Source organism: Chiloscyllium punctatum, chromosome 2 (assembly GCF_047496795.1).
Source record: "Chiloscyllium punctatum isolate Juve2018m chromosome 2, sChiPun1.3, whole genome shotgun sequence".
Taxonomy (NCBI): domain Eukaryota; kingdom Metazoa; phylum Chordata; class Chondrichthyes; order Orectolobiformes; family Hemiscylliidae; genus Chiloscyllium; species Chiloscyllium punctatum.
In genome coordinates this window covers 10,643,910-10,715,998 of record NC_092740.1, presented here as the reverse complement: position 1 = coordinate 10,715,998, position 72,089 = coordinate 10,643,910, and positions in this window count along the sequence as shown.

Sequence of the window (72,089 nt, the reverse complement as noted above, 5' to 3'; positions counted from 1 at the left end):
GTGCTGGACCGCAGCTTTTTACAATATATATGAATGATATAGAAGATGGTATTAGTAATAACATGAGCAAATTTGCTGATGATACTAAGCTGGGTGGCAGGGTGAAATGTGAGGAGGATGTTAGGAGATTACAGGGTGACCTGGACAGGTTAGGCGAGTGGACAGATGCATGGCAGATGCAGTTTAATGTGGATAAATGTATGGTTATCCATTTTACTACCTAAATTGAGTCAATTTATATAAACGGGCAGTACAAAGAGATCTGGGTGTTCTTGTACACCAGTCAATGAAGACAAGCATGTAGGTACAGCAGGTAGTGAAGAAGGCTAACTGCATGCTGTTCATAACAAGAGGGATTGAGTATAGAAGCAAAGAGGTTCTTCTGCAGCTGTACAGGGCCCTGGTGAGACCAGTGCAGTTCTGGTCTCCAAATTTGAGGAAAGACCTTCTGGCTATTGAGGGAGTGCAGCGTAGGTTCATAAGGTCAATTCCTGGAATTGCGGGATTACCTTACACTGAAAGACTGGAGTGACTGGGCTTGTATACCCTTGAGTTTAGATGACTGAGAGGGGATCTGATTGAGACAGATAAGATAATTAAAGGATCGGACACTCTGGAGGCAGGAAACATGTTTCCGCTGATGGGTGAGTGCCGAACCAGAGGACACAGCTTAAAAATAAGGGGGAGACCATTTAGGACAGAGATGAGGAGAAACGTCTTCACCCAGAGAGTGGTGGGTGTGTGGAATGCTCTGCCCCAGAGGGCAGTGGAGGCTTAGTCTCTGGATTCATTTAAGAAAGAGTTGGAGAGAGCTCTCAAGGATAGTGGAATCAAGGGTTATGGGGATAAGGCAGGAACAGGATACTGATTAAGGATGATCAGCCATGATCATATTGAATGGTGGTGCAGGCTCGAAGGGCAGAATGACCTACTCCTGCACCTATTGTCTATTGTCTATTTGTGGAGACTCAGACTCCTGTTAGTTGCTTAATTGTCCTCAACCATTCATAACTGCATGTGACAGGTCTGCTGAGTTTATATCTGATGCACTGACAGTGGAATCACTTACCCCAGAGCATCAATTGCTGCTCATGCTGTTTGACACGGAAGTAACCCTGTTTTATAGCTGACATCTCATTTTCAGGTTTGATGGTGCTGTTCCTGGCGTCCCCTCCTGCATTGTTCATTGAACCAGGATTGATGTCCTGACTTGATGTTAATGGCTGAGTAGGGGAATATTACAGTCCATGGGTTTACAGATTGTGTTACAGCCCAATTCTGCTGTACTGATGGCCCACAGTGCATCAGGGATCCCAGAATTGATTTGCTTGATCTGTTCAAAGTCTGTCCTATTTAACACAGGGCTAGTGCCATACACGATGGGATTGTACCTCAATGTGATGATGGGACTTTGTCTCCATGGGACTGTGTGGTAGTTACTCCTCCCAATCCTATAATAGGCAGATAGACGGCTGAGGACAAGGTCAAGCTTTTCTCTCTTGTTGGTTCCCTCACCACCCGCCACAGACCCAGTCCAAGAGCTATGTCATTTCAGATTCCACCAGCTCAGGCAGTAGGAAAACTGCTGAGTCTGTCTTGGTGTTGGACAGTGACGTCTCCCACCCAGAGTACATTCTGTGCCAGTGTTGACCTCAGTGCTTCCTCCAAGTGGTGATAAACATGATCAGAAGTGGGGGGATTGTGGCAGTGGGTAGTCATCCAGAGATTCCCTTGTTCATGTTTGACCTGATGCCATCGGACTTCATGATAATATTTCGCATGAAGAAAAGTCTGTTTAGCAACTGCTGTCTGATTGGTTGAACTGTGCAGTTACAAAGCTATACGTTCCTGGAATGTCTGAAAGTGTAAAGTATCTAGAGCCTACAGAGAGAAAGCAGCCAGCTCTGCCTCTCCCCCATCACTGTAGAGAAAAGCAGAGAAAACACAAGTAATCTGGAAAGAAAAGTCCTGAGTTCACCTGATTGGCCATTGGATTTGAAGTATGCCCATCACTGTCCAGAACACAGCATCTCATTGCTGCGAAACAACACAAGGACTGTGAGAGAGAGCGATCCTTCCATCTTGTGGTCGGGACTTTTATTTTCAGCGTTCTGTTTAGCCTGTTACCCTGTCTACATTCTTTTTTCACTCATGGTAGAAATATAAATCATTTATCTTTTCTCTGTCTTAATTGTGGTTGTCCCTGTGTGTGTGTGTGTGTGTGTGTGTGTGTGTGTGGTTTTGAAAGGGCGCAGTTCAGGAGCATGAATTAAAAATCCTTTTCTTTCACTGCTCTTATTAGTGGAATTATTAATTAATGGAACTATTTTAACTGTTACTGAAGAATCCTGGTGTGGCTCACTTCTGTCCTGAGTAACAATCTGTCTGGTCCTTTGGGTGTTAGGGTGATCCTACTGGGATTCTTGTCCATTTGTGTAGCTCCTGATAATGTGTCGAGCAGTAAGACATGTTCAGACATAACATGACTCATTGAGTTTTATGAAGGAGTGATGAAGATGATTGATGAATGGAGAGTGGTGGACATGGCATCAATGGGCTTCAGCAAGGTCTTTGACAAGGTTCTGCATGATAGACTGGTTAACAAGGTGAGATCACATGGAATACAGGGGGGACTAGCCATTTAGATACATAACTGGCTTGAAGAAAGGACACAGAGTGTGGTGGCGCAGGATTGCTTTTTAGACTGGAGGCCTGTTCCCAGCGGTGTGCTGCAAGGATCGGGGCTGGATCCACTGCTTATTGTCATTTATATAAATGGCTTGGATGGGAATATCAGAGAAATGGTCAGTAAGTTTCCAGATGACACCAAAATTGGAGGTGGAGTTGACAGCAAAGAAGGTTATCTCAGTGTCGAATGGGACTTTGATCAGGTGGGCCACTGAAGAGTGAGGAGTGGCAGATGGAGTTTAACTTAGATAAATTTGAGGTGTTGCATTTTGTTAAGGCAAATCAGGGCAGGACTTATACACTTACTGTTAAGGTACTGGGGAGCGTTGCCAAACAAAGAGACCTTGGAGTGCAGGTTCACAGTTCTTTGAAAGTGGAGTCAAAGGGTAGACTGGTTAATGACGGAAGCATTTGGTAAACTCACCTTTATTGTTGAATGCACCGAGTATAGGAATGAGGAGGTCTTGTCATGGCTGTACAGGATGCTGGTTAGACACTTTTGGAATACTGCATTCATTTCTGGCCTCCCTGCTGGAGGAAAGATGCTGAGAAACTCAAAAGAGTTCAGAAAAGATATTCAGGATATCTGATGGGCATGGACAAGTTGGACTGAAGGGTCTGGTTCTATGCTGCACATACCTATAACTTTCCTTTCACATTTTGTACTGGTTTTGTCCAACTCAGTGTCTCCCTTTGCCATTGATGTGGGAGTTTCAGAGTCGAATCTGTTGTTGTGGGACTGGAGTCACATGCAGGTCAGACTGGGTAAGGACGGTATTTCCCTTCTCTAAAGAACATCAGTGAACCAGATGAATTTTTTCCAACAATTGATCATGGTTTCATGGTTCCCATTAGACTGGTGTTTAATTCCTGATGTAATAACTGAATTGAATTTCCAGCAGCTGCCATGGTGGGAACTGAAACTCTGTCCCCAGTGTATTGGATTGCTCATGAATTTACATTACTATTTGTTCACTACCTCTCATTATAGCTGCGAACCCTGTTCTCACTAAATAACATACTCAGAATAGAGTCTCCAAGTTTCAGTCCCACACACTGATATCTGTCCCAGTGCTGTGTTCATATCCTCTCTCTCCCTGTCTTTCTCCTCACAGCGGTTTCTGCTAAGGGTGAGAACATAGAACATAGAACATTACAGCACAGTACAGGCCCTTCTGCCCTCGATATTGCGCCGACCAGTCATACCAATCTGAAGCCCACCTAACCTACACTATTCCATGTAAGTCCATATGTTTGTCCAATGACGACTTAAATGCACTTCAAGCTGGCGAATCTACTACCGTTGCAGGCAAAGCATTCCATACCCTTACTCCTCTCTGAGTAAATGAAATACCTCTGACATCTGTCCTATATCTATCACCCCTCAATTTAAAGCTATGCCCCCTCATGCTCGCCATCACCATACTTGGAAAAAGGTTCTCCCTGTCCACCCTGTCTAACCCTCTGATTACCTTATGTCTCTCTATTAAGTCAGCTCTCAACCTTCTTCTCTCTAATGAAAACAGCCTCAAGTCCCTCAGTCTTTTCTCATAAGACCTTCCCTCCATACCAGGCAACATCCTAGTAAATCTCCTCTGCACCCTTTCCAAAGTCTCCACATCCGTCTTATAATGTGGTGACCAGAATTGTACACAATATTCCAAGTGCGGCCACACCAGAGTTTTGTACAGCTGTAGCATAACCTCATAGTTCCGGAACTCGACCCCTCGATTAATAAAAGCTAAAACACTGCATGCCTTCTTAACAACCCTGTCAACCTGTGTGGCAAATTTCAAGGATCTGTGTACATGGACACTGAGATCTCTCTGCTCGTCTACACTACCAAGAATCTTACCATTAGCCCAGTACTTTGCATTCCGGTTACTCCGACCAAAGAGAATCACCTCACACTTGTCCGTATTAAACTCCATTTGCCATCTCTCAGCCCATCCCTGCAGCTTATCTATGTCTTTCTGTAATCTACAACATCCTTTTTCACTATCCACAACTCCACCTTAGTGTCATCTGCGAATTTACGAACGCACCCTTCTACGCCTTCATCCAGGTCATTTGTCAAAATGATGAACAGCAGTGGACCCAACACCGAACCTTGCAGTACACCACTAATAACTGGACTCCAGGATGAACATTTCCCATCAACCACCACCCTCTGTCTTTTTCAGCAAGCCAATTACTGATCCAAACTGCTTTATCTCCCACAATCCCATTCCTCTGCATTTTGTGCAATAGCCTACTGTGGGGAACCTTATTGAATGCTTTGCTGAAATCCATGTACACCACATCAACCAGTTTACTCTCATCTACTTGTTTGGTCACCTTCTCAAAGAACTCAATAAGGTTTGTGCGGCACGACCTACCCTTCACAAAACCGTGCTGACTATCCCTAATCTAATTATTCTTTTCTAGATGATTATAAATCCTAACTCTTATGACCTTTTCCAACACTTTACCAACAACTGAAGTAAGGCACACTGGTCTATAATTACCAGGGTTGTCTCTACTCCCCTCCTTGAACAGGGGAACCATATTTGCTACCCTCCAGTATTCTGGCACTATTCCTGTAGACAATGACGATTGAAAGATCAATGTCAAAGGCTCGGCAATCTCCTCCCTGGCTTCCCAGAGGATCCCAGGATAAATCCCATCCGGTGCAGGGGACTTATCTATTTTCACACCTCTTCCTTGTGAATCTCAATCCCACCTAGTCTAGTAGCCTGGATCTCAGTATTCTCCTCGACAACATTGTCGTTTTCTGGAGTGAATATTGTTGAAAAATATTCATTTAGTGCTTCCCCTGTCTGCTCTGACTCCACACACAACTTCCCACTACTGTCCTTGATTGGCCCTTGATTGGCCAATGACAGTCGTAGATGGAGTGAGGGCTGAGGAAGGAGGTTCCGCTGTCTTACCCTGCAGCTTCACCAACCCTGACACTCACCTCACAGTCACCGGATCCATCATACAGATTAAATCTGGCACAGGTTCTATCTTTACCTGTACATATCCTGGTCCAGACCATTCCCAGGATGAGCTGTGTGAGAATGTGAGACAGCGGGACTGTGGCAAACGATTCAGATTCGTGGGGAGTCTCACCAACAAAGATGTCTCAGTAACGTTGGAGGGACTGAGCCAGGAGGATGCTGGTTCCTATCAGTGTTGTGTGGAGCTCAATATTGATAGTTTTCAAACAAAGCCTCCAACAACGCAGGAAGTTGAAGGGAAGGAACAATGTTTGGATGGTGTCACTGTCCCGATAGCTCACTGGGAACAGGGTCCACCTGGACCGGGAGCACTCGGGTTGGCTCCTTTTCTTGGGCTCTTTCAGTTGGTCTCAGGCAGGAGTCAGTGAGAAGGAGAGAGAGAGAGAAATGAGGCTGGGATTTATGGACCATTCCACCACTGTGTCTGAAACTTCCCACAGTCTCCCATCAACTCCCTAATTTGTTGTGTTCAAATTGGCTTCAGTGTTCTGAGGTCGGGACCAGAGAGAAAACATCACCAAGGATGCAAGCTCCAAGATCCACCTGGTTCCATGTTCCCTCTGGGCAATATGGAGTCAATGACAGGGATCTCAAGGATGGATCTGGATAAAGGAAGTCGGTGGTCAGAGTGCATCGGTTTTTGAAGATGTCAGGACATGTTGAGAATGTGGTTGGAAAAGCAAATGGGATTTACAGGTTTCAGAAATGGAGGTGTTGAGAACTGAGGCAGGTAGCCCATAAGACATAGGAATGGAAGAAGGCCATTCAGCCCATTGAGTCTGTTCCACATTCAATGAGATCATGACTGAGATGATAACCGTCAATTCCCCATCTTGCTTTATCTTCACAATCCTCGATTCCGTGAATGATTAAAAATGTATCTATCTCAGCCTTGGCTATACTTAATGACCCAACATTAACTGCCGTCTGTGGTAAAGTAGCCCAGAGATTCACTACCCTCTTAGAGAAAACATTCCTCTCATCTGAAATGTGTAAGCCCTCATTCTGAGCTGATGCCCTCTGTTCCTGACAAGGGGGACAACCACGCTGCATCCACCTTATCAAGCACCCGAAGCATCTTTAATGTCTCAGTTTGGTCACTCTTCATTCTTCTGTGATCCATCAAGCACAGGCTCAATCTTGTCAAACGCTGCCCATAAGACAGCCCCTCCCGACCTGGCATCAACTAATTGAATCTTCTCTGGAATGCCTCCAATGCCAGTTTCACTTTCCTTTGATAAGGGACCAAAACTATCCACAATATTCCAACTGTGAGCTAACTAATGTCTGGTAAAACCTCCCCACTTTAAAATTCTATTCCATTTGAAATAAAGGTCAGCATTCCATTGACCTTCCCTACTTTCTGCTGAATGTTTTTGTGAAACTTCCATATTCTTCTGTTCTGTAACTTCCTTCAGGCTTTCTCTGTTTCACTAATATTCAGCCTCTCTATTCTTTGTGCCAAATGTATAACCTTACATTTTCCACATTATATTCCAACTGCCAAGTGTTTCCCACTTATTTAACTGTCGATATTTCTTTGCAGCTTCTTTATTTCATCATCATCACTTGTCTTCTCACCTACATTTTTGTCATCAGCAAACTTGGCTACACTGACCTCATTCACTGACCTCATCCAAATCATTAATGTATATTATAGTAAATGTGGCCCCATCTCAGATCCTGTGATACACCACGAATTACAGTTTGCAGGCTGGATATCACTCCTGTCTTAGCCCAACTCTCTGTTTTCTATCAGTTAGTCAATTCTCTATCCATGTTCGTATAGTACCACCAGCACCATAGAATCTAATCGCATTAAGGAGTTTAATGTGTTACACCTTCTGAAATATCTTCTAAAAACATATGAAACATCCACCAATTCCTTTTTATCTGTTCAACTTGTAACCACCTCAAAGAATTCAAGATAATTTCCTCTTTATGAAGTCATGTTGACTCTGCTTGATCATATTATACATTTCTAAATGTTCTGCCAAGACAGCTTAATTTTGATCTCACATTTTCCCAATAAAAGACTTTCACTAATTGGTCTACAGAATCATCGAGATGTCCAGCATGAAAACAGACCCTTCGGTCCAACCCATCCATGCTGACCAGATTTCCTAAATTAATCTTGTCCCTTTTGCCAGTGCTTGGGCCATGTCTCTCTAAACCCTTCCTATTCATATACCTATCCAGATGCCTTTTAATTTTTGTAATTGTACCTGACTCCACCACTTCCTCTGGCATCTCATTCCATACATGCACCACCTTCAGTGTGAAAAAGTTGCCCCTTATGTTCCTTTTAAATGTTTCCCCTCTCACCCCAAACTTATACCCTCTAGTTCTACACTTTCCCACACCAGGAAAAAGGCCTTGTCTATTTTCCTGATGAGATTGCCAAGACTATGCCGTGGAAATACTTAATTTGCTTCAAACACAACACTTGGAGCAACATATCTGTGCTTTACTCACTGATGGAAAGTTATTGGCCTGAAATGTTAACTCTGTTTCTTACTCCACACAGGGTGCCAGACCTGCTGAGTTTCTCCAGCACTTTCTTTTTATTTCCAATTTTCTGCATCCACATTTTTTCACTTTCATTTTTGCTGATGTCTTTATCTCAAATTACGCCCCCAATTCTCCCTCTCCTTCTCCCAATTTGCAGGGCATTCCATCATGTATTGTACTCAGCTATCCACACAGTGACCTGCAGAAGTCTAACCAGATGCTTGTTCCTGTAGTTGATGGAAACCTTGGAGCAATGTGCCAGTAAACTATATCCAGCCTGCTGCCTGCTGCAGTCCCTTCTTTTTTCCTGTCATCTTGAAAGGAAACATCCGCCATCCCCAGTGAGACCACATTGCTTCAGAACTCCAAGTGATGGACACATTGGGTAACTTTGTTTTCTGTCTCCTTTCCTTGAAAAACAAGAGTGTTACGTTGGGAGATTTCCAATTCTCTGGGAACTTTCCAAAGATTCTTGGAAGGTGAACACCTGTGTGTTTATTGTCTCTTCAATAACTTCCTTTAATACCCGAGATGCATCCTGTCAGGTCCAGGGGACGAATTGGTCTTTAATTCCATCAGTTTCCTTCGTGGGTTTTCTCTCGTGATAGTTATTAGCCGTATAGATATGTACAGCATGGAAACCGACCCTCCAGCCCAACTCGTCCCCAGCAACCAGGTATTCTAATTAATCCAGTCTCATTTGACAGCACTTGGCCCATTTCCTTCTCAACCCTCCTATTCATACAGGCATCACCCTCTTCATGTAAAAGGTCCCTTTTCAAATCTTTCCCCTCTCCCATTAAACCTATGCCTTCTAGTTTTGGACTCCCATACCTTGGGGAAAAGACCTTGACAAATCACCCTCTCCATGCCCCTTCTAAAAGCTCAGCCCTCAGCCTCTGATGCACCAGGGAAAATAGCCCAAACCTATTCAGCTTCTCCTTATATTCAAATACTCCAACCCTGGCAACATCCTCCCATATATTTCCTGGACCCTTTCTGATTACACAAAACCTTTCCGATAGCAGGGAAACCAGAGGTGAATGCAATATTCCAAAAGTGGCCTTACCAGTGACCTGTTGAGGAACAACATGACCCCCCAACTGTTATACTCAATGCACTGACCAAGAAAGGAAGCGTACCAAACACTCTCTTCAGTACCCTGTCTACCTGTGATTTGACTTTCAAAGAACAATGAATCTTCACTCCAAAACCTCTTTGTTCGGCAACACTCCCCAGGACCCGACCATTAAGTGTGTAAACCCTGCACTGATTTGTCCTACTAATATGTAACATCTCACATTTATCTAAATTAAACTCCATCTGCCATTCCTCAGCCCATCATCTCATCTGATCAAAGTCCTGTTGTCCTCTGAGATAACCTTCTTCGCTGTTCACGACATCATCGATTTTGCTGTCATCTGCAAACTTACTAAACATATCTCCTGTCTTCAAATCAAAATTCGTTCCTCAAATGATTGAGTCTCCTACCACTAGCACTTTTCTCTTCTCCCCCTTCCCTTCTGAGCCACAGATCCAGGCTCAGTGCCAGAGGCCTGGCCACTATGGCTTTCCCCTGGTAGGAATGTTATGATGGTTCAACTGCTCATCCAGATACTTTTTAAATGTTGCCAGGTTTTCCGCCTCTATTACCCTCCCAAGGGAGTGCATTCCAAACTCCCATCACCGTTTCTGCAAAGCCCCTCTCCTCACACTCGCTTTCACATGAAAATTATGCCCCATCATTCCTGACTTTGCAGTTCAGGGGCCGAACAACTGTGGACATTGTCAACTCTCCAACTGTGCCCCAACGAGAGTATTGTGTCCAGATCTGTCACCACCAATTAAGAGGAATGTGAATGTCCTTGAGAGAGTGCAGAGTGACCCGAATTATTCCAGGGATGGGCTTGGGGTGTTTCAGGGAGGGGATCAGAGACTGGTTTTCATTGTAAGTTTTGAGAAGCAAGGGTCATTCTCCTCGGAGCTAATGAGATTGAGGGGAGATTTGATTGAGACAGTGACAAGTGAAGAGAAAGTAAACAAGTAAAAGGTCTATCCATTAGCTGTTGGGACAAGGATGCAGGCCTTAGATTTTCGGGCAGAGGTACAGAGAGAATGTGAGAGTGAAATGTTTACACAGTGAGTGACTGACAGTCACCAGCAGCAATGAAGGGGCATGTTGAAACAGTCATTGATCTCAGAATTAAACCTGAAACGCCCTTGAAGGAAGTGAACCGGCAGAACTTGGGGGTCTCGAACAGATGGGTGGGTCTCACCTGGATTGTTCCATGTGGAGCTAACCAGGACCCAATGGGTAAAATGACCTCCTTCTTGGAGTCAATCCAATGATTGGCATTGACTGAGGACAAGATAGGGCAAGGATCTTCCAATCCCTCACTGAGTGAGCACATGGTGGAACTTCAGGTCTCATTGGCCGAGAAGATGTGAAGAGTCACCTCCCTACCTCCCATTGGCTGAGAATTTCAGAGTGTTGTTACCTAACCATCCTGATTGGTTCAGAGTCAGATGGGGGCTGCTCGTTGCTGAAGATTGAGAAGTGACTTTATTGAAACTTGTAAGGTACTGAGGGGTCTTGAGGGAGTAGATGCTGAGAGGATGTGGGTGAACCTGAAACTTATTTCAAATTAGGATGGAGATGGCGGAGATTACCTCTTTCATGGGATTTTTAATGTTTAAAGGTGGTACAGGGTGGGTCTAACTCCTAACCACTGCCCCACCACATCCCCCCATCCCCCCCTTCCACAGAGTGAAGGAGCACAGACTGAAGTATAGGGCTGTGGAATGAAAAACAAAAGGTTTTAGTGAAGGTGGGAGGGATGTTGGGCCCAGAATGAATGAAGTCATGTAGGTTCAGTCCATTTACTAATCTGTAACTATCCCACGAATGAGAAACTCAAAATGAGGGGGTGGAGCGTAAGTGATTTTCAACACGGTGCATCCTTCAGGAAACTATAATTGCCTGGTCCAGACCCATGAGAAATATGCGTGAGGTATTTAATTACTCATTTCATTGTGAAGTTGAAAGAAATGTAAAAAATTGAATCTGGAACTTCTGGGCACTGACCTCATCCATTCTGATGTTTGTCCTTTCCTCAGCTGCTCAGGGAAATGTCTCAATGGTGATTGGGACAGAGGGAGATTTAGTTACTTTACCCTGTATCTTCAGGAGCTGGGGCTCCCACACCCTGACCACTGTTACCTGGATGAGGAAGGAGCCCTATCAACACGTCATTACATTTAGAGCCCAATCACAGGGAACTTGGACAACTGTACACGGTGGAAATCGGTACAAGCTCAGAGGAGGGAAACGCCTTGATTGGGATAAACCAGCTGAGAGTGAGGGACAATCACACTTACCTGTGTCTGGTGGAATACAGGTCAGAACCTGATTCTCGGTATCTGATCCTGAAGGAAACCCGGCTACTGGTACATGTTCGAAATCATTCTGCAATAAAGGCAACAGCTGATGGTATTATTGCTGGACCGTTAATCCAGAGACCCAGGTAATGTTCTGGGGACCAGGGTTCAAATCCCACCTTGGCAGATGGTACAATGTGAAATCAAATAAATTGTCAAAGTAAGAATCTAACGATGGCTGTGTGACCACTGTTGATTGTTGTAAATCCCCATCTGGATCATTGATGTCCTTTAGGGAAGGAAACTGCCATTCTAACCTGGCCTGGCCTACATGTGACTCCATACCCCACCGTAATGTGGCTGATTCTTAACTCTGAGACATGGGCAATAAAGGCTGACTGAGCCAGTCACACCCTCATAACTTAATGACCATGATGAAGGCTTTAGTCTGTAAAGGGTCGAGAGTGTGGGTGGAACAGATTGTGTGAACTTTTTACAATTTGATTTTCTAGTGAAAGGTCATTGAACTAAATTATGAAACTGTTTCTCTCCACAGGTATTAGCTGGCCTGCTGACTATTTGATTTTTATTTCAAATTCCCAGCATCTGCAATATTTTGCATTTGTGTTTGAAATGTGATTTTATAAATGTTTCGTGTAATTTGATGTGTTGATTCTTTTAGGTTCATTCTGATGTCAGTATTGAAAGACATTGACACACTCAGAACATTCAGTTCAATCTTCAAATGCACCAAAGTTATACTGACACTGAGATCATCTCCTCGAGCAGGAAGGTGCAACAGCCTAATGTGTCCCTCTTGGTTACAATGAAAGTGTTCACACCTTCATCAGGAATAGTTCCATCAATGCTAGTATGTTCCCCCAGTGACCATCTGACTGTGTGATTAAGCACAACAATGTGGAACCAATCCTCGTCCTGCATTCACACATGGGTTATAAAGGAAGGTGGTGGTTTTCTGCTACTGTCATTGGGTGACCAATCCAGACACCCAGATCATGGGTTCAAATCCCACCACAGTACATCTCTGGCCTGGTAATGACATGAGCTGCTTTCACCTCCTTCCTGGTTCCCATTATCACATTGTCTTTCTCCCTGGAGGGCCATTCAGTGTCCCTTTGTCTATGTGACTGTCTTTCTCACCTTCTGGGCTCAGTCACCACTCAGCCTCTCGCTCATTTCCCCCCCACTCCCACCCTGGTCCCACAATCCCCTGTCAACAGTTTCCATACCACCTTTCCTGAGCAGCTGTCAGTTCTGATGAAGGATCATTGGACTCAAAGCTTTCATTCTGAGTTCTATCCACAGATGGCTGCCAGACCTGCAGAGTTTCTCCAGCAATAATTGTTATTGATTCCTTCATGACAACATCTGGTGTGCCGAAATCCCGAGGACAGTCACTATTACCAATTCTTCTCTCCCTCAGTCCGGGGGAGCTGGAGCTAAATCTGTCCTTCCCATTATCCAGCTGAGACCAGGCAAGTCAGCACCGGATCCAACAATTGCCCTGTGGAATGATGTGAAATATCCATCTAACCTTCTATTCTGTGTCACAGAATTAAGCAGCTGCCTCCTTCAAGAATTGTCCTGATCTGGAAAGCATTGCCTGACAGGGCGATGGAAACAGATTCAACAGGGGCATCTTTCAGAAACAAGGGATAAGTATTCGGAAAGGAGCAAGTTACAGGGTTATAGGGATGGACAGGGGGAGGGGGATGAACTGGATTGCTCTGTCAAAGAATGCCCAATGTGTACATTTAATCTCACACTCTATCACCCTGCTACAGGTTTCACTGCAGCAACATTGAGATATTCCTAACCAATGTTGTTCTTGCTGTTTTCCAGTGAAGACTCAGCCTGCTCAGTATGTCTCAGTATATTCACTGGTCATTCCACTGCTCATCCTCCTCCTCCTCCTCATCGTCATTGTCATCATCTTCATCACCTTCAGGAAGAAAGGAGGTGGGTTCTGTCGAGAACGAGGTTCATAAAACAATATGGTTCTGTTTTTGAAACAGCAATAAACAATGACCCTGGATTAATTTTCCCTCACCGACTCTCTCCTCTTCAGTACATTCTCTGAAAACACTGGCTTTGTCTTTGGTGGGTGGTGGAGGGTGGGTGAAGGTGGCCTGTTCAATAGCATCACCCACTGTCTGATGTCTGACTCATGGGTGATTGAAGATTGAGGCTGTTTCACAATCAAGGCCATTCCACTCCATTCTATTAAACTCTGATGGATTAATCCCCATTCTTCTCCCCATTACTGTCAACTCTCAATGCACCAAAATGTCTTCTCATTCCCTTCCATTTGACAGAATCCCAACAGACCACACCTTTTCCATTCATTCCCACTCAGGACAGAATCTCGATGGAACATAAAGGAAGCTGCAATTTGAAACAATTCCTTTTTGTGTTTTTATTGTTAAAATTGATTTGCTGCAAAAAGACAACCTGGTGCCTCAGATAGTCTGAGTAACAGACATCTCGGGTTGGAATGGTAACAATGGCTCCTGTTCGGGCCTGTGCAGTGGGGGCTGTGTTCAGGCACTGATCTGTTTTGGGGCTGACCTCGTGACCTCCCTGTGCACTGGTTGATCAAATTAAAAACAGAGTCTCTTTTTGAATACAGGAGTTACATTTGCTATTGTTGAAGGCAGTGGGACCAGCCCAGAACCTTGGGAATTGTGGGAAATGTAAAGCAATTGTTCAATTTTCCCAGCAGCTCCTCTTTAAAGACCCTGGGATGAAGTCCATCAGGGACTCAGGGAACTGTCAGTCCACAACATCAATGATTTACTCAGGACCACTTCTCTGGTGTTTGGAATTTTCTGGGTTCCTCCTTCCCTTTCATTTCGGATTTATAATGATCTGGAATGTTATTTTTATCCCTTATCCTGAAGACTAATGCAAAATACCCAGTTAATGCAATTGCCATTTCCATGACTAATTCTACAAACTCCTGTTGTTTTTAAACCATCTAAATGTAACGTTGCCATATTCCCAGAGAACCACAGTGGTGTTCTCTGATCAGAGAGAGAGAGAGAGAGAGAGAGAGAGAGAGAGACAGATGACTGGTGGTGTGTTTAACCTGATAGTCATCTTATCTCAAATAAGAGTTGAAGTTGAAAAAGTGGGACCTTTATGGTAAGGTCAGCTAATGTGGTAATTGAATCCACGCTCTACATCACAATCCAACTGTCTCACCAACATACCTGCAAAATGTCTTGAGAAACTCTAACTATCCACTCTTACATTACTGCCTAACTTTCTCTGAACAGTAAGGTTTCCCTCCTTATGAATTTTGTTGCCTTTGATTGATGATTTTTATATCCTGTCCAATCTTCTCACCTGTTCCTTTATTTTGTGTAAATATTTGTGTTTTCTTTCAGTTTGACACTGTCATTAATTTTTTTACAGTTAACTATTTCTCCTCGTGGGATATCTGTAACTGTATCTCTTGACCATTCCCTTCACATAATTTATAAGTGAACTTTAGCTCATTGACTGCTTATGATCAAAATTAAATCCCCCAGTGTGTTCGAAACAGGGACCCTGGGGTTAGTCTTACCCAAGTAGTCTTTCTGGGTATAAAACAAGATGTATTTTTGAGTACTGTACTGGGGATGAGTGCTGGGGTTGACACAGAGCTTTTATTATTTTTAATTTATAAAGAAGTATTTTGGCATTAATATGATAAAGTTTGACTCTATTTTTAAACTTTTTTGAACTTATGTCTTAAGTAGACACATGTTTTATCTTCATTTCTTTTGGGAATGAGCTTCTGCTATAGTATGACGCAAACTCTGCAGCATCGTGCGCTTATCTTTCATCAAACACAAAAACAACTCAAAATATGCTCGAGCAAACCTGTTTCAGTCTGGGACCTGACTTGTCCAGGAATAACATCAACTGGGATCAGAACAATATTAATACCTTTTTCTCTTGATTCTGCTCTTTGACTGAACACATCTTCCTGCATCTGATCTCTTGTTCCCACTGATTATTGTAAAACACTCCAATCTGACTTGGTCAACTATCATTTACATCTTACCACTTCCCCTCATCCTATCTTCTGCATTTAAGCCAATATTTTCCGAGCTACCGTCAGTTCTGAGGAAGGGTTACCGGACCTGAAACATTAACTCTGATTTCTCTTCAGAGATGCTGCCAGACCTGCTGAGCTTTTCCAGCAACTTCTGTTTTTGTTGTTGGTCCATTATTGATATTGGACTGGGCTAAGGAGGACACTCCTGAGTAAAGCTTTAGCAATCAGATAAGATTTGAGAGATCACCGTATCTAACTGTGCAAAATGTATATATTGTTGGTCAGGGATGGTTTTGCTTGAGACAATGTGGCAAATTTGTTCATAATTGAACAAAATATTTACAAATCTTTTTTATCTCTTTAGGGGGTTCACAGCAAATGGATCCGACCACAGCTTTGAAAAGGTAAGGTCATCAGTGACTGATATAAACATGGTTGTAGAAATGCTCTGGGCCATAGAGTCATAGAGATGTACAGTATGGAAGCAGACCCTTTGGTCCAACCTGTCCATGCGGACCAGATATCCCAACGCAATCTAGTCTCACCTGACAGCACCCGGCCCATAGCCCTCCAAACCCTTCCTATTCATGTCTCTGAAATGTTGCAATTGTACCAGCCTCCACCACATCTTCTGGCAGTTCATTCCATACATGTACCACCCTCTGTGTGAAAACGTTGTCTCTTTTACACCTTTCCCCTCTCACCCTAAACCTATGCCCTCTAGTACTGGACTCCCCGACCCAAGGGAAAAGACTTTGTCTATTTATCCTATCCATGCCCCTCATAATTTTGTAAACCTTTATAAGGTCACCCCTCAGCCTCCGACGCTCCATGGAAAACAGCCCCAACCTATTCAGCCTCTCCCTATAGCTCAAATCCTCCAACCCTGGCAACATCCTTTTAAATTTTTTCTGAGCACTTTCAAGTTTCACAACATGTCTCCAATAGAAAGGAGACAAGAATTGCATGCAACATTCCAACAGTGCCCAATCAATGTCCTGTACAGCCGCAACATGACCTCCCAACTCCTGTACTCAATACTCTGACCAATAAAGGAAAGCATACCAAATGCCTTCTTCACTGTCCTATCTACCTGCGACTCCACTTTCAAGGAGCAATGAACCTGCACTCCAAGGTCTTTTGTTCAGCAACACTCCCGAGGACCTTACCATTAAGTTCTGGATAAGTGGTGCTGGAAGAGCACAAAAGTTCAGGCAGCATCCAAGTAGCTTCGAAATCGACGTTTCGGGTAAAAGCCCTTCATGAAGGGCTTTTGCCCGAAACGTCGATTTTGAAGCTACTTGGATGCTGCCTGAACTGCTGTGCTCTTCCAGCACCACTAATCCAGAATCTGGTTTCAAGCATCTGCAGTCATTGTTTTTACCTTACCATGAAGTGCCTAAGTCCTGCTAAGATTTGCTTTCCCAAAATTCAGCACCTCGCATTTATCTGAATTAAATTCCATCTGCCACTTCTCAGCCCATTGGCCCAGATCCTGTTGTAATCTGAGGTAACCCTCTTCGCTGTCCACTACACCTCCAATTTTGATGTTATTTGCAAACTTGCTAACTGTACCTCTTATGCTCGCATCCAAATCATTTATGTAAATGACAAAAACTAGAGGACCCAGCACCGATCTCTGTGGCACTCCACTGGTCACAGGCCTCCATTCTGAAAAACAACCCTCCTCCAGCACCCTCTGTCTTCTACCTTTGAGCCAGTTTTGTATCCAAATGGCTAGTTCTCCCTGTATTCCATGAGATCTAACCTTGCTAATCAGTCTCCCATGGGGAACCTTGTCGATTGCCTTACTGAAGTCCATATGGATCACATCTGATCACATCTGCCCTCATCGATCTTCTTTGTTACTTCTTCAAAAAATTCAATCAGGTTTGTGAGACATGATTTCCCACGCATAAAGCCATGTCAACTATCCCTAATCAGTCCTTGCCTTTCCAAATACATGTACATCCTGTCCCTCAGGATTCCCTCCAACAACTTGCCCACCACTGAGGTCAATCTCACTGGTCTATAGTTTCCTGGCTTGTCCTTACTGCCCTTCTTAAACAGTGGCACCATGTTTGACAACCTCCAGTCTTCTGGCACCTCACCTGTGACTATCGATGATACAAATATCTCAGCAAGAGGCCCAGCAATCACTTCTCTAGCTTCCCACAGAGTTCTCGGGTACACCTGATCAGGTCCTGTGGAATTATCCACCTTTAACTGTTTCAAGACATCCAGCACTTCCTCCTCTGTAATCTGGACATTTTGCAAGATGTCACCATTTATTTCCCTACAGTCTACATCTTCCATATCCTTTTCCACAGTAAATACTGATGCAAAATATTCATTTAGTATCTGCCCCATTTTCTGTGACTCCACACAAAGGCCGCCTTGCTGATCTTTGAGGGGCCCTATTCTCTCCCTAGTTACCTTTTTGTCCTTAATATATTTGTAAAAGCCCTTTGGATTCTCCTTAATACTATTTGCCAAAGCTATCTCATGTCCCCTTTTTGCCCTCCTGATTTCCATCTTCCCTAGTATACTCCTACTTCCTTTCTACTCTTCAAAGGATTCATTTGATCTATCCTGTCTATACCTGACATATGCTTCCTTCTTTTTCTTAACCAAACCCTCAATTTCTTGAGTCATCCAGCATTCCCTATACCTACCAGCCTTTCCTTTCACCCTGACAGGAATATACGTTCCCTGGATTCTTGTTATCTCATTTCTGAAGGCTTCCCATTTTCCAGCCGTCCTTTACCTGCAAACATTTGCCTCCAACCAGCTCTCGAAAGTTCTTGCCTAATACCGTCAAAATTGGCCTTCCTCCAATTTAGAACTTCAACTTTTAGATCTGGTCTATCCTTTTCCATCACTATTTTAAAATGAATAGAATGATGGTCGCTGGCCCCAAAGTGCTCCCCCACTGACACCTCAGACACCTGCCCTGCCTTATTTCCCAAGAGTAGGTCAAGTTTAGCACCTTCTCTAGCAGGTACATCCACATACTGAATCAGAAAATTATCTTGTACACACTTAAGAAATTCCTCTCCATCTAAACCTTTAACATTATGGCAGTCCCAGTCAATGTTTGAAAAGTTAAAATCCCCTACAATAACTACCTTATTATTCTTACAGATAGCTGAGATCTCCTTCCAAGTTTGTTTCTCAATTTCCCTCTGACTATTGGGGGGGTCTATAATACAGTCCCAATAAGGTGATCATCCCTTTCTTATTTCTCAGTTCCACCCAAATAACTCCCCTGGATGTATTTCCGGGAATATCCTCCCTCAGCACAGCTGTAATGCTATCCCTTATCAAAAAGGCCACTCCCCTCCTCTGCCTCCCTTTCTATCCTTCCTGCATTTGTATCCTGGAACATTAAGCTGCCAGTCCTGCTCATCCCTGAGCCATGTTTCTGTAATTGCTATGATATCCCAGTCCCATGTTCTGAGTTCATCTGCCTTCCCTCTTAGGCCACTTGCAACGAAATAAATGCAGTTTAATTTATTAGTCCTACCTTGTCCCTGCCTGCCCTGACTGTTTGACTCAGTTCTCAACTGTACCAGTCTCAGATTGATCTCTTTCCTCACTATCTCCCTGGGTTCCACCTCCCCCCACCACCTTACTAGTTTAAATCCTCCCAAGCATTTCCAGCAAATTTCCCTGCCAGTATATTAGTCCCCTTCCACTTTAGGTGCAATCCATCCATCTTGTACAGGTCACTTCTACCCCAAAAGAGATTCCAATGATCCAAAAATGTGAATCCTTCTCCCATACACCACCTCCTCAGCCATGCATTCATCTGCTCTATCCTCCCATTCCTGCCCTCTCTAGCTCGTAGCACTGGGAGTAATCAAGATATTACTACCTTTGAGGACCTCCTTTTTAAATTTCTGCCTAACCCTCTGTCATCTCCCTTCAGAATCTCAACCTTTTCCCTTCCTATATCGTTGGTTCCAATGTGGACAATAACCTCTTGCTGGCCCCTCTCCCCCGTGAGAACATTCTGCACCCTCTCAGAGACATCCTTGATCCTGGCACCAGGGAAACAACAAACCATTCTGCTTTTTCTCTGTTCCTCGGACTACAGAATCCCCAAACACAATTGATCTCTTGGAAGATGATGTACCCCCTGTTGCATTCGAGCCAGTCTCAACACCAGAAACTTGGCTGTTCGTGCTACGTTCCCCTGAGAATCCATCACACCCTACATTTTCCAGAACAGCATATCTGTTTGAAATGGATATATCCACAAAAGACTCCTGCACTAGCTGCCTACTTCTCTTACCCTTCCTGCAGTTAACTCATCTATGTGACTGTGTCTGAGACTTTCCCCCTTTCCGATAACTGCCATCCATCACATAGGGTTGCTGTTGCAAATTCCTCATTGCTTCTATCAGTCTCTCCAACTAATCCACTTGATCTGATAAGATTCGCATCCAACAGCATTTATGGCAGATATCATCTGCAGTAACCCTAAAACTCTCTTTAAACTCCCACATCTGACAAGAAGTACATATCACTACAAAGGCCATTTTTGCTCCTTCACAATCTACAGACCCAGAAAATAACACCTTCTTATTCCTCTACAAAACACTTCCCCAGGTTAAATTAATAGCTTCGGCTTATATTTTAAGTTTAATCAAAAGACGTATCTCCAAAATCATATAATCAAGAAAGAACCCACTGTACTCACTAATACAGCCTTTCTCTTGAACAGACATAAAGCAACGATTAACTTATCTGATTCTGTGCTGTGAACTTCGCCCAAACTGGTTCCTCCAAGATTGTGAAATTCACTGTTTGTTAATTTTCCCAAATGCATCCGATGTCCAGTGACACATGAATTCAAAAGCTGCAAAGGCAGTAACTGTGCAGGTTCTCTCTCTCTCTCTCTCTCTCTCTCTCCTGCACCGTCCTCACCATGTGCTTCCTTTGTCTGTTCTTCTCCCTTTTAAAACTGATGTTGTTTTGACTTTTTTTCCCAAAGTTCCAAAACAATGCGACAGCATATAAACCAGTAATTGCTGCTTCTGGGATTTGAGGAAATCACCTCCAGCACCTAAAATACCTCAAAAAAGGAGCAGCTCTTACAGCCAGAAATTTTTCCCGTCCTCCATCTTGGATTACCCAGAATCCAGAATATCTCTTGCTCACAGACAGAATGCAGGTCCCTGCTGATGAGCTGCTAATGTGGTTTGTCCTTTTAAGACTCTAAGACCATAAGACATAGGAGTGGAAGTAAGGCCATTCGGCCCATCGAGTCCACTCTGCCATTCAATCATGGCTGATGGGCATTTCAACTCCGCTTACCCGCATTCTCCCCGTAGCCCTTAATTCCCCAAGACATCAAGAATTTATCAATCTCTGCCTTGAAGACATTTAGCACCCTGGCCTCCACTGCACTCTGTGGCAATGAATTCCACAGGCCCACCACTCTCTGGCTAAAGAAATGTCTCCGCATTTCTGTTCTGAATTTACCCCCTCTAATTCTAAGGCTGTATCCACGGGTCCTAGTCTCCTCACCTAACGGAAACAATTTCCGAGCATCCACCCTTTCCAAGCCATGTATTATCTTGTAAGTTTCTATTAGATCTCCCTTTAATCTTCTAAACTCCAATGAATACAATCCCAGGATCCTCAGCTGTTCCTTGTATGTTACACCTACCATTCCAGGGATCATCTGTGTGAATCCCGGCTGGACACAGTACTCCAAATGCCACTATGTCCTTCCTGAGGTGTGGGTTCCGAAACCTACTTGTCACCTCTTCAAAGAAATCCAACAGGTTTGCCAGGCACGACCTCCCCTTACTAAATCCATGTTGACTTGTTTGAATCTGACCCTGCTCTTCCAAGAATTTAGAAACCTCATCCTTAATGATGGATTCTAGAATTTTACCAACAACCAAGGTTAGGCTAATTGGCCTATAATTTTCCATCTTTTGTCTTGATCCTTTCTTGAACAAGGGGGTTAAAACAGCGATCTTCCAATCATCCGGGACGTTCCCTGACTCCAGTGACTTTTGAAAGATCTCAACCAACGCCTCCACTATTTCCGCAGCCACCTTCCTGAGAACTCTAGGATGAAGCCCATCGGGGCCAGGAGATTTATCAATTTTAAGACCTTTCAGCTTTTCTAGCACTTTCTCTTTTGTAACGGCAAACATACTCAACTCAGCCCCCTGACTCCCTTTAATTGTTGAAATATTACTCATGTCTTCCAATGTGAAGACTAACGCAAAGTACTTATTAAGTTCTCCATCTATTTCCTTCTCTCCCATCACTAGGCTTCCAGCATCAGTTTGAAGTGGCCCAATGCCTGTCGTTTGTTTCTTATGTATTGAAAGAAACTTTTACTATCATTTCTAATATTAAGAAGCTGCTCTAGCACTCAGAGTTGGAAAGTAACCAATAGACTGAGGTAAATGACAGGTTAATGATTTCTGAGCAGGATTTGTCAATTTCCAGCAGTTTGTAAATCTCAAGCTCCAGATTCACCGGCCCCAAATTAACCTGCAATTTATCCTTTAGCAAAACTGAAATGTTGCTTATTTTTATCACAGTGGATACTTTGAGTTGTAATGAATGTTTTATGGAGGGAAAGATTAAACTGTTATTACTTGCAGTGAGTGCTGAGGATAAAAAGGATGTTTTTGTGAATCCTACTATTTTCTCCCTTGCTCTCCGAGCAGCTGAATTTCCATTGGGTGGGAATGTGATTTCCTGATCATTCCCCACTTTCCAAGATTTCCATGCCCTGTAATATACTCCAAAGTTACAGCAGATGGGAAGCCCCTGCAAGCACTTTCCCCTCATCTCCAACACCCTCCCTCCCTGCCCTGTGACTAGTTGCTCCAAGCTGAGCCAGAGCTGCCTGGAATGATCTGTCACTGTGATTCCTGACAGTGTCTGCACAGCCCTCCCTGTGTTACAGCTGCTGACGACACCTTGGGTTCCCTGGGTGCCAGCCATATTCTGATGCCAAGGCAAAACTGTTTCTCATGACAATTTATTCAAGGATGACTTTTCTGATTGTGTCGACATCTGAGTATCTGTGATTTCTAGGAAAGTTCATTCTATTAACTGTGTTTATCAATCTTTGGAATCTGTTCTCTGTGTAACCAAAGCAAGAGATTGATGTACAGTTAGAATGTTCCTTTCTGTGACCTGACAGAATGCATTTAGATTCCTTGGAATATTCATCTTCCTTGTGTATTTTTCAGGAATGATCCAGGTTCATCCAGCATTCCCGGGACTGATCAGGCCCCGCAGCTCACTGCTCCAGGTACTGTCTGTACTCTAACTGACCGATCATTGTCCATTTCAGAGACTCTAATGGAGAGAGTGTGAATCCTGGAGAGATATTCAGGGACAGACTGTTACATTGAGTTAAACCGTTCTCCAGCACCGAATAAAGCCCTTCGGCCCATTGAGTCTGCATCAGTTGAAAACTATCCCCACCCCCATCCTTAACCCTTCACACTTATTGCACAGATTGACGTCTTTGATAGATGAACCTTTTAACTTTCAGACCATTCAATGTAAATGAATGAAAAGCTATGGGTTTCCATTAAGGGAGCTGACCAGACTCTGGATTATTGTTCAGGCAATGGAGATGGAAATCTTCTCCTCAGTCACTGACCCTGGATGGATTCTTGGACAATAACCATTTCCGATTCCCTGAATCATCTGGCTGAGTAACTGGCTCGGCCCGGTCCTTGCTGCCTCAAGCTGTTCACGGCCAGTCTGTCTGCTGCTTCGGTATGGGTCAAGGAAAACAGTCCAGTTGGGTGTCACACGTCTCAAATGACTCCCAGTAGCTGGGCTGCTGTGGGGAATCTGAGGGTCGGGTTCATGCTCTGGGGAGAGGGGTTCAATTTTCACCATAGTAACTTGTAAAATTTACATTTAATTATTAAATCTGGAAGCATAAACTCAACTCTGTGATGGTGGCCATCTGAATTAACATTAGTTGTTGTCTTAAAAAAAGTTTCTGTTTGGCAGTCTCCTTCAGGGAAGCAAACTTACCATCTTTACCCAATCTCCCCGACAGGTGACTTCAGATCCCCATTTCAAACCTCAGTTGTCCTTTTAGGACCGATTGAATGCAATGTGTCTGACTCTGACCTGCTGCCCTCTGAAATGGCCAAGCAAGCATCTCACTTCAAGGGTGTTCAGGGATGGGCAACAAACGCTGGCCTTGCCTGTGAGTCCCACGTGCCTTGCAAGGATATGAAAACTACTGAATTTGTTCTCATTCTCTTCTCAATCCCTGAATCCTCCAAAGATCCCCCCTGCCTCACCTCAACTCTCCACCAGCGTCCAACATTGAACATAGAACATTACAGTGCAGCACAGGCCCTTTGGCCCTCGATTTTGTGCCGACCTGTGAAACCAATCTGAAGCCCATCAAACACTATTCCATTTTCATCCATATGTTTATCGAATGACCATTAAATGCTCTTCAAGTTGGCGAGTCTACTGCTGTTGCAGGCAGTGTGTACCACTCTTATACGACTCTCTAAGTAAATAAGCTACCTCTGACATCTGTCCGATATCGTTCCCCCCTCAATTTAAAGCTATGCCCCTTCGTGCTAGCCATCACCATCTGAGGAATAAGGCTCTCACTGTCCACTCTATCTAACCCTCTGATTATTTTATGTTTCAATTAAGTCAGCTCTCAGCCTTCTTCTCTCTTATGGAAACAGCCTCAAGTCCCTCAGCCTTTCCTTGTAAGACCTTCCCTCCATACCAGGGAACATCCTCAAAATGTCCTCTGCACCCTTTCCAAAGCTTCCACATCCTTCCTGTAATACGGTGACCAGATCTGCATTCAATACTCCAAGTGCAGCCACACCAGAGTTTTGTATAGCTGCAGCATGACCTCATGGTTCCAAAACTCAATCCCTTCACTAATACAAGCTAACACATTGTATGCCTTCTTAGCAACTCTATCAACCTGGGGAGAAACTTTCAGAGATCTATGTGCATGGACACGGAGAACTCTCTGCTCATCTACACTACCAAGAATCTTACAATTAGTCCAGTACTCTGTACTCCTGTTACTCCTTCCAAAGTGAATCCCCTCACACTTTTCCACATTAAACGCCATTTGCCACCTCTCAGCCCAGCTCTGCAGTTTATCTATGTCTCTCTTTAACCTACAACATCCTTCAACATGATCCACAACTCCACCAACCTGAGTGTCATCTGCAAATTTACTAACCCCTTCATCAAAGCCCTCACCTGGGTCATCCACAAATGTGACCCAAAACAGTTCCTTGGGTACACCACTAGTAATTGAACTCCTGGATAAACATCTTCCAGCAACTACCACCCTCTGTCTCCTTTCACATAGCCAATTTCTGATCGAAACAACTAAATCACCCTCAATCCCATGCCTTTGTATTTTGTGCAGTAGCCTACCATGGGCAACCTTACCAAATGCCTTATTGAAATCCATATACACCAGATCAACAGCTTTCCCCCCCATCCACCTGTTTGTTCACCTTTACAAAGAACTCAATAAGGTTTGTGAAGCACGACCCTCACAAAACCATGTTGACAATCCCTAATTAACTTATTCCTTTCCAGATGATTATAAATCTTATCACTTATAACCTTTTGCAACACGTTACCCTCGTTACTCACTGGTCTATAATTACCAGGGTTGTCTCTACTCCCCTTCTTGAATAAAGGAACAACATTTTCCCTTCTCCAGTCATCTGGCACCATTCCTGTTGACAACGACAACATAAAGATCAAAGTGAAAGGCTCATCAATCTCCTCCCTGGCTTTCCAGAGAACCCATGGTAAATCCTATCCGACTTATCTATTTTCACACTTTCCCGAATTGCTAACACCTCCTCTTTGTGACAATCAATCCCATCTTGTCTTGTGGCCTGTATCTCAGTATTTTCCTCGACAACATTATCTTTATCTTGTGTGAATACTGAGAAAAAACATTAATTTACCGCTTCCCCTATCTCCTCTGACTCGGTGTACAACTTCCCACTACAATCCTTGTATTGGCCCTAGTCTTACTCTTTTATTCCTGATATTCCTATGGACAGCCTGAGGGTTTTCCTTGATCCTATCTGACAATGGTGTCTTATGTCCCCTCCTGGCTCCTCTTAGCTCTCTTTTTAGGTCTTTCCTGGCTAGCTTGTCACTCTCAAGCACCCTAACTGAGCCTTCACATCTCATCCTAACATAAGCCTTCTTCTTCCTCTTGACAAGAGATTCAACTTCCTGAGTAAACCACAGCTCCCGCGCTCAGTAACTTCCTCCCTGCCTGACAGGTACATATGTATCAAGGACCCACAGTAACTGTTCCTTGTATAAGCTGCACATTTCAATTGTGCCCATCCCCTCCAGTTTCCTTGCCCATCCCATGCATCCTAAATCTTGCCTAATCACATCGTAGTTGCCTTTCCTCCAGCTCATAACTCTTGTCCTGCAATATATACCCATCCCTTTCCATTGCTAAAGTAAACTTAACCAATTTGTGGTCACTATCATGAAAGTGCTCACCTACCTCCAAATTGAACACCTGGCCAGGTTCATTACCCAGTACCAAATCTGACGTGGCCTCGTCCCTTGTTGGCCTGTCTGTGTACTGTGTTATGAAACCCTCCTGCACACATTGGACAACAACTGACCCATCTAAAGTACTTGAACTATAGTATTCCTAGTCAATATTTGGAAAGTTAAAGACCCCCATAACAACTACTGTGTCACTCTTGCTCCTGTCCAGAATCATCTTTGCTATCCTTTCCTCTACATCTCTGGAACTATTTGGAGGCCTATAGAAAACTCCCAACAGGGTGACCTCAACTTTCCTGTTTCTAACCTCAGCCCATACCACCTCAGTAGATGAGTCCTCAAATGTCCTTTCAGCAACCATAATACTGTCCTTGACTAACAATGCCACTGCACACCCCCTCCCCACAACTTACCGTCTTCCCTGTTCTTACTGAAACATCTAAATCCTGGAACTGCAACAACCATTCCTGTCCCTACTCTACCTATATCTCCAAAATGGTCACAACATCGAAGTGGGAGAAAGTGAGGACTGCAGATGCTGGAGATCAGAGCTTAAAAATGTGTTGCTGGAAAAGCACAGCAGGTCAGGCAGCATCAAAGGAACCGGAGAATCGACATTTCGGGCATAAGCCCTTCTTCAGGATGTTTGATTCCTGAAGAGGGGCTTATGCCCGAAACATCGATTGTCCTGTTCCTTTGATGCTGTCTGACCTGCTGCGCTTTTCCAGCAACACATTTTTAAGCACAACATCGAAGTCCCAGGTACCAACCCATGCTGCAAGTCCAATATTTCACCTGCTCCAATCACATCTCTAACTCAGAGAATGATGTCGTGTCCACTGAGCCATTGCTGATATTTAAGGACAAGCCTGTCGATGCATGGTCCCTTATTATTCCTGTTTGTGTTACAGATCAGGACAGTTCCATCCTCTATGCTGAGATTGACAGCAACAGAACAGGTAAATGGCTGCACCTTCAAGGTTTTGAGCAATTGTCTAATTGATAATCAGATTCTATAATCAAACTAAGAGAACATTTTGTCTTTGTTAAAGGTGGCAAGAGATTCACAAACAGTCTGTCAGAAGGCCGTGAGTCAACATTTGTTTCTATATTGAGAAAGTGTATCGTTTGAGATCACTCCCACTCCCCCATATCTTTAAGAGCTGATTTCACTGGGGGTCTGGTTTCCTGAGGAGGAGTTGCAGTGTTGATGTTTGAAGCTGCAGTGGGAAACTGGTCAACTCATAGAATTCGTGCCTGGCCACCGTCAGGGAATCATCCCAAATGAGAACTCCCAGTTCAGTTTTAACTGACCTTGAATTCTCCCCTGATGAGGTCTTCATGATGCGAGTCTGACCCAGTACCATTCCCTCAGAAGACGATTGTTGAAGGGTGGTCGGGTCTGATAAACATGATCGAATTTTTAAGGAGTATTGAAGGATGGTTGATTGGGTGTTTGATATTGTCCATCAATGCGGATGTTAGCAAGGTGTTTGGTGAAGTTCCACAAGGCAGACTGGGCACAAAATCAAAGGTTCATTGGATCCAGGGGAAAGTGGCGAGATTGATCCAAAGCAGGAGACATTGAGTTGTTGTGAGCGGGTAGTTTTGTGACTGCGATGCTGCTCCGAGTGCCACTCAGAACCAGTTCCCTCAGTGTTCAGGTTCTATCAAAGTTTGGACATGTCTGTAGGAGTCATGATTGAGAAACAAACAGACAAACTCAGCAGGTCTGGAGAAAAGAAATGGAAGAAAGCTACAACATGAAGGGACATAGGGGTACTTGTGCACAAAACAAAGGTGCAGAAGAGATTGAGCAGGATGTTCCCTGATTTGGTGTGTGTTAACTATCAGGAGAACTTGGTCAAATTGGATTTAATTTTGCGAGAGTATTGGAGGTTGAGGGGAGACCGAACAGAAATACATAAATTTATGAGAGGCAGGGATAGGGGGGACAGTCAGTTTTCTTTCAAAGAGTGGAGATGTCATATACAAGCGGCATAATGTTAAGGTGAATGAGGAAAAATTTGAGGGTTATTTGTGAGGATAGCTTTTAACAAAGAGAATGGTAGACGTCTGGAACAGGCGACCAGGGGAGGTGATAGAAGCAGATACGTTAGCAACATTTAAGAGCCATTTAGACAGGCCCATGAACAACAGGAACAGAGAGGGATGGACCATGTGCTGGGAAATGGGATTAGTTTAGAATGGCATCATGGTTTGCACTGACATGGTGGACCAAAGGCCATGTTCCTGCACTGTACTGTCCCATGTTCTGTATTCTATGTTTAGAGAGACAGGAACCATCAACACATCTAAAACCCAGGAGAAAGTGTGGACTGCAGATGCTGGAAATCAGAGTCAAAATGTGTGGTGCTGGAAAAGCACAGCTAGTTCGGCAGCATCCGAGAAGCAGGAGAGTCGATGTTTCAAGTATAAACTCTTCATCAGGAATGACTCTTCTGCTCCTCGGAGGCTGCCTGATCGGCTGTGCTTTTCCAGCACCAACCTTTTTGACTCCGACATTTAAAACTCACTTGGATAAGGATTTGAAGAACATGAGTCTCCAGGGCTATGGACCAGGAGCTGGGCAGTGGGGTGTTCTAGAGAGCTCTTTATCAATCAACACAGTTACAATGGGCTGAATAGCCTCCTCCTCTTGTTCGGGAAACCTTCCAATAGAAATCAATAGAAATTGCTGGAGAAACTCAGCAGGTCTGGCAGCATCTGTGGAGAGAAACCAGAGTTAAAATTTCAAATCCTTCTTCAGAACTGTCTGTAGCTGGGGAAAAGTGGTATCTATGGTAAAGACAGGTGGTGGGGGAGGGGAAAAGGAGTGAGCAGATAGGTGGAGATGGAGCCCAGAGAGAGTGAATGGAAGTCAGATCATCAAAAGGATGGGAGGGAGAATGAAAAGCTGATAGTGGGGACAATAAGTTGGTGAAAATGGTTTGGCTGTGCTGAAAACAACTCATGTCACGACAGGGCCTGAGGTGTGAGGATGGATAAAACACCTCATTCTGGCTGTAAAATTATTTAGAACTCAATACTGAGGCCAGGAAGCTGCAGGGTGCCCATGTGGAGAATGAGATGCTGTTCTTCCAACTTGCACTGAGCACCGCTGGAGTGCTGTGGAAATGGTGGTTAATGATCCTCTGGATGTGGAAGCTGGTGCGATGATAGATGAGGGTAAGGGATTTGAGCAATTCATCAACCTCACCAACACATTCCACCCTGACCTTAAATTTACCTGGACCATCTCTGACACCTCGCTCCCCTTCCTGGACCTCACCATCTCCATTAGTGACGACCGACTTGACACTAATATTTTTTTACAAACCCACCGACTCCCACAGCTACCTGGATTACACCTCTTCCCACCCTATCTCTTGCAAAAATGCTATCCCATATTCGCAATTTCTCCACCTCTGCCGTATCTGCTCCCAGGAGGACCAGTTCCACCATAGAACACACCAGATGGCCTCCTTCTTTAGAGACCGCAATTTTCCTTCCCACGTGGTTAAAGATGCCCTCCAACGCATCTCATCCACATCCCGCACCTCTGCCCTCAAACCCCACCCCTCCAACCGTAACAAGGAAAGAACGCCCCTGGTGCTCACCTTCCTCCCTACAAACCTTCGCATAAAACAAATCATCCGCCGACATTTCCGCTACCTCCAAATAGACCCCACCACCAGGGATATATTTCCCTCCCCACCCCTTTCCGCCTTCCGCAAAGACCGTTCCCTCCGCGACTACCTGGTCAGGTCCATACCCCCAAACAACCCACCCTCCCATTCTGGCACTTTCCCCTGCCACCGCAGGAACTGTAAAATCTGTGCCCACACCTCCTCCATCACCTCTATCCAAGGCCCTAAAGGAGCCTTCCACATCCATCAAAGTTTTACCTGCACATTCACTAATATCATTTATTGTATCCGTTGCTCCCGATGTGGTCTCCTTTACATTGGGGAGACTGGGCGCCTCCTAGCAGAGCGCTTCAGGTAACATCTCCCAGACACCCACACAAATCAACCAAACCGCCCCTTGGCCCAACATTTCAACTCCCCCTCCCACTCTGCCGAGGACATGGAGGTCCTGGGCCTCCTTCACCGCCACTCCTTCACCACCAGATGCCTGGAGGAAGAACGCCTCATCTTCCGCCTCGGAACACTTCAATCCCAGGGCATCAATGTGGACTTCAACAGCTTCCTCATTTCCCCTTCCCCCACCTCATCCTAGTTTCAAACTTCCAGCTCAGCACTGTCCCCATTACTTGTCCGGACTTGTCCGACCTGCCTATCTCCTTTTCCACCTATCCACTCCACCCTCTCCTCCTTGACCTATCACCTTCATCTCCTCCCCCACTCACCCATTGTACTCTATGCTACTCTCTCCCCACTCCCCACCCTCCTCGAGCCTATCTCTCCATGCTTCAGGCTCACTGCCTTTATTCCTGACGAAGGGCTTTTGCCCGAAACGTCGATTTCGCTTCTCGTTGGATGCTGCCCGAACTGCTGTGCTCTTCCAGCACCACTAATCCAGTATTTGCTTTCCAGCATCTGCAGTCATTGTTTTTACCTCAAGGGAAGAGAAGTGATGAGGGCAGAAATGCAGGAGATGGATTGGACACGGCTGAGGGCCTTGTCACCCATGGTGATGGAGAATCCTTGGTTGAGGATAAAGCTTGACATTTCGGAGGTCCCTGTGCAGAATGTGGCCCCATCAGACAGATGTGGTGGGCTTGGAGAAACTGGGAGAATACAACAGAGTCTTTACAGGAAGCAGGGTGTGAGGATGGGGAGTCAAGGTAACTGTGTGAGACTGAGATTGTCATGAATATTGGTGGCCAGCCTATCCCCAGAAATAGAAACAGAGATGTCAAGGAAGGCAAGGGAGGAGTCAGAGATCAGGTGAAGGTGAGAACAGGGTGGATATTGGAAGTGAAATTGTTCAAATTTTCCAATTCTGGATGAGAAGGGGAAACAGCACTGATGATGTCATCGACATACAGGAGAAAGAGTTGTGGGAGTGGCCTGAGGAGGCCTGGAATGAGGACTGTTCCACTTGCCCCACAATGAGAGAGGCATAACTGGGGCCCAGGTGGGTATTGGTGGCCACACCAGTGAAGAGGAGGTGGCTGGAGATCACTAACCAGTAATTCTGACACTGACATAAATGGCAAAAGTATCATGGATGTAGTTGGGAAGGGATGGACAAGGGGAGGAAAAATTCAGTCAAGGTCAGCAGAGATAAGTTCCCTCAGGCAGGAAGAAGCAAGAACACTGGATCTGCCCAGGCAGTCCAGCTATATATTTTGGGGAGAAGGTAGAAGTGGGCAGGTCAGGATTGGGGGAATGTGAGCTTGGAGTCTGTGAGGGCAGTGGGGAAATCCTGTATCAGATGAACTTTGTGACTGTTATGGACACAACAGCCTGAGACCAGTCAGTTTAGGGGACATAGGGGTGAATGGAGGAGGGCAGAGAAATTAAAATGACCCATGTCATGTTAGCAGTTCTCGATGGACAGGCAAAATCTCCGGTGTGAGATTATTGATGATAATTTCAATCTGTTCAACCGCAACATTGATTACTCTTCTTGAGTCATTAAGTCTGTAGCTTGTCTTCTTATCAGGAGTAGCTCCCTTGTTCCTTGTTACATTCAGTGTTAACTCTCTACTGTCTCCCAGGAACAGATCCTTGATGTTGCGTTGACTCCTTCTTCTCAGGGACGGCTAATTAACATGTTGCTTTTAATTCCTTGATTACAGTTTCTCCTTGTCCCTTTCATCTCAGTACCACTGCATTTCAGAAAAAATCATTGTTGATTCATTCAAACTCTGAATCATTACCAAAGTTCTGAAGTTTACATTCTCACAGCCCCTCATTATTCTAAACTCCAGGGGAAACAAACCCAGCCTGTCCTCCCTCTCCTCATGAGACAACCTGCTTCTCAATCTCAGAAACCTCCTTTGAGCCAGCACCAATATCCTTCATTATGTACAGCATTTGAGATGTTATCTCAGAACTGCCTTGTATATCTAAAATAACATGTTTACGTTTATATCCAATTCCTCTTTTATTCAAGGATAGCATTTTATTAACCTTCCTGATTCCATGGTGTAAGAGTGTACCTACCTTTGTGACCTGATTCCCACCACATGTTAGAATTCTGCAGTGGTTCTCCATTCACATAATTCTCTACTTTTTCCCTGTGTTTAGTGTGTCTGCCCTGCCCAATGTCTGTACTCTGTGATCAATACAAGCTAATCCAACTCTCCTGTTCAGTGCTTTAACCAGATGATGACATCATGATCACATTGTGGTTTCTGGCAGCTTGCAGTAAGAAATTAGTTGACTGCAAATATAAAAATAGAGCTCCATCTGCTGTAAGGGGTTATTCAGTCCCCTGAGATCATGAAAAGTTAGGCGTAAATGCATTTATTTTCATTCTGGTAATGAGAAATGCAACAACCAGTTTGTGAAGAGTAATGTCCCCCAAACAGCCCTGTGCTCAATCAGTTAGCCTGTGTATTTTCATGATGTAGACTGAGGGGTGAGTGATGTTGAGGACACAATGATCTGGGTTGAGGGATGAGTGACAAGGACACAGTAGAGAGCTCCTCTGTTCTTCATTGAAGTAACGCATTTGGAATTGTTCACAACCACCTGAGAGAGCAGACCAGAGCAACCTTTAACATCTCAGCCACAAGATAACACTTTAGACATTGCAGCGCTCCATTTGAACTGCTCCGAAGTCTCAGCATTGATCTTACGATGTAGCCACTGGAATGGGGAATTGAACCCACAGCCTTCTAACCCCAAGGGGTATGTGGTGTCCACTGAGCTGTTGTTGATACCTAACAACAAACTGACCAATAAATATCCCCTTATCATTCCTGTTTGTGTTACAGATCAGGACAATTCCAGACTCTGTGCCAAGATTGACAGCAACAGAACAGGGAAATGGCTGCACCTTGGTGGTTTTGAGCTTTTGTCTCGATCTGAGATGAGACGAGTGACTGTTGTGGACAGAACAGCCTGAGAGTATTCAGTTCAGTGGGAGATAGGAGTGAATGGAGGAGGACAGAGAAATACAAAGACCAGTGTCAGTTCTCAATGAACAGGTCAAGTGCAGCTTAAAGGCCAGAGGGAGGGGTCCAGGTGGAGGAAGAGAGTTGGAGGTGGGTGAAGGGGTCTGTGGGATGGACAGAGGACTCCTGTCAAAAGAAATGGGCACAGAGGCAAAGGCAACGGAAGAAGAGATCAACATCATGTCGTGTCTGAACTTCGGTGAGGTGGGAGTGCAAAGTGATTAAAACTGAGACCTTTGCTGAATGTTCTGTACTCAGTATCGGAGAAGGGATAGTGAATGTCCAACAAGAGGTGGAGGTAGGAGAATGGGGAGAGACAAGTGGGAGAGTGGGTGGAGGAAGGTTCCAGAGGGGTGGGGGTACATGGTATCGGGTGAATGAGTCGGAGAATTAAGTTGAACTGGGGCTCAGGACAGCTTTGAGACAGTGTGAAGGGGTGCTGATGGAGAGAGAGGTCAAGACTGTGTATATGATGGCACATAGCACTGAGTGTGGGTCTCAGGATGTGGTGAGGGCAGCTGTTTGAAGAGTGATGGACATCATGGAGAGAGCTGTGATCCTGGGTGGATTCAAAACATAAAGGATGAAACTCATTCACTGTTTGTGTCAACGAATGATCCCATCCCATCCCATCAATCCCTCTCATCCCTATAGCCTCGGTGCTAACACATGCTGTCTGACTACCAGCCTTTGGCCTTATCGAGAGTAGTGGGGACAAGGTAGGAGAGCAGAACTGAGCCAGAACCAGATCAGTAATGGTCTTCATGAATTGTGGAGACAACTCGATGGGCCATAGGGCTTGCTCCTGCTGTGAAGTACAATGTACATATCTTCTTTAAGTTGAAGCTGATGAGATTCAAAGTTACTGGCTGTGTGGTTTGTAAATTGGCTTTGGGCCAGGAAGCAGAGCGCTGTGGTCTGTGGTTTTATTTCAGACTGGAGGGAAGTGTGCAGCGCTGGTGATATAATTGAAATGTGGGCCCGGTGGATCTCATTGATTAGATTAGATTCCCTACAGTGCGGAAACAGGCCCTTCGGCCCAACAAGTCCACACCGACCCTCCGAAGAGCAACTCACCCAGACCCATTCCCCTACATTTACCCCTTCGCCAAACACTACAGGCAATTTAGCATGGCCAATTCACCTAACCTGCACATCTTTGGACTGTGAGAGGACATTGGAGCACCTGGAGGAAACCCACGCAGACACAGGGAGAATGTGCAAACTCCACACAGACAGTTGCCCGAGGTGGGAATTGAACCTGGGTCCCTGGCGCTGTGAGGCAGCAGTGCTAACCACTGTGTCACTGTTCCACCCCTTAATGAGCTCGGAGTCTCAGAACCATTTGTATTTAACAAGGTGATTGTGAATTGAAACATTATAAAACATCCTGCAAGATGCCCAAATGTTCACAAGCTGCAGTAGTTAGTTAATGAATTGACGAAGTCCCAAACACACATACAAACAATGAAATGATTCAAAAATACAGAGGCAAAAGCTTTTGTTGTGTCTTTGGAAGAACAGGGAATGTGTCCAAACACTGTTCAGTTTCCTGACCGTGAGGATGCAGTCACTACATTCCTGTTCCTTACTACAGTTACATGGGATCACCACCAGCTCCAAGTTCCCTTCCAAGCCACCCACTCTGTACTGACATGGAAATATATTGTCGTTCACTCACTGTCACTGGGTCACAATCCTGGAATTCCCTCCCCAGTGGCATTGTGGGTCTCCCAACATTTACACGGACTGATGATGAAAGCAAGGACTTTTTGCTGCCTTGTGGAGAGCTTTGTTGTCAAACAGTCACTGCCATAGTTTCTGGAAGGTTGAGCTGTCTCAGCTGATCCAGGGTTGGATCACTTTCCCAATGGGCATTGAGAAGCAGAGTGCCCTCGTGGTCACCTATGGGCTGGACTGAGACTGGCAATGAAGGGCAGAGCCAGTGATGTCAGCCCTGGGCACCGTTTTGAGGGAGGTGCCTCCCAAACTATCGAGAGTGCTAAATGTATCCCGGAGTCTTAGCATATACAAGAGGTAGAATATTGAACTGACCAGTGATTTGTGGTTTGGTTTGGCAACACTCAAGCATTGGCCAAGTCCCTTGTTTGCAGCATTGACGAGACCAAGGGTGGCTTGATAGTCGGGTGCAGAATGTGAAAACAACAGTGATGTTATCAGTGCATACTGCATCTTATGTGGGTCTGTTGTGGTCATTTTATTATTGGCATGGATGAGACTGAGGTTGAAGAGATTTCTATCTGGGCTGTGTTTAATCCTGACACCAGAGGTCAAAGCTGCTGTTTGTTAGATTATAGATAATATGGAGCTATCACACAGCGTTGCTTTACTCTGGTCCTGTTCCTTGAAGACATCCGTTCCTGAAGATGTCAAGTCATCCCAAAGCAGTTGCAGAATTTGGAAGAAGTTTCTGGACATTCCAAATTTTAAGAGTATGATTCATCAAGTGATTTACTGAGACATCTGCTGTGATCAGGTTGAGAAATGTAATACAGAGTTCCTGGTGTTGTGTTTGACATTTTACTTGGATTTGTCTGACAACAAAGGCCACGTTGGAGATTCCATTGGAAGGTTTAAAGCTGCAGTGTGTCTTTGGGAGGATTCCCACAGCCACAGGAAGTAGGAGAGTCGGGAGAATGTGGATCAGGATGTTCTCCACTAAGGACAAGATGCTCCACCATTCAAGAGGATCATGTCTGAGCTTGTAGTTCAACACCACTTTCCTGCACTATCCCCTTACCCCTCAATGTTTTTAATGCCGGGAAATCTATCAATCTCATTCATGAATATACTCAATGGTTAAGCTTCCACAGCTCTCTGATGAGAGAATTCCCAAGATTAACTGCTTCGAAACAATAAATTCCCCCTTATCTCAGTTCCACCCACCTATCCCTCATTCTGAGACTGTATTCCCTGGTTCAAGCCAGTGTATGACACTCACTCTGTAACAAGTGAATCCTTTTGTTGATATGGAAATCCGATCCGTTCACCACATTCCAGATGGGATCTCACCAAAGATCGATATAATTGCAGTGTGATGTCAGGAATTAAGGGAGGTCCACACGAGGAGTGAAGGAAGGCCTGAACCAGGAGTGAGGGAAGGCCTGAACCAGGAGTGAGGGAAGGACTGAACCAGGAGTGAGGAAAGGACTGAACCAGGAGTGAGTAAACTACCCTAGATCTCTTCAATGCTTCCAAGGGTTGTCCCATTTACTGTATATTTCCCTCTTGCATTAGACCTTACGCATCACCACATGTCTCTCCAAATTAAATTTCAGCAGCCATTTCTGTGCCCAAGTCTACAACCTTTATATGTCCTGCTGTATCCTCTGGCAATCTTCCTCACTATCCAAAGCTCCCTCAATCTTTGTGTCATCTGCAAACTAACTAATCATACCACTTACAATATTCTCCAAAATATTTATAAATGTTGTGAACTAACAGGGGTCCCCACACTGACTCCTGTGGATCACCAATGGACACAGATTTCCAGTCAGAAAAACACCCTTCCACCACTACTCTCTGTCTTCTATGACGAAGCCAATTCTGCATCCATCTTACCACCTCTCCGCAGATCCATGTGACTTCAATTTCACTATCAGTCTGCCATGAAAAACTTTGTCAAAGGCCTTATGAAATTCCATGTGGACAATATCTATCACCCTGTTGTTGTCAATCATGAAACTTGCTCAAAAGGCTGAATCAAGATTCTGTGACATGACCTTCCTGTACAAAACCATGTTGCCTCGTGTTAATAAGAAGAGATTTTTTCAAATTGAGTAAAGCCAGTCATTAAGAATCTACTCCAATATTTTCCCTACCACGGACGTAAAGCTCACCAGCCTGTAAGTTCCTGTATTATCCCTGTTGCCCTCAAACAAAGGGACAATGCTGGCTCTTCTCCAGTGCTCTGGGACCTGTCCTGTGACTAAACAGAATCCAAAGATTCTGTACAAGCTCCCAACAATGTGCTTCCTCACCTCGATGAGTCAGAGGAGGCAAATCTCTGTTTCTTTCTATTAAAATATCTGTTTCTGTACCCTCCATTTACCAAAATAAATGGAAAATCATCCTGTACAATGTTTCTAAATGCAGACTTGCTGCAGTGCAATCTTTGAGACTGGCTGCTGCTTTCCATCACTTCCTGATGACATTGGCTTCCTCTTTGAGCATGTGGCACCTTGTAGCCCTGTATAAATCTGCTCACTGACAGCCCCTCTCATTCTTCAACAATTGCTGTACCTTACACCAGTGTCCTTTTGTGGGACTGGAGTCACATGTAGGCCAGACCAGGTATGCAATGGGATGCATTGAAGAAGGAAATAAGGAGAGCACAGGGTTAAAGGGTGGGACCAACAAATCCAGTGAACCTTGAATATTGAGGAATACACAGCATTGGATGAAGGGAAAAGGGAGGCTTATGGCAGACACTGAGAATTCAAAACAGTAGCAATTTCTTAAGGATTATAAAATGTGCAAGTGGGAAATTAAAGTGTAGATTCGGAGTGCTAAAAGGAAATATGAAAGTATACTGACAGGTAATATAAAGAAGCATCCAAAATATTGAAAGGAATATTCATGGTAAAAAGACAACAAAGACCATGATTGTAATTGAAACTTGAACCCAGAGGATGTACGTCAGGCTGTAATTGACAACTTCATGTTGGTGTTCAGGCGTGAGAGGGATGATTTTGGTGCAGAAATCGGGGAGATAGTCTGTGACAAGATGAAAGAAATTAACATAGAGAGGAACTGCTGAGTGGTATGGGCAGCAAAAAGTAGATAAATCTCCAGGACAGGATGAAATGTATCTCAGGTTGTTGAGTGAGGCAGGGGAGAAAATAGCAGGGACTTTGGAAATAATTTTCCATTCCTCTCCGTCTGCAGGAGAGGTGCTGGAGGACAGGAGGACAGCCAGTGTGGTACCTCAAGAAGGGAACAAGGGATAAACCAGGAAACTTCAGGCTAGTCAGTCTCAACTCTGTGTCAAAACGTGTGGCAGGTCAGGTTGATGAACGGCTCGTGCCCAAAACATCGACCCTCCTGCTCCTCAGATGTTGCCTGAGCTGCTGTGCTTTTCCAATGCCACACTGTTAAACTCTGACTCTCCAGCATTCACAGTCCTCACATTCTCCTTGAGGGGTCAGATAACCCTCTCCTGCTCCTATTTCTTATGTTCTTGTGTCTCCTTGGACGTCGGCAAAACTTTTGATCAGGCTCCACATGGGAGAACGATAGCAAAGGTGAGAGCCCATGGTATCCAAGGAAATTTGGGGTAAATTGGATGCACAACTTGCTGATTGGCAGGAAACAGAGGGTGATGGTCGAGGGGCATTTTTGTGACTGGAAGTGTGTGTCCTGGGGGATCCCACAGGGGTCACTGTTGGGGCCCTTGATATTTGCGGTTTGTCGTAAATGATTTAGACTTGAATGAAGAGGGGTTGATTAATATGGTCCCAGATGATAAACAAATAGTTGGGGTAGTAAATATTGAGGAGGATAGCCTTAGACAACAAGAGGATCTTTACGGGCTGGTCAGATAGACTGATCAGGAGCAAACAGTATCCAACATGGATAAGTGTGAGGTGATACACTTGGGCAGGACGGAAAAGGGAAGGGAAGATATAATGAGCAATAGGACCCTGGGAAACACCAAGGATCAGAGCGACCTTGGTGTGCATGTACACCAGTCCCTTAATGTATCGGGACAGGTGGATAACATGGATAAAAAACCCTATGGGATACTTCCCTTTATTAGTTGAAGCATAGAGCTTAATTCAGAGCAGTGAGGTAATGCTGGAACTGTATGCAAAATTGGTTAGGTCACAGCTAAAGAATTGTGTGAAGTTCAGGAATCCACATTATGGGACAGAGCAGATTTTCCAGGATGTTACCTGGGCTGGAGAGTTTCAATTCTGAAGAGAATTTGGATAGATTGTTTTCTCCAGGGAGGAGGAGATTGAGAGGAGACATGATTGAGATGCCTAAAATTATGAGGGACATAAATACAGTTGAATTGAAAATTGTTTTCCCATGATAGAGTGGTTAGTGACCATGGGATATTAATTTAATGTACGGGGCAGGGCGATTGTTTTTATTCATTCATGAAACAGGCATATCACTGGCTGGCCAGCATTCATTGCCCATCCCTTGTTGACCTCTTGAGAAGATGGCGATGGGCTGCCTTCTTAAACCCTTACAGTCCACGTGCTGGATGTAGACCCATAATGCCTTGAGGGAGTGAATTCCAGGATTTTGACCGAACAAGAGTGAAGGAGTGATGATATATTTCCGAGCCGGGATGGTGAGTGCCTTGGAGGGGAATTTGCAGGTGATGGTGTTCCCCTTTATCTGCTGCCACTGAACGTTTAGCTGGAGATGGTCGTGGGGTTGGGAAGGTGATGTCTGAGGATTTTTGATGAATGTTCAAGGTTTATTGGAGATGTGAGGGAAACCTTTTCACTCAGAGAATGGTGGGAATCAGGAAGGCATTGCTTTTAAGGGTGACACAGACATAAAACCTTCATAATGTTAAAGACTTGTTTAGGTGTGCACTTGCATTGTCGATGTATAAGGCATTGGAGCAACTGCTCGATAATTGAATTGGAATGGGTAGATGGTTGGTTTTGGATTAGTGGTGCTGGAAGAGCACAGCAGTTCAGGCAGCATCCAAAGTGCAGCAAAATCGACATTTCGGGCAAAAGCCCTTCATCAGGAATTCCTTTGGATGCTGCCTGAACTGCTGTGCTCTTCCAGCACCACTAATCCAGAATCTGGTTTCCAGCATCTGCAGTCATTATTTTTACCAAGATGGTTGGTTTTGACCAGCATGGACTCAATGGGCCAAAGGGCCTTTTACTGTGCTCTAAAACTCTATGACTCTATGATTAAGACCATTAGGGGTCTTGTGGTACAGTGGTAATGTTCCTCCTTCAAAGCCAGGAGGCCTCCGTGAAGTCCCACTTGATCCTCAAGTGTGTAATAATATCTCTCATCAATGTGTTTGGACAATATCTCCAGGAAAGTATGACTCACTTGAAGTACCTGGCAATGGGCATCAAAGTGCCACATCTTAGCATAGTGAGGGGATGGTAAGTGGGTTCTGGAAGGGGTAGCATAAAAGGTATGCCTTAGTAAGGGGCACACTTTGAATTTAACTCCCAATAAGTTCCCTCATGTAAACTGTGATCCACAATATCTGAGACACTGTGAACCGTGATTCTTTAAAATCATGGACCGACTGGGTGTACATTGTGGAGGAGCAGGATGTGTTTCCCTCTGCAATGGAGGGGATTGGCTCAGAGTGCTGGGTGCAGGGTTTTATAACCTGAACCATGGGACTGTGGGAAAATTGGAAACCCTGGGATAGGGTTGGGAATCATGGAATCAGGAACCCCCATGGGAAGGCATCTGAGACTTCCCGACTTGGAGAATGTGGAAAGATCGTTTATGCTCTTCTTTTCTTGAGAACTTCAATCAAATCATCCCAAACCTTCCAGTGCAACAGGATACAAACATAACTTGTGATCCCACACCTTGTAATTTAACTCTGTGAGACCTGATGTCATCATTCTGCACCACACTCTTTCTCAGGTCAGAATATCCTTCCCAAGGTGTGGTGCCCAGAACGGCTCCTGAATTGAAAAAGGCATAAAATTAAAGATTATCCTTCTCAGGTTCAAATTCTTCCACGGCATTGGGTCTGTCATCCTCATATACTCACAATATTTCCAAATCTGGCCCCTCCATATCCCTTCCTGTAAATGTAAACTCACCATAGTCCCAGAGGGCATCGGGCTGTTCTCTCATTAGAGAGGAAAAGCTCGGCAAACGTGAGGACTGCAGGTTCTGGAGATCAGAGTCGAGATTAGAGTGATGAAGGGCTTTTGCCCGAAATGTCGATTTTCCTGCTCCTCGGATGCTGCCTGACCTGCTGTGCTTTTCCAGCACCACTCTGATCTACACTCATTAGAGAGAGATGTGTGGTGCTGGTTTCACCGGACTGTAATAGTAACATCACTGGGGTCTAATTTTCAATCTCCAAGACTGTGAGAATCCCTGTCCAAACCTCTCCAACTCTCTTTCCCCCTCTTAAGTCGCTCCTTAAGACATGCGTGTTGGAACACCACCTGTCCAAATAACTCCGAATATGGTTTGATGTCTGATTCTCATGCAGTTCATTGAACATTTTCCAATGGTAAAGCTGTGATGTGAATCCAGGATTCTGTATGATTCTTTGATTCTAGAGTCAGAAAGCTGATGCAGTAAGGCAGTTTCAGAGTGAATACTATTTGTATTACAGCTCAGCCTGATTCCTGTACCTATGCCAGCATCGTGTTTGACAGCAACAGAAAAGGTAATCAGCCACATACATTTTTCCCACATAGTGGTAATTCTAAACATTTAAAATACATCCTCCTCACTAACAGACTATTCTCTTTCATTTCAAGGTGGCAAGATTCTCCGGGTTGCTGATTCAGAAGAGAGTGAGTCAGTTTTGTCCTTTCAGAATCCTAAATCTAATCCTTTCTCATTTCCCAATCCCTGAAGCCCATTCTCCAATGTGTGGGACAGTGCTAGTTGGGCCTGGGTGATCCATTTCCTTGTTATTTGAGACCCCAACTTTGGGTGGCGCCATTATGGAGATTTGATCACATGACCTTAAAGCCCCAATCCCTCACCACGATGCTGTTGTCATTGGCCCGTCAGTCTGTTCATCGTTATTAGGGTGTTCCTTTACTCCACCAATCAGAAAGTATTGGATGATACTTGACTGTCTCTCAAAAAGCTTTTCTCTCCCAATGTATTTGTGAGTGTCATAAAGTGAATGAGGGGAAGAATGTACAACTGATGGAGTAAATATTTCCCTTTCCTGTAACTACTCTGATAGTGATGGGACTGATATTTGGGTAAATATGCCCCTTTCCTGTATTTACCTTCAAACTGAATTGATAATGATCATCAGCTCTGATTTCTGTCTCTTTCTAGCGGATGTAACCTATGCAGCTGTGGTGAAGACTCATTAGGAGCGAATAAGAACTGAACCTGTGTAACTGAGGTTGCATTGTTTCTCAGATCAAATTCAAGGAACATCATGGAACTTACCAGCTCAGAAACTTGGCATTATTATTCTTCAAAAGTGTTTTTTAAATTCTTAAAAAAGTTTTGTGCCTTTTTATCATAGTGTATTTTTAATTGTGGACTGAAACGCATCAGAATTGTTGAAAACCAAGGATTGTTTAAGGGATACTGCACACTTTTGAAAGCAAGTAACCTGACGCTCATTGTAAGTATTGTTTACACAGCTGCTGGGTCAGACAGCAGCAGAAGAAGGTGCAGACAAACTGGAGACATGCCCATGTACAAATGGTGATTCAGCCAGAAACAAGTATCTGATTGGTCTTTGTACTAAAGACCAGTAATCAATGTCAAAGACTGTCTTGCTGCCAATGACCATGTGATTGGTTCCCAGGTAATTGAACAGTTTGTGGATATGAACATGACAGGGAGAAGCCATCCGACCTCCACCATCTGAGGACCTGTTCATCATCAGCTCTGTTCCTGGCAGGAAAAGCGACTTTAAATCTGAGGATAACCAGCTGATTGTCTTTTCCTTCAGCAGTTGCAGAAAGTTCTGACCTTTAATGAGTAAGTCAGACCTTTTATAATCCACAGACTGTATCTCTAGTAAACCAGTGACAGCATCTGGAGAAGCAGCATTCTGATCAGCTCAAGAATCATCTCAGCGAATCCCGTGAACAGGGATCGACAAAACTGTTTTCTTTCTGTTCCTTCTACTCAAAGATTGATGTTTAGTTTCTGTGTGTGTGTCTGTGTGTGCACGTGCACGACTGTGTGTATCTCTGTGTGTGTGTGTGTGTGTGCACGTGTACGTGTATGTGTCTCTGTGTGTGTGAGTGTGTGTCTGTGTCTGTGTGTGTTTCTGTGTGTGTGTGTGTGTGTGTATGTGTGTGTGTATACAATATGTGCTTGCTTTTTAGGGGACTTGGTTCATGAGCATCTTAGAGTTTGAACTAATGGTGTTATAGCTCAATGGTCCATCATTTTTCTGTGGAATTAGAGTCTACTTATGTGTGATAAATAGTAATCCTTGTGAAGTCCAGAAACCTCGTCTGTGCTTTCTGTCATCTTTAGTCTAAAACTCAGGAGAAACTAACTTTTGTGACAACTCAGGGAATAATGCAACTTGATTTCCAACATGCTACCTCAGTGAGGCATAATAGTATCCATCCATATGTAATAGACCACACTTGGAATATTGTGTCCAGTTCTGGTCGCCCTACTATAGTAAAGATACAGAGGGTTTGGAAAGGGTGCAAAGAAGGTTTACCAGGATGCTGCCTGGACTGGAGAGCTTGCCTTATGAAGAAAGGTTGAAAAAGCTCGGACTTTTCTCTCTAGAGAAAAGGAGGAAGAGAGGAGACCTGATAAAGGTGAACAAAATAATGAGAGGAATAGACAGAGGCAATAGCCAGAGACTTTTCCCCAGGGCAGGATTGACTGGTACGAGAAGTCATAGTTTGAAGATATTAGGAGGAAGGTATAAAGGAGACGTCAGAGGCAGGTCCTTTACACAGAGAGTTGTGAATGTATGGAATGCATTGCCAGCTGTGGTGGTGGAAGCAGAGTCATTGGGGACTTGCCTTAAAGGGTCAGTTTCAAGTACCCTACCACACAGAGTGCACAGCAGGGGGGTAACCACAGGATGTCTACACTGGTCTAATCTACTTAACTGAACAAAGAATTCTCAAGTGCTTGCCTTAATGGGTCAGTTTAAGTACTTTACGATAAAAACAAACAAACTATCCCAACCACTGAAAGCGCCAATGAATTGATAAGTGCATCCTGGATTGTTTGATGTGATTAAATAGCTCTTGCTTGCGGTCTGTGGTTACCCTGGGGAGAGATCTGTTGTTATCCTTGTTTAATAGCTGAACTGTTTTGATACAATACAATGGATATGCTCAGGATGTATATGATCTAACCCTCCCCCACTTTTTTTAAAACAAAAACAAAACATGGTAATGTGAATCCCAGGTGGAATGTTAGATTGGGTTTCGAGGCCTATTAGGCTCCAACCTTGGTTTCTCGCGGTAGAGGTTAGGACTGTTTAAATGACCTGACCATGATGTGGTTAGGAGAAAAACAAAATCTGAGACGAGGTGGTCATGAAGACCAATGTTTCAAAGGTGAGTGAATGTGTCGAGGATTGCAAGAGATCAATCATTGAAATATAAACCAAAATGAAGCTGGCCCGACTGACAGAGACCACTTTAAATGTGGGTCATAGAAATGAAGATGAAAGTGAAGGTACCATGAAGAATCTGACTTGGAGATTCTATCCAATGAGCAGAAAATTGAAGAATTATAACTTGGTTAAATTCCTCAGCGTGCAGAGGAATAAAGCAGGAAGAGGTGTGAGCTGCATGAGAGTTTTGATCACCAGAAACAGTTGCACCTTCCCTTGAGTGGCTGTCAGGAGCTGTTTCATCACTTGGATCACTGAATCTGTGCATTTGTCAAAGAGACACCAAACAGAGAGTCTGAATCCTCTGTCTCTGGGGTGTCTGTATCAAATCCTCTCTGTTCTCCTGTTGGTGTGCTCTCAGTCCCCCTATTGGAGAAATGTGGAATTGCCACCTGGGAGTTTGCGTCAGTTTTGTTTAGTCTGGAATTCTCTCAGTTCCCAGACATGGTCCATGCCATGCCCCCTATTGGAGATATCTGGAATTACCGTCTGGGAGTCTGAGCTCGTCTGCTCTGGGTTTCCCTGTTGGTTTACTGTCACTCCCCCTTTTGGAGTCATCAGGAACTGCTGCCTGACAGTCTGAGTGAGTCTGTTCTGAGTGAGTCTGTTCTGAGTGAGTCTCATGTCCATGGTGCGGGGATACCGTTAAGTGTCTGAGTTATACTGAGTCAGGAATGTTCAGTTTGCCGATCTGTCGGGGGGTCTCGGGAATCTGTGACATGTCCGTGTTGTCACTGAGTAGTGTGTGATGCCAGTCTGTTGGACACTCTCCTATTGGGTCATTTAAGCTGGTCGGGGGTCCCTTGGGTGTGGAATCTGCTGCCGGTGACAGTGATGGAAGTGTATCATTTCCATCAGGGGTGGGTGCCCTGAGGATGTGTTATGGGGTGTCCTTGGTCTTGTTAATTGGTCTGAAACTGTGTCATCTGCCTTCCATATACTAAGGTGGTGAGAGTGGCTGTGTTGTGTGCCAAAGGCTTTTAACTGGTTTCTGTGGTACCAGCCAGTTTTACCCGTGGCTAGTAGAATCTTATAGACTGAGGGGCTAGCTTTATCCACCACCATAAGTGGACTGGAATATTTAGGGGGAAGGAAGGAACTTGGCTCATAGACCTGGAGCATTACTTGCTCTCCTGTGGGGTATTCGACACGGTTAACTTTGCGATTGAAGTAAGCCTTACTTAGTTTATTTCTCGTCCCTAACTGGACGGCTACTGCCAGCAAAGTGCCTTTGCTTTTGTGGGGGTGGTGCTGTCTGGCTTTTTGTGGGGGAGGGCAATGAGGGCAGGCTCTGATAGGTCAAGTCCGAACAGGTAGACAACCCCTTTCATGGGTCAGCCTGTCATCCGTTGTTGGGGGGTGAGGGGGTGGGGGGGTGGTATCTCCTCACCATGAGGACAAATGGAAGCACTGTCTCCCAGGTTTTGTTATTCTGTTGCACTGTTTTCCTCATCCCTTTCAGTCTGCGGTTCATTCTGTCTGTGATCCCACTGGATTGGGGGTGGTAAGTGATGTGGAATTCCTGTTTGATACCAAACTTGGTCATCACATTTTGCATTACTCAGCTGGTGAAATGGGGTTCCCTGATCTGACTCGATACTGCAGGGTAAACCCCATCTCGTGAACACCTGTTGTGTGAGGATCTGGGCTGTTGTTCTCACTGTGTTTGCCCCAATGGGAAATGCATCGATCCATTTTGTAAAAGTGTCTATGATGTCATGGATGGAGGTGTATCTGTTTTCACATGGAGGCAGGGCACCTATAGAGTCAACTTGGAGGTTTGTCCAGGGCCCTTCCACCGGACGTGTGTGCCAACACAGTTCTTCAAGTGTTCTGTCACAGTCTCTATTCCCTGGAGCCCATGCCCATCATGGAATTGGTAAATAATGTGGTTCCTGTCCTGAGTCAGGACGACATAGAATCCTGCCTTTTGGACTAACCCATCACGTACTTGCAGGGAATCTTTCCACCAAGCTTAGGCATCTGGATAAATCCCTGCCACAATCTGTTTTAACGGGTCATCACGATGCTGCTCTTGTCTAAGGTCTTCTACGTTAGTCTGATTTACAGTGACTGCATTGGCCTGCTCACCAATGGGTAACTACCACAATGTTCCAACATGAGTCCTTTTTTTGGAGAATTCACCTGCTCTGTAGTTACCTTCTGGGGATGTCTTGTGGTGGTGTTTAACTTTAATTATACTGTATTGCCTTCCACAGGCAGACTGCAGTCCGTACTGAAATAAAGGGGGCTGTTGGTAGTCATTTCCCATTGGCAGAAATTAACCCTTTGCTTCCCAGAGTGGTAAGAATTCAGTGAGGCTGTTGCACACACACATGTTGTTGGAAAATATATCTGTGGGTGGAGGACCAGGTTGGAGTGGGTGAACTACATAAGCCACAGCTGCTAGTTCCACAGCCTGGGCACTGAGCTGTCTGGGTAATTTTCAGGCTAATTGAACCAATAGCTGTCCCTGAGTGTTGGTCATGTATATCCCACAGCCGGTGATCCACATGCCATCCTGTCCAGTGGAGGCTCCATCTACATAAATTCCGATGGCTGTGTCTGCTTGGTTATTCCCTTGTCTCATCCCTAATCGTTTTCCCTGCTGTTTGGGTCATAAAAGGGCCGGTGGGGTGTTTCGTGGCTGTGATTTGACAGTCATGTGGGTCTCCTCCATAATTCAGGCCATCAGCTAGGAAGCTGGGCACCTTGGTACGTTTGACCGTAATGTCCCAACTCTGAAGCAGTGGAGTCCATCGTGTGTCTCGAATCTGTCTCACTGAGCCATCTTTGATTGGACTGTCTAGCAGGAGCTAGATTGGTGTATGTTCAGTCAGTATGGGCAGTGGGTTTAAACTAATGATGTAGTCAAAGTATTGGCCTGCCCAAAAGACTGTGTGGTGGTGCCATTCCCACATGGAAAGCCCTTGCTCCACGGGCTGTAGGACCCTGAGGCATAAGCTCCTGGCCCTTGCCTACCGTGTCACTCTTGCAGTGGAACAGCAGCTATCGTCTGGTCTGTGGCTGCAGCTTTGAGGACGTATGGTAAACCAGGGTTGGGAACTAGTCAGGCGGGTGTTGTTGTGAGGGCGTGTTTTAACTCAGTTACTCCTCTGTGTGTTGAGGAGTCCAATTCCAGGCAGCGTTCTTTATCAGTAAATCTGAGACTGCGGCTGCTTTGATGGTGAACCCATCAATGTGGTTCCTGCACTATCCCACTAACCCAAGGAAGGATCAAAGTCCACGACCATCTCGGGGGAGTGGGAGTCGTTCTACGGTCTCTAATCACTTTTGGTCTATTTCCCTTTTCCTGTGGGTGATTATCATTCACAAGGATGTGATCCTAGGCTGTAGAATTTGTGTCTTTTTCAGATTAATTTTGCATCCTACCCTGTGTAATAGATCGAGTAATTCACCTCGGAGCTGAATGTGCTCCTTCTTTGTTTCTGTTTACACAAATCGGTCGTCTACATGTTGTATGAGGCAAAACTGAGGCCTGCAGATGCTGTAAACTAGAGTTTAGATCAGAGTGGTGTTGGAAAAGCAGCCACTATCAATTCAGGAATAGGAAAGTCGACGATTCGGGCAAAAGCCCTTCATCAGGAATAGAGCCGATGAAGGGCTTTTGCCCGAAACGTCAATTTTCCTGCTGCTCAGCTGCTGCCTGACCTGCTGTGGTTTTCCAGCACCACTCTGATCTAAACTCGACATATTGTATGAGGCAGTCAGGCCGGGAAAACATCTCTCGTCCCTTGGCTAACCATCTGTGAAAAATCGAGTGCAAGCTATGAAATCCTTGGGATAGAAATGTCCAGGTGTACGACTGTTCCTGGAAGATCAAAGTGAATTTGTCCTGGCAGGACCAATTTAAGGATATGGACCAGAAACCATGACTGATATCAAGTCCTGTGAAGTACGTCACTTGTGGGACTTTCTTCATTATTGTGGTGACTGTTGGTGCAGTGAAGGGGGGGGGGGGTTGACTTTATGAAGCTGTCTGTAATCAATGGTTAAACCCATCTGGTTTGCTGATTGGCCAAATGGGAACATTATTAGTGGAGGCTACAGGTCCCAGTATTCTTTGCTGTAACAGACTGTCAATCACCTTGGCCACCTCCCCCTCTGCCTGTCTGGGGAAACCAGTTTTTGTGGTTTCAGGGTTGGGCCCCTCAATTATCACCTGTCCAGGGATATGCTCACAGTCATGTTTGTGCTGGGCCAATATGCCTTTGCGTTTTGTAGCTATCTCTCCCACAGCCAGATCCTTGGTCGTTGTCAGAGGATTAAACCAGAACTTTCCTGTTGTACTGACTCGATTAGCATAAGGACATGTTTAGATGATGGATGGGATGTTAATGGCTGGAGGTAACTTCCCTATACAGGCATTCACTGGGTCAAATCTAAAATTACACCTCATCAGATAATCGATGCCAAGTATGTGGTTCCCCCCCCCCACCCCCCGCCCACCCCCATCGCCCCCCGGGTTGATTAAAATAGCAGGACACTGGCATGTAATATCACCCAGTTTAAATTCTATCGATTCAGTAACGTACCTCTCCTGTACATGACTAGTCAACCCATTTAAAGCAATAGTCCCTGTGGTCCGCCAGGGTATATTTTTAAATCTCGAGGTGTTCAGGGTTGTGTCGGAATCTCCGGTATCCCAAAGGAATTTGACAGGGAGACCTCCTACCTCGCTGTTGACTAGTGGCCAATCTGCACCATCCCACTTCGTGTCACAGACCTATATCAGGGAGGCAGAAGCATGACACCGTCGTGCGGATGCCTCAAAGGTTGGCATTGAGGGTACGGGGTTGGTTAATCTCCCACACCCAGGACATTCTCCTCAGAACCCATGCCTCACTGTGTCTCGCCTCTGCAGCATTGAAGTTCACACACACACCTTCCTGCTCTCCTCAGTGCCCTGGGAAACTAAAGTCCTCACCCACTTGGCTGAGTCAGCCTCGGATAACTGACCCCTGTCTAACTCTCCAGAAACCCCTGTGATGTGTACCCAAAGCAACCGGCAAAGACAATTGGGTGTGTCCCTTTCTTTTGCCTACCCTTATCCAATCCGTCGACGGGGTCCCCTCTATTATAACCGATCACTGTCAGGATTGGCTTTTTCATGTTGACAAGGGCTCTGTCTCCTACATTTGCTGGGGCTGGGATCATGGGGTGTGCTGACTGGCTCAAACACATTACAATAAGTTTCACCTCCTGCCTCTCGTCCAGACCCTGTAAAATGTTCTGCTGCCTGACCTTCTTATAGAATGTAAAAGGATCAGTGGATGGTTCAAATTCAGGAATATTTTTTGCTATCTTTAGAATTCGATTCAATTCCCTACAGTGTGGAAACAAGCTCTTTGGGCCAACCAGTCCACACCGACCCTGCGAAGAGTAACCCAACCCAACCCATTTCCCTCTGACTAACGCACCTAACACTATAGACAATTGAGCAAAGTCAATTCACCTGGCCTGCACATCTTTGGACTGTGGGAGGAAATCAGAGCACCCGGAGGAAACCCACGCAGACACAGGGAGAATGTGCAAACTCCACACAGACAGTCACCCAAGGCTGGAATCAAACCTGGGACCCTGGTGCTGTGAGGCAGCAGTGCTAAACACTGAGCCACTGTGCCACCCATAGAGTAGGACCTCTCCAGACGTGGAGGGCTGAAGGGCCTGTTGCTGGGCTGTAAATTTTCTTTGTTCTTTGTACAATGTGGAAACAGACCCTTCAGCTGAGTAAGTCCACACTGACAGTCCAAACAGTAAACCAATCAAACCCATTCCCCTTCCAAATATTTACCCCATCCCAATATACCCCCAACCTACACATCCCTGACCACTATGGGCAATGTAGCATGGCTAATTCAGCTAAGCTGCACATCTTGGATTGCAGGAGGAAGCCGGAGCAAACCCAGGCAGACACGGGGAGAATGTGCCAACTCCACACAGACAGTTGCCTGAGGCTAGAATCGAACCCAGGTCCCTGGTGCTATGAGGCAGCAGTGCTATCCACTGAGCCACCATGCTGCCCTGATCGCTGCAGACTGTGCAGCGGTAAATGGGGTGATGTATGTGATTGGGGGCAGGTCCTTCAGGTCCCCGAACTGCCTTTCAATTGTTATCGGGTTCAGTGTGACCGGGAGTGTTCTCAGGGGCATTGAAGGAGGAGACTCCTCTGGGAAGGTGGGGATGGGCCCCAAACCTCTGTGCTCCTGGTACACTGTTGACCGTCTTCCCTGAGCTCATCCCAGTCTATCCTTTGTTGTTTTCCTTCTCTAACCTCTCCGTACGGGCACATTATCTCATTTCGAATGGAAAGCTGTGATTTTAATTCGGTAAAAACAATGACTGCAGATGCTGGAAACCAGATTCTGGATTAGTGGTGCTGGAAGAGCACAGCAGTTCAGGCAGCATCCAAGTAGCTTCGAAATCAATGTTTCGGGCAAAAGCCCTTCAATTTCCTGCAGACACTTGATATGATCTGCAGCTGCCTGCTTCTTCACTTGGAGTTGGGGGCCACGTGTCGTGTGTCCAAGTTTTCAGATGAAACAAAGATGTGTGGCAGAGCAAAGTGTGCAGAGGACTGTGAAACTTTGCAGAGATACTTAAGTGAGTGGGCAAAGGTCTGGCAGGTGGAATACAATGTTAATAAATGTGAAGTCATCCCGTTTTGGGAAGAGTTACGGTAAAAAGGAGTATTATTTGGATGATGAGAAGTTGCAGCATACTGCTATGCAGATGGACCTGGGAGTCCTTGTACATGAATCACAGAAGGTTAGTCTGCAGGTAAAACAGGTAATTAGCAAGGCAAATGGAATTTTGTCCTTCATTGCTTAATGGATTGAGATTAAAAGCAAGAAGGTAATGTTACAGCTGTACAAGGTGCTGGTGAGGCCATACTTGGAGTACTGCGTCCAGTTTTGGTCTCCTTACTTGAGGAAGTATGCACTGGCACTAGAGGGGGTACAGAGGAGGTTCACTGAGTTGATTCTGGAGTTGAGGGGGTTGGCTTATGAGGAGAGACTGAGTAGACTGGGATTATATTCGTTAGAATTTAGACGAACAAGGAGGGATTTTATAGAAACATATAAAAAATTATGAAGGAAATAGATCTGATAGAAATAGAGAGGATGTTTCCAGTGGTGGGTGAAACTAGGACAAGAGAGCAGAGCCTCAAGATTAGGGGGAGCAGATTTAGGACCGAATTGAGAAGGAACATCTTCACCCAGAGGGCTGTGAATCTGTGGGAACCCCCTGCCCAGTGAAGTGGTTGACATGACTTCATCAATACTTTGAAAGTGAAGAGATTTTTTTGGAACAATAAAGGAATTAAGGGTCACAGTGAGAGGGTGGGTAAGTGGAGCTGAGGCCATGAATAGATCAGCCATGATCTTATTGAAAGGTGGAGCAGGCCCGAGGGGCCAGATAGACTACTCCTGCTCCTAGTTCTTACGTTCTTGTGTCTGCCTGGTCTCATACTTTAACTGCAGCTTGTAAATCCAGACATTTGCTCTTCCATTCATTTACTTCTTTCTCCAACACTGCATGCTGAGTATCCTATATCCTCGCTCACACTGGGGCTGAAATTGCTCCACGTGCAGCGTCCTCTAGCTCCTTACAGACAATTTTTAACTCCTGCTCTGTCCCTAATAACTGCCCTAAGCAGCACATGATCACTGTGATCTACTAAGTCTGGAAACCTGATTCCCTTGAGCTTTTCTAAGACCATCCCAATACTTCTGCCCGAGGGATTCTGGTTCCGTTTTAACATTACATCATTCTGCCCAAATCGGCTGCTTTTTGTCATTGACGTACTGTCTCAGTTTTGTTTCCCATACGGGACAGTCCTCTGCTCTGGTCCCTTTCTTTGCCATTTCAATTAAACAGAAAGAGTATCGGGGGTGGAATGGACTGAGGGTACCGCTGTTGTAACTTTCTTGGTCCTAATACCACTGGGTCTCTCCCGACTTTTCGGTGTTTTACCTGACCGACCACAAACACACACAGAAACAGTTGTTTTCTGGACGAGAAGTAAAAACCTGTTGTCTTGACCTTTTCAAGAACAGTTCAGTTTTGACCTTTCTATTCGGATTGATTCACTTGGGACTCCTGACCTTGGTGTGGGACAGCTGTCGTCTTAACAGCTGGCTCAGGCAAAATCGCACGGAGGGTCAGGTTGGACAGGATTTGATTTCAGAGCAACAAAGGCACGACATATTGAAGTCCCATCTGGGGTGCCAATTTGTTATACCTGCCACACAGTGTGTTTAAAATCTTATATTCAGCAAAAGAACTGGAAGTTAACCCTACGAGACAAAAATATTTGGTTGTTGAACTCAATTAATATTAGAACAATAAAGTATACCATAAACTAACAAAAAATCCACAACAAACTATCCTATGTTTTAGCTTAACCTGGTGTGACCGTATCCCATCCCACTGGAACGGTGCTCCACACGGTGATGTCTTCTTCTTCTTCCGATGGCCTTGGAGGTGTCTTCTCTTTCAGTGGTTATTCTCGGGTTACCGCTCTGAGTGGGGTTTTGTGATGATTCTAATCCTTCAGAGCCATCCCGCCCTTTTGGGAGGGTCTTGACGATCTGCCAATGGATTGACCAGGTTTGATTGCCCTGATCAATCAGACCCAACCGGGTGTTGGCACATTGATGCCAGGGTGGCCCTTAGGTGTCCATTATGGTCGGTGCTGGGTGCATGTAGCCTCCTCCAAATAAGGGTACTAGGCACCTCCATGTCTATTGAATGACCCCCTGCTCCCAATTGTGCCAAGGCTGACATTCCATTGTCCCATTCAAGTCCAAAAAACTTCAGATGTGTATTGCAGGGTCTGTAGCTGTCAGGTTTGTTTATAAACCGTCTGTGAGCAGCTGTAGCCTGTCTGGATCCTGCAGCATGTGGATTAGCACAGTCACTTTAGTCAAGGCTGGGTTCGATTTCCCAGCATGCTTTAATCAATGTCCATCTTTTGGAACTCCATGGTAAGTTTGTTATTGTCCATCATAAGTTCATTATTTTGGCTGACCCATCTGACCACAAGATGTTGCGGGCACAAGGGATATCAGACTTTCAGTGGTTTTCCGGTGAGTGGTGAATTAGTTCAGGAATGGCCCTTGGTAAAACCGGGATAGAATTGGATGTGGGGGATGCCACAAGGAGCAGGTCGGTAATTAATGATGTGGAAATGACTGCCGACAGACCGGGATCCCGTTACTGAGTCACCCTTCAGTTCCCTGTGCACAGGACACAGGCTGTGGCCAACCAGCTCAGAGCTTCTGATCTCCGAGGTCAGCCAGGGTTCTCCTGATTGGCCTGGGTTAACAATCCCAATCAAGGACCTGGTGGGCAGTGAGGTCAACCTGGTTCCAATCACTACAGATGTGGGGACTGGAGGTCAGCAAGTTGATACTGAAACATTTCTTTGGAGTTGTGGTCCTGAAACAACTAATAAAAATAATAACTTGGGGATTGTTACAAAATTCAGAGCAAATTTAAAATTAAATTCAAAATGTCATTGTGGGCCAAGATGGTGCCCTCCAGCCCATCTCATGCTCACTAATCACATTCAGCATTTAGCACAGACACAGGAAGCTTCTTACAGTTGTCAGCCATCCACAGTTGAGTCAGGGAGACAGCCTTTCTCAGGGGCCCCTGGTGCACTCAGCCGAGTGCAGCCTCCGATCTGTCCTGGCCCTGCTCGGGGCAGTCAGAGTCAGGATGCTCTCCATATAAGGGATGAGGAACCGAATAATCAGCAGCACACTCTCCGTCTTGACCCTTTCTGCTCTATCCCAGGCTGTTTTCCTCCTGGGATGACAGAGGTATGTGAAAATACTCCAAAAAACTTGGTGCAGCTTGGACCGAGCCAAAGAAACACAAGAGACAGCCCCCAAGCTTTGGAGCATTGAGAAGGCAATTGTGGGAACTGTAGAAATAACATGCAAACCACACCCTGGCTTCAGCAGCCACAACAAATATTGCAAATCTCCCTCATTCTGTTCAGTTCTATATTTGGTTCTAAATGGATCAGAAATAAATATCCTAATGACACAGGCAGGGAGTGTTTCATTCTGTTAATTGATTCTGTTCATGGTGGATGACATAGTTTAGCCAAGCATCAGGTCTTTGCGACCTTGTTCGGATAATCTGAAATGCGGAGAATTGAATGCCGGATTATTGAGGTTCCTCTGTGTGTGTATGTCAGCAGTGTCAGTACAACCCAGACTCTCTGTGCATCTTTTTACACCTGGGAGTGGTGATGAACTCACCAGAGATCTCTGGTCCTGGGTCAGTACTTAGCTCCACCAGGTGTGTTCAGTTCAGAAGGTCCAGGACAGCAGCCAGCATCTGTGTCTCCAGTCCGTCTCTCTTCAGCAATTAAGAGGGATCCATATTATCCTTTGTCTGATCCAGGGGTGCTCCTGTCCTGGGAGTGTTTGACAGGGACAATGTCTCATGGAACCATAGTATCCCTATAGTGTGGAAGCACGGCATTCGGCCTATCAAGTCGACACTGACCTTCTGAAAGACATCACACCTGTATCCAACCCCCTCCCTTATCCCTGCATTTCCCATGGTGAATACACCTCACCTGCACACCTTTGGACTGTGGGAGAAAATGAAAGCACCCAGAGGAAACCCACGCTGACACAGGGAGAATGTCTCTGCAGGGTTTGCACAGTTGCCAAAGAGTGGAATTGAATCAGGTCCCTGGTGCTGTGAAGCAGCAGTGCTAACCACTGAGCCACCGTGCTGGCAGTAATGTGCAGAGGAGCTTTACTGTGTATTTAACCCAGTGCTTCCCCAGTTCTCAGAGCACTTGATGTTGGGACTGAGGATTTTGAGAAATTTATTGGAAACTGGTACAATATTTCCTTTTCTGGAGTGGCTGTGGTTGGTGCCTCACTTTCAAAACGGTCTTTTCACTCTCTCAGCTGCTACTGACTGTACACAGACTTCTCTTTCTGGTTCCTTTCATGTAAGATTGATCAATATTCCTTTGGCAGTGCACAGGAAGTCAAGTACCTTCTGTAGTTTTTTGTGAAAGGACAAGAGGAAGCGAGTGAGAAGGGTGAAATGCTGCAGTATTGATGATGAGGTGTCTCTATGTGTGTCTTTCTGCAGTCCTCCTGTCAGTCTCGGTCCAGGGAAACATTAAGTATTTTCTAACACTGACCTTTCAAATCTATTGTTAATCATGGATTTGCTTTCTCCTTGATGACCCGTCTGCTGCCTGGTATTTATTTCCCAAAGCTGTTGCTGTTCACCACAATGAGCCTTTTCCTTCACCTTGGTTTCTTCATCAGGGAGGAATAACTTCCTTTTTAAAAAAAATGAAGGCAGGATAACGTCGCTGACCTGAAGCTGCCAAAACATTCCCATCAGAGCTCCGGGTGGGACAGAGCCCACAGAAACTCATGTGACTTTCCAGAGAGTGAGGGGAGATACAGAACACTGCAGGCACACCCAGGTTTCAGAGAGATACTGGGACAGAACTGACTGAGAAGTGAGAGTAATAAAGGCAAACCTTCCATCTGCCTTTTGAACCACTTTATCCCCCTGTGCTGCTAACTTAAGTGACCAGTACATATGGACCAATGTCCCTTTCATCCTCTGTGCTTTTCAAGGTGCTGTTGTTCATCATTAGATTACTTACAGTGTGGAAACAGGCCCTCCGGCCCAACAAGTCCACACCGCCCCGCCGAAGCGTAACCTACCCATACCCCTACATCTACATCTACCCCTTACCTAACACTACGGGCAATTTAGCATGGCCAATTCACCTAACCTGCACATCTTTGGACTGTGGGAGGAAACCGGAGCACCCGGAGGAAACCCACGCAGACACGGGGAGAACGTGCAAACTCCACACAGTCAGTCGCCTGAGGCGGGAATTGAACCCGGGTCTCCGGCGCTGCGAGGCAGCAGTGCTAACCACTGTGCTACCGTGCCGCCCATCATGTCTTCCCTTGCCTTGTTTGTCCTGCCCAAGTGCATCATCTCATATATATCCACATTGAATTCCATTTATAACTGCTCAATCTATCAGACCAGCTCATCTATATCCTCTTACCATCTCAGACTCTTATATTCAGCTCTATCAAGATGAATGCTGATGTTGCATTTGCCTTCCTAACTGCCAAGTGAACCTGTATGCTGCCCTTAAGTGAATTCTGAACCAGGACTCCAAAATCTACAACTCTTTTCTTCCAAACAAAGTACAAAACCCTTCACATTTCCCCATTATCATCCATCTGTCACTTCTTTGCCCACTCTTGTATCCTCTCCAAGTCCTTCTGCAACCTCCCAAATAGACCATATCCACTGGCTGTCCTTAGTCTAACTTACTTGTTACCATCTCGAAGAATTCGAACAGATTTGCCAGATATGACCTCACCTTAACAAAGTCATGTTGACCCAGGTGAATTTCATCATGTATTTCCAAGTTCTCTGTAATCTTATTCTTGATAATATAGAAACTAAAATCTCACGAACGACTGACGTCAGGTGAACCAGCCGACACTTTCTTGTCTTCTGCCTCCCTCTCCTTAACAAAACCATGCTGTCTGTTTTTGATACATCCCTCCCTCTCCAACTGCAGATTAATTGTGTCCCTGAAAATTGCTTCCAATTGATTCCCCCCTCCTGAGGTGAGACTGACTGGATTGTAGTTACTTGGTTTATCCCTTGCTCCCTTTTTGAATTGCGGTACCACATTGGTTTCCCTCCAGTCTAACTATACCTCTCCAGTAGCCAGAGAAGAAGTGAAATGTTTTGCAAACATCCTGACTATTTCCTCTTTTGCCTCACACATAAACCTGGGACATATTTAATCCAGCCTTGGATATTTAGTTTTTAGCCTGCCAGACCACTCTGAACATTCAGGATAAAGCATCAGCAATTAGTTTTGCTTTCCCAACAATATGTACAACTTTTAGACAGCTGCAGATCTAAGCTCCACCTGCACAACCTTGGAGTCTTAGTTTTAATTTTTTTGTTCAAAAGTAAGCAGATTATGATTAGGAAAAAACACACAGTCTCAGTGTTTCCATGTCAAACATAATCTTCAACGTGTTGAAGAACTGATCACAATGCTTTCTTTTCTCTAGTCAAGCAGCATTTCTGATGTTGGTTCCACGTCTTTGAAAGATAGGCCATAGGCCTCTCCATTCCAGCCTCATCGCCCTGTAAGAGAGCTGCTCTAATCCCCAAATCACTAACATCTCCTGCGAATTGAAATGGTCCATTACACTTCAACACACTTAATACAGATTCAGTTGTTAAAATTACTTTTAGTTTTTCAAAGGCTGCCTGGCATCATTCTGTAGACCATTCCATCTTTATTCATTTTTGTAACAAATTATTCAAGTGAAATAACTCCCCAGAGGCTGGTATCCATCATGAAGTCCCCCTTTATTTACATGTGGACAATCCATGATACTGATCCAGCTCCCTCAGAGCCAGCTCTCAGAGTGAACAGAACCTCTGACATTCCTGTTTTTTCAGTCAGCCAGGTCTCCTTGATTGGCCCAGATTAACAGCACCAGTCGGGGAACTGATATTCTATAAGGTGCACCCGGCTGACCTCGTTACAATCACTCCATCCTTCCCCGCCTGAATCCGAGGACAGAAGCCAGTTCTTTTCTTCGTAGATCCTCCTGGAATGTTTGAGCACTGCGTCAGGTCCCTCCAACTCTGCCCCCGATATGGGCAGTGTGGAACACCCAGCCGCTCACCTCTTGTGCCTGGATTGTCTTGGAAGAAATTCCTTCTCCTCTCCAGACATCAAAGGCACTGAGGTAGCGACATCCGCTGTGTCCAATTCAGATTCCGAAGGATCTTCAAAGCAAGATTCCCTACAGTGTGGAAACAGGCCCTTCAGCCCAACCAGTCCACACCGACCTTCCGAAGAGTAACCCACCCAGACCCATTTCCCTCTGACTAATGCACCGAACACTATGGACAATTTAGCATGGCCAATTCATCTGACTTGCACATCTTTGGGCTGTGGGAGGAAACGGGAGCACCAGGACAAAACCCACACAGACAGGGGGAGAATGTGCAAACTCCACACAGACAGTCACCCGAGGCTGGAATCGAACCTGGGACTCTGGTGCTGTGAGGCAGTAGTGCTAACCACTGAGCCACCGTGCCGCCCCATGCTTGATGGACAGGCAGAATGCACGGGTTCCTGAACAATTAGAAACACTGCCAAGGAGCCGGGCATGGATTGTTTCTGCACTGTTTGTGAGTTTGCAGCTTTCATATGGTCCATGTCCTTGTTCAGGACCATTGGACCGACCAGAACTTTATACATCACAGGACCTGACCTCGTGTTGACCATGTAGCTTACCCATGCAGAGCCATTCCTGTGGTTCCTCAACCAAACTTTGTCCCCTGAAGAAGGTCAGAAGTCAGATGACACCAGGGCGCAATTGTTTGCACTCACTTTATCTTCCAATGGGTGTGACCTGGTCTTGTTGACTCTGGAACCCAAGTAGGTCCCTTGGGGTACCCGGAATTCACATTTTTCCCTTCTAAGGTACATGGTCACCTGGGAGAAACATCTAAGGACTGTGTCCAAGTTCTTTAAGTGCTCCTTGTTAATCTTCCCTGGTATTTGCATGTCATCGAGATAAATGCCACCATGTGGCGAGAACTTGTTACATGTTCTCCATTGTCCATTGAGAAACTACCCAGGCTAATGTTACTCCAAATGGCAGTATCGTGTACTGGTACTAACCTTTATGGGTATTAATAGTAGAATATTTCTGGGAATCCTCATCTAACTGCAATTACAAATACACACGGGTCATGTTCAGCTTCATGAAGGAGAGCGCCCCCTTCCAGCTTTGTGAATATATCTCACTGTGAGGGATTGGGTATTTATCCAGCTGTGAAAAGCTGTTTACCATTTGTTTAAAATACCCACAAATGGCAAACTGACCAAAGGGGTTCACAATTGGTATGACCGGGGCTGCCTATTCTGTAAACTGCACTGGTCTGATGCTTCCTTTGCCTTCCAGCCATCTGATTTTTGCCTCCAGTTTGAGGCAAATGGCACTGGCTGGGCCTTGCAGCCTTCTGGAATTACTTCCTGGTCAACATGCACAGTGGCCTTGTCTCCCCTGATAGTCCCGGGAGCTTCCTGAAAAATGTCAGGTGTTTCAGTAGGACTCAGGCAGCCATTTTCCAATTGGAGAATATTGAGCCAATCTCGGTGAATCTTTCTCAACCAATTTTAGCCTCTTCAAGCTTGCTGCATACTATAGTCAGTGGCAAATGAACCAACTGGTTCTCATAAGAGGCCCTTAATCTGTAAAGGTTACCCAGTGTAACTTGTTAGTCTCGGTGAGGTATTGCACAAACTTACGGGTTGGAGTCCAGAGTGAATAATGTTAAACAGTGGTTCTGTCATCACTGAAACACCCACACCAGTATCGGGCTCCATTAGAAACGGGTTATCATTTAACCAGATGTTTATTTTGATTGGTTCTGATATGTATGTTGCCAATAAACGTAACTGTTCCAAATCAGATGTAGGTGGATTTTCCCAAGGTGTGCACTGTCCTGGACTATGAGCTCTCTTACCCAGTTTAGGTGCAGTGGGATTCTTTTTCTGTTTCGAGTCGAATACCGGCATCAACTATAGTGGCCTGTTGGCCCGGATCCTGAAGACAGTTTTAATTGTTTGGCTGAGGCCTGGCTTTGTTCTGTGGTTTTACTGTGGGCTGATCTCGAGTCCCTCTGTTCAGGGTATGCCCTGAGTGAGGCTATGCAATTGCCTTCACTCAAGTAGTGTTCCCTAAGCTCAATCGGCCTGGTGCGGGGGATCATTTCCATCAGGACGCCTTGCAACACGCTTGCCCAACTTGACACATTTTCCATGATAAAGCCAGTTATTGTGCACTTTGAAGTCCAGTCGGGCTTTTGCATGGTTACATCATTAATCCCAAATACCAAATGGTCTCTCAACACCGCCTTAAGGGTTAAACCAAAATCACATGCCACTTTCAGTTGTCTTAGTCCAGTAAAAAATCCTGATATGGATTCCCCTGGTTCTTGAATTGCCAAACCAGGAGCATTTCAGAATTAGAGGAGACTTGGGATCATAATTTCTCTTAACTAAATCCACAAACTCTTGAAAGGTTTTAGTATCTGATGCCTCAGTGAAAGTTACTCTCCTCAGAACAAAACAAACTGTGGCTCCACAAGCTGTCAGGAGAACTATTGATTGCTTTTCAACCACCCCGATATAATTTGGCCAGAATCAATAACACATTTTTTCCACATCCTGGGGCCTACTCTTTGACAGTAGGATAAAATGAGTCAATCTTCAGAAATAACAGGATGATGTCAGAAATGTTTACCCCAACTCAAAGATGAATGTTACAAGCGATTTTTTTTTTTCAGGAGCATACTTCTCTCTCAACACCACTGAAATAACTCCACAGAGACTGGAATCCCTCACCAAGTCACCCTTTGTGGGAAGTCCTTCACCCTGATCCTCCCTCAGAGCCAGCTTTCAGAATGAACAGGATATTTGACACTCCTGTTTATATGTCTGTCAGCCAGGGCTCCTTGATTAGACCAGATTAACAGCCCCAATCAGGGAACTCATATTTTATGAGGTCCACCTGGCTGACCTCCTTCCAATCAATACATCAAGGGTGCGTCTATTGTCCTAAACTTAAATCGAAATTTTGGTAAAATCCACACGTGCCCAAAAGTCTCATTTTCTCTCATTTTGTGTGAAAGTCAATGAAAGCTTTTGTTTTTCCTGTTCTGTGTGACACCTGTCCTTGTCCCACACACATCCCACAACATCATCTTGGCTTTCGCAAATTCACTTGTTCCCCGATTTAACACCAACCCAGCTGACTGGAGCTGTGGAATATTTGTAAAATGTTATAATTTTCCACGTTGTACTATGTATTACAACATCATCCAAGTAAACAACAATTGATGCTTTTCCTACAGTCAGGAGTATCAACTGAATATGTTCCCTAACTAACCCTTTTAATTACCTTGAAAGGAAAAACACTACATTTTGCTTTGAATGATTCACCTTCGAACAGAAACAGTACTACAACTTCATCTCCTGCTTTAAAAATTCTTCTTGTCTGTTTATCTGGCCCACTTTAAGGGGAGACAATGGCAGCAATGGCCGAGTGGGATTATTGCTAGACTATTCATCCAGAAACTCAGCTCATGTTCTGGGGATCTGTGTTTGAACCCTGGCATGGCAGATGGTGGAATTTGAGTTCATTCAAACAAAATGGAACAAAGAGTCTACTAATGGCCATAAAACATTGTTGATTGTCAGAAAAACCCATCTGATACACTGATGTCCTTCAGGGAAGGAAATCTGCAATCCTTACCTGGTCTGGCCTACATGGGACTCCAGATCCACACACTGTGTTTAACTCTCAGTTGCTCTTTGAAATGACCAACAAAGCCATTCAGTTGTACCAAAGACTTCAAGAGAAACCATGGATGGGCAATAAATGCTATATAGCCAGTGATGGCCTCGTCCCAGAGAAGGATGTGGAAGCTTTCGAGAGGTTGAAGAGGATACTTAAAAGAATGCTGTCTGGACCGAAGGGCATCTCTTATGGAGAAAGTTTGAGGGAGTGAGGCCTTTTCTCATTGGAGTGAAGAAGGACGAGGCGTACAGGATGACGAGAGGCATAGATCGAGTGGATAGCCAGAGATTGTTTCTCAGGATGGAAATGGCTATCATGTGGAGGCATAACTTTAAGGTAATTGGAAGAAGGTTTAGTTGAGATGTCAGAGGTAGGTTTCTTACACAGAAAGTGGTGGGTGCTTGGAATACACCAGTGGTGGTAGTAGAGTCAGATACATTAGGGACATTTAAGCAAGTCTTGGATAGGCACATGGATGGTAGTAAAATGAAAGGTATGCAGGTCAGTTTGATCTTAGAGTAGGATAAAAGGTTGACACATCGTTGAGGGCTGAATGGCCTGTGCTGTGCTGTGCTGCGCTGTACTGTGCTGTGCTGTGCTGTACAGTACTGAGCTGTGCTGTGCTGTGCTGTGCTGTACTGTACTGTACTGTACTGTGCTGTGCTGTACTGTACTGTGCTGTACTGTGCTGTACTGTGGTGCTGTTCCATGTACCTCTTATTGCTCTTGTTAACCCTTTTGAGAAGAGAAAATCTCAGCCTTTTTTTCTATCATTTGGACTCCCATTACCATCGATTTCAATCATGATTTTGAGAGTTTAGTAATCTGTGCCCAAAAGCACTTTGGATTTGCGGATAGTCCACAGTCAACTTTTGTTGTTTAATCCCCAAATTACTGATGTTATCGTCACAACGTTTTGTCATGAAGTCTGATCCTTGATTAAATTGTGCTTCGGGATTGGTGGACCCTGAGAAATGAAAAACTCAGAGAGTTTTTGTCACTACCACTGCAATTCTGATTGTTTGAAAGAGAATAGTCTCTGAAAATCCAGTTGTCATATCCAGAATGATAAGAAAATATTCACTTCCAGCCTTTGATTTTGGTAATGGTCCTATAAAACCCACCAGTACATGACCGAATGGTTCCTTATAAACTGGTGTAGGAATCGGGGTGCTAGTTTAATCACGTATTGAGTTTTACCTCCAACTTGACATAATGACACATTTGACAAAATTGGGGTGTCACTATCTGATGTACAACTAACCATCCTTCAGATCCAGCCTCCACTTCCTCACTGGTACTCCATTCTGAAGATAATAACACACTGGAGCTCCTTCAGCCTCTGCCTCAGTATGAATTGGCTGCACCGTTTAATTCAGGATCTGTTTTCTGATCTGTAACTCAGGATGTCAAACCCAGCACTCTGCCTGCAATATCTTCACCTCTCTGGAATGTTTCAGCTGTCCTTGCACTCGCTTGTGGGGTCTCATCAACCCGTTTGGATGGATTTTGTTTAACCATCCCTCTGGTTACTCCACACAAAGGAAAGATACCAAGAACCTGATCTATAATTATTTTGTCTTTTGAACCTCCTTTAGGTATTCTGTAATTCTGAGCAAAACTATTGCCTTCAGTCCGGCCAAATCATTCTCCAGCAGTAAGTCTACTCCCTCAATCAGTCATATCTTTACAACTCCAATAGTACGTCTCCTGATAAATCACTTTCCAATTTATTTTATATAATGAAACAGGAAAATATTCTCCACCAATCACATTTGTTAACCTTGGCTCCCATTAAACTCACTGGAGGAAAAGCAATCCTTTCTCCAGTAAAAGGGTTGATGTTGTCCCTGTATCTCTTAATATAGTTAAGGGTTTAGCTAGCTCACCTGAAGGAAAGGAGTCACTTTCCCTTTTGACAAAAGGAACCTCTCACCTACCTTACACATAACTGTACTCATGACAGAATTCACCTCTGGCCTTTTTGTTATAGTCAGAGCTACAGCGTGCTCCATGTTATTCTCTTTATTGTGCTCCCTTGTCGTCTTTGCTGACTCCTAGAAGTCCCATAGATTTTCCTCACACCTTCCAACATTCCGAATGCACATGACCCAACTTAGTCGAATAGAAACATTGAAGTTTCTGACCCGAACCTCCACCCTCAGCAATTTCCTTGTTAATTTTCGGGGATTCCATCCTGTCCGTCCTGGTGACCTACCTCCCTTTTCCTTCACCACTTTATATTTTTCTCACATTTCTGGGGGGACACAAAAAGAGATCAGAGGATCAGTTCGTATCCATCAGCCATTATAACGACTTGTCTTGCCCTGAGTACACTTTAGTATTTGACCTGAGTTCTGTTTACAGAAAATTAGGATGACTTTAATAATTTTGAAATAACAGGATGGCCCAGTGGTTAGTGCTCCTGCCTCCCAGCGCCAGGGACCCGGGTTTGATTCCAGCCTCATGTAAGTGTCTGTGTGGATTTGGATTAGATTCCCTTCAGTGTGGAAACAGGCCCTTCGGCCCAGCAAGTCCACACCGACCCTCCAAAGAGTAACTCACCTAGACCCATTTCTTTCTGACTAATACACCTAACACTATGGGCAATTTAGCCTGGCCAATCCACCTGACCTACACATCTTTGTGACTGTGGGAGGAAACCCACGCAGACACGGGGAGAATGTGCAAACTCCACACAGATAGTCACCCAAGGCTGGAATCAAACCTGGGACCCTGGTGCTGTGAGGCAGCAGTGCTAACCACTGAGCCACTGTGCCACCCCTTTCCACATTTTCCCTGAGTCTGTGTGGGTTTCCTTTGGGTGCTCTGGTTTTCTCCCACAGTCCTAAGATGTGCAGGTTAGGTGAATTGGCCATACTAAATTGCCCATAGCATTCTGGGATGTGTAGGTTAGTCAGGGGAAATGTTAAGTAGTATGGGAATGGGTCTGTGTGGGATACCCTTTGGGAGGTTCAGTGTAGACATGTTGGGTCAAAAGGCCTGTTTCCACACTGTAGGGATTCTATGAATAATTTCTCTTTGTTACATTGTAAGTATTGACAGGCTTAAATGCTCTTATCCATGAATGAACATTATTTTAAATCTCCCAAACTCAGTATATGTTTGTCCAGGCTGTTTCCATAAGTTCCAAAACCTCCAGCTGGATGTTTCCAGGACCAACTCCAATTCACATTGAACAGCTCATCGTAAACCCTGCACTGTTCCTGTGACAGGGATGTAGAAATCTCTTCTACTTTACCAATTCACTTATTTTGCTCGGGCAAGGTCAGTTCTGCTTTTGCCGTCCTTGTATCTGTTGTTATCTTCTCAAACAACATGAAAATTGCTTCCATTTCCGTCTTTTCAAATTTTGACAAAACCTACTGTCGTGATTGAAATGTGGGCCTGGTGGATCTCATTGATTAGATTAGATTCCCTAAAGTGCGGAAACAGGCCCTTCGGCCCAACAAGTCCACACCGACCCTCCGAAGAGCAACCCACCCAGACCCATTCCCCTACATTTACCTCTGACGAATGCACCTAACACTACAGGCAATTTAGCATGGCCAATTCACCTAACCTGCACATCTTTGGACTGTGGGAGGAAACCGGAGCACTGGAAGGAAACCCAAGCAGACACGGGGAGAATGTGCAAAATCCACACAGATATGTTGCCTCAGGTGGGAATTGAACCTGGGTCCCTGGCACTATGAAGCAGCAGTGCTAACCACTGAGCCACCGTGCCACCCCTTTCAGAAGATCCTTGATTGGGTTGTTACCTGGACCAAGGAGCATTGGGGGACAGATATAAACAGGAGATTCAGAGAGTCTCCTCATTCTCGGAACTGGCTCTGAGCTGGCTGGTAAGAGCCCAAGGAAATAAAATGTGACTTGGTGATAGGATCCTGGCCTCTGTGCAATCATTTCACCTGCACAATCTGAAAAATCTCCTGACTGATCTGTGAATTATGGCTCAAATCTTCCTCTTTAAGTCTCTTCCAAACATTTGGTTTAACTTGCCTCGCATGGAGTAACATAGAACCCTAATGTGTGGAAACAGGCCATTTAGCCCATCAAATCCATGTTGACGTTCAAACGAGGATTCCATCCCGTCCCTGTAACCCTGCATTTCCTATGGCTAATCCACCTAACCTAAAATCCCTGGGCACTATGGGTAATTTAACATGACCAATCCACATAACCCGCGTATCTCTGGACTGTGGGAGGAGACTAGGTGACCCGGAGCAAACCCACACAGACGGTCCCAAGGGTGCAATCAAACCTGGGTTCCTGATGCTGTGAGGCAGCAGTGCTAACCACTGACCCACTGCTCCTAAATGGCATCATTTTCAATTTCGGTTACTTTTCTTTCTCTTGCCACTCTTGTTCCAATTTTTTAAGCTTTAATGCTCTTTGAAATTTTTTTCTTTCTCCTCCCTTTCTATCTCTTTCTCTGCTCTTTGGAATTCTAATCTCCAATTTTCTCAATTTCATTTGCCTTCAAAGACCTTCAGAATTGACCCAAATGACACTGATTTGTAACTTAAACAAAATACTGAGTAATTTATGAACAATACAGTGACTGTAGCAGAGTGAAATTTCAACAAAATTAAAGAGCAAAATAGTCCACTTGATGTCTATTTTCAATTTTTTTTCATTTCAGCCCCATTCACACAAAATACTGACAGATGAACAAACACAGTTAAGGGATAAATACAATACAATAACAAAACTGATCAGATCATGCAGGTGGTTCTCATGATACTTTAGTTCCACAGGCAGAGATATTGTTTCTTGGTTTGACTTTCTGGAGATATCAATCAGGGCCAAAGTTTCAGCTCACTCCGATGAATCCAGTAATACTTGGAACTGAGTTTCTATTCTCTGAGCTTCCAATCGGTGCCAATGGGAGGTTAGTCAGGGAGCTTTCACAACTTCATGCTTTTGCATCAAAACTCCTGCTCCCTGAAAACACAGACCAAAATCCAGTTCAAAACTGTGGTCTTTCACTCTCACCCTGACCATCTCCCCACGAGGTCCCAGTTACCATTCAACATCTACCATCAGCTTGAGCAGAAGGTCTCCCCCAGAGTGGATTGACCGAGGTAATGACAAAAAATTAATGATCAAGATCTACTATCTGTTTAAACAGACTGCTCTCCTAGCTCACACCTGTTCTATGGAATGGTTTTGATCAAGAAGCAATCTGCAAATAACTTCCAGGCCTGGCCTCACAAAGAAACCAAAACTTGTTTGTCACCTTCAGCTCACATCTTTTTAATTCCCAGCTCCAAAGTAAAACTGATGAAATAAAAATAATGAAGTATTAGTGAGGGTTATAACATCATGAACTGCAGCAGCTCACTAGTACCTTTGTGACAACAATGTGGGACAGGTAACACCCGCTCACAAAACCTACACCCCATGAACGAATAAAAGTTCAGCATATTAAGAATTATATGAAGTAATCTGAACAGTTAATTAAGGCGCATGCAAATGGAACTTAAAGAATTCTGTTGGTCTTTGGTGGTGATCATGTTCTGCACAAGTTCCTCCCCACCCTTTATTTTCTCACTTTGTCAGTATTTCGATCTGTTGCTTCCTCCCTCAAGTGTCAATCAGGCTTCCCCTTCAGTACAACAATGGTCACTGTGTCAATCACTTGGTGTATGAGCGGGTTCCACATTCTAACCACTCCCTGTGTTTTCCTGAATCCCTTGGTGGTTTGGTGGTGATTAGAATATTTACAGTTCCTGGTTTCAGGTCCCTCCACATTTCCTGCTTGTCTGTACTATCTGACATCTCATAACTTTCACCGTCCCCATCAGTCGGCCTTCCTGATTCAGGAGCAGAGTCTGAAATTCTGTTCAGTCTTTCCTCTCCATGAATCCTCTCTGTGAATGCATCATTTTTTGTAAAGACTTCCATTTTGCTTTTTTATAGTTTGTCAAGACACTTTATTCCTTGTCTCTGCTGCATGACCTGGCTTTGTGACTCGTAATTGTAATCTGGGCTGTCCTCTCCATAATCCTCCTGACCATTTTCACATTCAGAGCAATCAATCTCATTGCTCACTGTCAGAAATTCCTGAATCCTGAGGACAATATGGGTTTGGTTTCGTCACCTTCCATGGACTCTTTGTTTTGATTCATTCATGACATCCAGTTGCCACTGGCTGGGCCAGCATTCATTATCCCTCCCGAATTGCCCAGAGGCCACTGGGAAGTCACTCGCATTGCTGTGTGTCTGGAGTCATATTTGAACCAATCAGGGAAGAATGACAGACTTTCTACTCGATAGGTCATGGCCATCACGAGCCTGTTAATCCAGACTGACAAAAAGGAACACCCAACATAGTGGGACTTGAACCTCATTCCCCAGAACCTTACCTGGGTCTCCAGATTAATAACCTGGTGATAATAGAATGGGACCATTTCACCTCCTCATTTTGAGTGAATCATACAGAATCTTCACTTTTCAGTACAATTGTTGCCCAGTGGCCTTGTTCCTGTTTTTCTTCACTGCTTCAATAGGTGGTTTTGAAGTACCCATCTTCCCTCTTGGCATCTCCTTGTGAACTACTCAGACTTATTGTAGAGCGATAGAGTCATATGGATGTACAGCACAGAAACAGACCCTGTGGTCTAACCCGTCCATGCCGACCAGATATCCCAACCCAATCTCATCCCATGTGCCAGCACCTGGCCCATATCCCTCTGAATCCTTCCTATTCATGTACCCATCCTGATGCCTCTTAACTGCTGTAATTGTACCAGCTTCTACCACTTCCACTGGTAGCTCATTCCATACATGCATCACCTTGTGTGTGAAAACGTTGCCCCTGAGGTCCCTTTTATATCATTTCCTTCCCACACTAAACCTATTCCCTCTAGTTCTGGATTCCCACATCCTAAGGAAAAAACCTTATCTATTTATCCTATCCATGCCCCTCATGATTTTATAAACCTCTGGAAGGTCACCCCTCAGCCTCCGACACTCCAGGGAAAACAGCTCCAGCCTATTCAGCTTCTCCCTTTTGCTCAAATCCTCCAATCCTGGCAACATCCTTGTCAATCTTTTCTGAACCCATTCAAGTTTCACAACATTCTTCTGAATTGCACACAATATTCCAAAAGTAGCCTAATCAATGTCCTGTACAGCCATAACATGACCTCCCAACTCATATACTCAATGCTCTGACCAATGAAGGAAAGCATTCCAAACACCTTTTTCACTATCCTATCTGCCTTTGACACCACTTTCAAGGAACAATGAACCTGCACTCCAAGGTCTCTTTGTTCAACAACACTCCTCAGGACCTTAACATTAAGTGTATAAATTCTGCCCTGATTTGCCTTTCCAAAATGCAGCATCTCCCATTTATTGAAATTAAACTCCATCTGCCACTCCTCAGCCCATTGGCCCATCTGATAAAGATCCCATTGTATTCTGACCTAACCCTCTTCGCTGTCCACTACATCTCCAAATTTGGTGACATCTGCAAAATTACTGACTATACCTCCTAAGTTCACATCCAAATCATCTATAAAAATTGCAAAAAGTAGTGGACCCAGCACCAATCCTTGTGGCACACCACTGGTCACAGGCCTCCAGACTGAAAAGCAGCCCTCCACCACCACCCTCTGTCTTCTACCTTCGAGCCAGTTCTGTATCCAAATGGCTTGTTCTCCCTGTATTCCATGAGACCGAACCTTGCTAACCAGACTTCCATGAGGAACCTTGTTGAACACCTTACTGAAGTCCATATCAATCTTTTTTTTTTGCAGCTCCTCCATTGTCTTTGGGTTCAGCTGCCTCTTCCTTTAGCACTGTTACTTATTGGGCCATAAGGGAGGGAGGTTTACTGGGTTGTCATGGGGAACCAGTATGCTGGTCTTGGTGAGTTAAGTGACTTTGACTTTGAGCTTTATTTGATTCTGTCCTATTCAATGTGTAGGACATTGTTGTGATCCATTGGGGAGTGTCCCCACTTCAACAAGCTCTGGGTTCAAGTCACATCAGGTTTACCCTTCAGTCTATTCAGGGCACCACAGAGGTTGTCATCATGAACAGACCCTAATTCATGAGATGACCCTTTAAAGTAAAGTAAGGAGTCAAATTTACCTGTTCTTCACTTTAGGAGACGTTGTGACATCTTAAAATACTGTCAATCGTTATCTACTTCATCAGGATACAATGGGTCAGTCCCATGACCTGTCTGACAGTCTGAAGCATCCGAATAGAAGTGCGATTTCCAACAAAGGTCACCTCCCAGTAAACCAAAATACACCCTTCAAATAAAAATGCTCATTATTATTTGACCGATCGTGTGTGTGTTATTTTTACATCGAAGAGGAAAGCATAGCAAAGATTGAGCAGAGATCTTTCCAGTTGTACAATTTTTGACAGAGTGGATAGAATGTTTCCTCTTGTTGTAAACTGCTCAGTTGGAGACATCATAATAACGAGAGGTCACTTATCATTGAGTTTAGACTGGATCTGGGCCAAAGGAAGGCCGAGGGAAGATTTGATTGAGGTGGTCAATATCATGAGAGGTCAGGATAGCACGGATAGAGAGAGACTGTTCCCATTCATGAAGTGATAAAAAAACAGGAGGCACTGTATGATGAAGGTTCATAAAATATTACTATTCATTCAGAATTTGGAGAGGGAAAATAGATTTTACTTTTCAGTTCTGTGATAATGATGTCTTTCTTTTAAATGAAGGGGCCAGAATGTCATTTGGAGCAATGAAGACAGCCTTTCTGAGAAACTATGTCAATTAATCAAGTCACCTCAGGAGTTAATTACTGAATATTTACAATTTGAGTTTTAAGATCAGAATTAAGTGTCACTAGCAGGTTGAGTTCAGGTCATTAGAAGTCATGCTAGGAGAAGTTTTTTTTCTTAATTTTATAAAAGTCTGCAGCTGAGAGTTGGAAAGAAATCTCCAGACAATCAGTGCTGAAAATAAATCTGAATCTGTTTCAAGACACCAAGGAGGAGGGCTGGAAAGGGTCACCGTGTTAGTTTATGTCAACGTGTTTCATGGAGGGACAGAGAGAATCCTGTCTGGTGAATGTGTAAAAAGTCAGTGACATCCTTCAGTGGAGCTTTCTGAAGTCCGTGTAGATTACATCAACTACATTACCCTCATCTATACACCTCGTCACCTCCGAGCAAAATTCAATCCAATCCAATTCAATCCAATTCCTTGACAAAGCCATGCTGATTACCCTTGATTAACCCTTGTCTCTCCAAGTAAAGATTCATTCGGTCTCTCAGAATTGTTTCTAATTGTTTCCCCAGCATTGATGTTGTACTCACTGGCCTATAGTTTCCTAGTTTATCACTACCACCCTTCTTGAATAATGACACCTGTCCTTCAATCCTCTGGCACCCCTCCTGTGACCAGAGAGGATTTGGAAAGTGATATCAGAGCCCTTGCATTCTCCACCTGGGATACCATGTGGGCCTGGGGAATTAGCCACTTTCAAGTCTGTTGAAATCTCCATTGCCACTTCCATCTATATGATACTTTGTTCACATTTGTCGTGGTCCATGTCCCTGATTTCTATCCCAACATTGTACTTCTCTCTATCATGAATACCGACGTGAAAAACTCATTTGCAACTTCACCTAAGACTTACTGCTCCACGCTCCGATTGTAATTTTGGTTCCTCATCAGCTCTACGCTTTCTCTGGTTATTCTCTTGCCCCGAACATACGTATGACATTTCCTTGGACTCTCTTTAACATTATTTAACAGGTTTTCTTTTTCATGTCCATTTTTTGGCCCTCCTAGTTTCTTCATTAAGTAACCCCCTGTACTTTCTACACCCTTGAGGATATCCAGTGTTTTCAGAGCTCAGTAACTCCCATAAGCTTCCTTTTTTCCCTTTTCTAATCAAGTTGGTCCATAATGCCCTGAATTTGCATCACAGGTAGACAGTGTGGTTAAGAAGACATTGAGCATGCTTGCTCTGATTGCTCAGATCTTTGAGTGTACGAGTTGGGACGTCAGTTGAGGTTGTCCAGGATGTTGGTG